At 45.5% G+C, this 60,948-nt stretch overlaps 1 protein-coding gene across 4 annotated transcripts; it reads right to left on the bottom strand.

Moving 5' to 3' along the window:
• Positions 1-468: 468 nt before the first annotated feature.
• Positions 469-40,993, bottom strand: LOC146179809 (uncharacterized). Of its 4 annotated transcripts, XM_084579359.1 has the most exons (6): positions 39,891-40,993; positions 39,129-39,347; positions 35,632-35,708; positions 34,691-34,771; positions 31,580-31,731; positions 9,833-11,112 (listed from the first exon to the last, which is right to left on the bottom strand). In XM_084579359.1, the coding sequence occupies exons 3-6, from the start codon at positions 35,639-35,641 to the stop codon at positions 10,639-10,641; spliced, it is 717 nt and encodes a 238-aa protein (XP_084435485.1). In that variant the 5' UTR covers positions 35,642-35,708; positions 39,129-39,347; positions 39,891-40,993; the 3' UTR covers positions 9,833-10,638. The 4 variants fall into 4 exon arrangements, 3 of the variants coding, with proteins under 3 accessions (XP_084435487.1, XP_084435485.1, XP_084435486.1); XM_084579361.1 differs by lacking the exon at positions 9,833-11,112 and adding an exon at positions 469-1,406 and having other exon boundaries at positions 39,129-40,993; XM_084579360.1 differs by lacking the exons at positions 39,129-39,347; positions 39,891-40,993 and having other exon boundaries at positions 35,632-38,240.
• Between the last annotated feature and the right edge of the window lie 19,955 nt (positions 40,994-60,948).

The raw sequence follows: 60,948 nt of genomic DNA, 5'->3' as shown, positions 1-60,948 counted from the left end.
ACATTCCCATTCATAAAATTAGTTACCTGCTAAGTCACTCTTTGGCAGTTTCTGCCCCCATTATATAATATGTAATAGTACATAGCGTAAGATGCCAAATTTGTGAAACAATAACTGAAACAATTATAAAGCGCTTCTTTAGCCAAAACGTTTTAAGTCTCTACATGGCCTAGGGGTTGCAAGTCTTATTCAGGATACAAAGATGCTGGTATCAATTCTCCCATCACCTTGCCAAGTGACAACTGCCTAGATGACAACTGGATACACAGGCAGCTGTCTATACCATGTCCATGCCTACTATCCAGGTGACCTGAGAGCTCCCACGTGCCAAAGACATCCTCATAATTTTGAGTATGATTTTGAGCTCGTGCTTCACCAAACATTAAATTGAGACAGCCACGTTCTCAAGGAGTATGTCATACTAAGGGATGAACCATGCAAAAAAGAAAATACTATTTTCAACTTTCACACTTTATTGAGGCATCATGTTAGCACATAGCATGTCATTAGAACAGGAGGCATGCATAAGAAAAGCTGACCACTAATCTTGGACATCATGACCGCAAAATTAGAAGTCAAAGTATGGTGCTATGCTGACAATTGGCGTGCTTTTTTAATTAAAGTAAGACACATTAAAAAAGGACTGAACATAAAGTGGTGAAGTGCAGTAGAATTCAGATGTGCAGGTAAAAATGTATTCAGAATGTGGCACTTGTGAAACGATCTAAACCTTCTCTAAGCAAAGGCATGCATCCTTCCGTGCGATCATCACGGTGTCCTGTGCCAGTTCAGTGCCGAGTGGAAATAAAATTGGGTCAATATGACAACACTGTAACGACTTTCCTTGCTTCATTCAACTTTTGAATTTTCAGCCCTCTATTAATGACTGAAAAGACTCAACATCTTGTGATAACGAATATTGGGAAATCTAGAAGTGCAATGAATTCCAGGGACAAAAATCGTTATACCGACCTGTAACGACTTTTATTGTGGCTGGTGTGCCATAAGGAAGAACATAAGGATGGAAAATCATTGATTACAACAGCCTTGTAACAATCGACGTTCTTGTCCTGTGCGCAGTCAGTTAGGCACATACTGCCTCACGTGTGGTGCATGAGGACATGCTTGTTCAGGGAGTCTGTCCTCGCGAATGCCTTGTCGCAGAAGCGGCACTGGTAGGGGCTCTCGCCGGTGTGCATGCGCATGTGAGTGCGCAGGTTGTCGTTGCGTGCGAAGGTCAATGAGCAAAAGCCGCACCGGAAGGGCCGCTCACCCGTGTGCGTGCGCTCGTGGCGCACCAGGCCAAAGACGGTGGGGAAGACTGCTGGGCAGAAGCGGCAGTGTCTGAGACGGCCCGATCGTTGACTGGCCGTGCTCCGGCGGTGGTAGCTCCACCTGGAGGTGCTCTGCAAAGAGACGTGGCGTCTGTAAAAAGCGTTTTATTGCGTCAAATTAAATATGCCAAAGCATCACCACAAGTCATGAGAAATGATGTAGTGGAGGTACGGCATCCTGAAATTGCGGCGAACATTAGACGAAACATGAATCCGAACTTATTCGATAACTTCGAAAATCTTTCCGTCTAAATGGTATGCAGGGAAAGCCACGATAGAGATTTGAACCAGCAGCGTCACAAGGCTGCTTTGTTTCTCGAGGTTTCGGACCTCTCGGCCATTGCTGCAATGTTTTTCAGTGCTGTCACCACTTCATGAAACAGCATACAGACTGGCCGAATCAAAGAAGTGCGTAGGTATGCAAAAAACTGGTTTCAATATAAATAGTTTGTCATTTTCTCCATGTACACTTGGGCGCGGCTAGACGACAGTTTTCAAAACCCCAATCCCTATGCAAACAAAATCAGCTAACTACTCGCAGATACCTCTGACTTGAGCATCTGAATAGTAAAACAGCCATCTGACATTTCTGCATACCCTGCAAATGTAACAAGATTATCATATCACAGGGAAAACCATAAATCATCGGCATCAACTGTCGAAATATGAAGTCCATTGCTACTCAAAAAAAAAAAAATTTATTAAACGTTCTCATTGAAATGTCTGAAAAGAAAATGTCGCCCCAAAGATCTAGCATTACATGTTCAATAATCTCTGACTTGCTGCATAAAACATGTTTGTCAATACATATAGTAAATTTTCTTCAGCATCCATCAATTCGCAGGCACAGCCCTCACGCATAGCTTAAAGAATGACATCTTGACCACAGATTGTACAACCATTCGCCCCTCATGTTTTAATACATTTTGCCCCGATACAAAAAGAGTAAAATCCCCACAGCAGAGGAAGAGGCAAGGAAACTTTAACAAGATCGCTGTAAGGCTATTTTTGTTGACAGTAGGAGAACAAGAGATTAAGAATCGGGGACATAAAAATGAAGTTGCCAGGAGATGCAATTTCAAGAAGCTGCATGTGCTGTGCTTGTTAACTTGTATGCATTTCTTGCTCCTCAGCCCATTTATTTCCCAGCACCGCTGGTCTGCCAATATCTAGATTATACTCATTTCTCGTGCTCCTTTCCCATGACACCCTACTCTGCCTCACAGCAAACATCTGCATCACCGCTCGTTACCTACACGGAACTTCTTCAACACTGGAGGCGATCTCGCTGCACAGTGCCACACAAATCTTCTTTGCCTCCGGTCACCTATCCCTGCACTGAGGAATTATGGGAGGCTGCCCTGCAGGACCCAGCCTAGGGCCCCAGCACAGGCTGGCCTGCCAACCGGACCTATTGGCTAGGGTCCCCCTCACTATTCTTCACAACCTCCCAGCAAAGATGTCTATCACTATTATTACTCTTGCTTTTTCTTCAGTTCGTCATCTTCACCACCCTTCAACTGTTGGCTATGCTCTTCGAAACTCCAACAACTCACTCTTCAGCTGGTGGATTATGGTTCTTCCGCGCACTTCTAAAAGACAAATGGCTTGTGGTGCAGCTTCTGAAGCCAGGAAAGTAATGTATACTAGCTTGGGTTGAAGAATAAAAGAAGGTGGAGAAAGAAAATATGGTGGCTCATCCAGCAGCTGGGTGTTCCAACGAATGCTTGCGAACATTTGTGTGGCTTGGGCAGCAGTGCTCACGCTAGGCCCACCACGATTCATTAAAAATCGTCTTACACTCATTAGACATGATCTCTCTTCTCTCTGCTTTTCTGTATTTATCGGCTTGCCGTCCCGTAACATTTGGTGGAAGTGCTGGGTAATTCATCTATCCTCATCCTGGCCCAGAGCATTGGCACACTGCATCTCCTTGCGCCGTCAGCACAACTTCTAGGAGGCATCGGTTGGCTGGTCCCCAACCTACCGGACCCCACATGACCTTGTTGTACGTTCCACCACCCTGTTCCCCTCGCCCCAACTACAACACACGACGAAGGATAGTCTGACCTGAGACGCCACCTACACTACCACAAGGCACGACGAGAGAGCCAAACCCCATATGATACAACTGACCCAATGTGCTGACAAAAGGTCCCAATGAACCAAGACACTGACCAAAGATCCCACAACCCAAGACGCCGCTACACATGAAGACATCACCCCCAGCCCATGCCATGCGATGTGTACCTTGGCATCGGCCATTAGAGCTTGGCGACCTGTGGGTCAAAAGTGTACTGGGTCAGGCATCATCTGAGAATCATCGTGGCAGCCAAGCCTTCTTCTTCTTCTCTCTCCTTCTCTTCTCTTCCTTCTTCTTGAGCTATCCAGACACGCCCATCGTCATGCCATGGACTCATCAACATAGACAAACTTCCTTGTCCACTATCAGGGCAATCGCTTGGTGACCCCGGGTAATGTTACAAACGAGGAAGCGGGCAGTGGCGTAAGCAAGAGCGCTTGCGCCCGCCGCGATTCATTAAAAATCATCTCACAGTCGTCGAACATGGCCTCTCTTCTCTCTGTTCTTCGGTATTCATTGGCTTGCCGTCCCCTGACAACAGAATGCACGACGTAAATAAAACCACGTCAGAAATAAGCTCTCAGTGAGAAAATATGTGGGTCAAAATAGCAAAAAATCATTACAGAAAGAACTCTCAGCAGAGGCAGACATCAGGCATTTTGCAAGTCAAGCTAATTAATTAACATTTAAACTAGCAGAGCTAGGTGCATACCACGTGAAGCAGCTCAGACAACTCAAATTGGGTGCCACACAGAGCTCAGCAATTTACGTCACCACTGAACCTCCTTCTGTTTCCCTCTTCTTTCAATCCCGCCTTCCTCCTCTCCCTAACAGCATTTTTCTGGTTGCGTGCAAACGTATTTATCCTGTATCCCTTTGATATCCGATGTCACATTGATATAGTATATGTAGTTGCTGTTTCTCTAATAAAACCAGTTAGGAGTTTGCACTCTGTCCTGTTGTCACGTCTCTTTCTTCCTTAACTTTTTCCCGCAAGTTCATTCCTTTTTTGCTAATACGAACCAACTCGCCCAGAAGAAAGTACTCACTGACCTGTTTTCGTATTTTGTATACAGAGGAGGCTGAGGCTATGCCATAGTGAAGAACTAATTTAGATCACAAGAGAATCTTCAAAGTCCACTGATGTACTAAAAAGCTCCTCAAATAATGAGAAGCTGTACATCATACCGAAAAACGGGTGCCTTTTGGATTTGAACCCAATTACTCTGGTTCAGTAACCGAGCCCTAACCAGTGAGCCACTGCACTGGGGTAGCCGGACATGTGACGCAGAGGAAGCATCCGGATTGGAAACAGAGAGAGATAAAAAAGAACTGGCAGCATTATCAACTGTCAGTAAAACATAATACTACAGTAAAATATTACAGCCCGCACTGGATTTGTAGAGTGCACCTCTCCATCTTATCCTGAACTTGCTAGTTCCGACCTTTTTGCTCCCTGTGGCTGTGGAATGGCATTTCCAAGAGTATGTTCACACAGTACTGCTGTCTGTGATGCTTCTACCATTTTTACAGACTGCATTACTGCTTCCTGCAGTGACCACAGCTCTGTTATCGTGGCATTGTGGGCACCACTGCTCTGCTTTTAAATGCTCAACCCAATTGCTCGGGGAAAGGGGGGGGGGGGGCCTCATCTTTTTGATGAGGCAAAAAGGAAGACGCCCATGTGCTGTGCGATATCCGAGCACTTTGAAGGACATTAGGTGGTCGAAATATCCTGGAACCATCCACTACGGCATCTCTCATCGCCGAGTAACTTTGGGCTGGTAAATCCAATAAGCAACAATAACTGGGAGTGCACATGATTTGCCACAATCCTCATTCGCTCGTGACATGATTATAGAAGAGCCTTCCCTGCTTCTACTTATTCACTATGCCCCTGTCTGCAAGCTTTCTCAGGCCTGGCTACAAAGTGTAAAGGGGCTACTCCAGAATTTTCTCAACCTCCTCAGATTTTACTGAAACTTCACTCTATGTTCTCTGTTTTCTCATCATTATTGCCAAATTTCAATTCAATTTGATGTTCTGTTCCAGTGCAATTGAATTTTAAGATTACTCACTCCATGGCCTCAACTAAAGAGATTTCTACAGAAATTACAGACAATATTGAATGCACGATGTCACTGAATGCACAGTCTGTTTTATACCTGCATTTTCTGCAACACCAAAATTTCAGCTTCCTTGGGCCATTTAAGACAAATAGTGACTCCAGCTCTAACCTACAGCTGTCAGATTAGCTAATCGACTTTTTGGCAAATAAACAAACAAATACAAGATTTGTGCCCATATCAAGGTCATCATCGATTCGTGTATAGGGACATCACAAGCAGGTTGAAACTTATTTTGGTTTTCTGGTTCTTGCTCATTTAAAATACCTCAACTTGACATCATGAAAAACAATTCTTTTGTACCAGAAAGAACAGACAATAATGAATGCAATCCAATTATAGACTGAATATGTTTCGAAAGCCCCCCAAATTTCACTTTAAGGATGAAAAAATTTTCTGTATTCTGGAGCTTTCTGGATTGCAAAACAGGACAACATCTGCAACCAGACATCATTCTTTCTGATTGGGATACTAAGCTAAGAACAAGGTCATTCAATGGAGGTCTAGTTAAGCCAAAAAAAGTTCGGTCATTGTGGCAACTGATTTCGCCTATGTACAATTCCTAGTGGCACAATTCAGACACAGGCTAACTAGCTCTACTATGGGCTGTGCTGAGTACATGGTATGTGCAACAACGCAGTTTCCTCAGTATGCTCAACTATGGCTCGCTTCAGAACCACAATAAAAACTAATTCAGCCGGCACTTGAGAATTTACAAGTCTTGTAGTCAGTATTTACTAATTATAACTTTTACTGCTGGTACTGTCTTTGCTGATCAGGCTGAGAAGGATGATGATGATGATGTGTGCTCCATGCAGTCAGCAATGCTTCATGCGACGTCTGAAAGTCATAATAGCAGAAACCTGTTTGGAACTGTACAATTGCATGCACACGTGACATTGTTTTCAATTTCTTTCACAAGGTTGCCTCTAACTTGACCTAACTTGAGAAATTGTATCACACCACCCGGAATGCTGTACAATGAATGGTTGTACGACAGCTTTGATCCAAATTCAGGAAAAGTTGCACCACATGGAGATTGGGCAGTGGTAATGAGACATGCATGGTGGCCTCAGTCATGGATGGGCTTGGATGCATCCAGTGACGCATCGTTATTATTCGACACCATAGAGTACCTCAACAATGGCACTAATTTTTCTAGCGTTGCTGTATTGTTTATTACCATCGTTCCATCCAAATAATGCCCCTGGCTTTTCTGGTGTTGGGATATGATGAAATACTTTTGCTTTGAAATAGACAGCAAATGCTTGCAAATTACCAGCGCTGCGACGAGGAACAACAACCAGAGAAGAAGGACAAGGACAAGCACTACTATCAACTATCAGTTGATAGTAGCGTTTGTCCTTGTCGTTGTTGTTCCTCGTCGCAGCACTGGTAATTTGCAATCATGTACCAACTAGCTAAAATTTCCGAATTACTACAAAATAGACAGGCGACTGAAAGGGAGGGTAATGTGTTAGCTGGTGGGCTGTTGTAGATTTTATTGTTCGTACGTACGCGTACACACTTATCCTAGGGGAGTGGCCCTCAATATGGCCCTTTATTGGACTGGGCTGCACAGGGCACTCTGCCAATCAGCTACTGTAGTCCTTCATAACTAGTGCTGCTGAGTGCTCTCTCCCAGAAGGTGTCCAGTCATGTCAGAGACGTAGGAAGTGTGTGTCAGAGATATAGGAAGTGTGTGTCAGAGATGTAGGAAGTGGGGACAAACCAGTGAGGCACTGACGCCTACATGACAATAGCCAAAATCTGGTCCTGTGCTCTACGCATGCATGCACGTGCGCGATGGCATAGTGGATACCTGGAACAAAACCTGATGCGCCGGCAACTTGCTAGTATAAAATCCTAAGACACTGAAGCCCCTTTGCCATTGTCAATGTGACGTTACGTGTCATCTGGTGGAGTTCATAACAAAATATGTCTACAGAAAGCATACAATTAAAAACGTGAATCGAACCCATAGCGAAGCGCGCAGCTGAGTTCCCCTGGCTGCTGCATTAAGCAGCTTGGCCACTGCTGGGGCCTGACATCGCACAGCATCAAGCAACCACTTTCTAGCACTCTGCATCACAGCCTTCACCAAGACCATGCAGGCAAGCCAAAACATGAACACATGGATAGTTGACAAAACAGAGCCAACTGCCCCTTGTCGAATGTTTTAAGGGAATTCCCCAAGATGCAGCAGATCTGTAGAAAAACAAAAATTGTTCATTAACATCCACCCGATGACAGCGATACGCTTTTTATATACAGCTTTTTTAACTAGTAAATGTCAGGTGAAGTTGCACAACTTTCCTCTGTAGCCATATGGCTATGCTCGGGTGAATGTTTATGAGTCATTACTCTGTAGAGATCGCCAGGCAGGGGCGACCGCGGCCACATATATTTGAGGAGAAGCTAAAGAGGTGACGACGGCAGCGTCCGGCCGAGGTGAAGGTCGCAAGCGTTCCTAAGCTCTCCTCAAAAAAATGTGGCCGCAGTCGCCCCTGCCTGGCGATCTCTACATTTGTGGTGGCCCGGAGAACCGTGCCTTCACCCCGGTGGCGTCATAGGATGGCATATTGGCAAGGCCCGGCTTTCGACCCGCCGCTTCCAATGTTCCGGCCTGCAGGCATCGGCGGGTGGTTCGCTCAGCTAGAGGCTGCGATGTACCAGAACTGCATCACCATCCAGCAGTTCAAGCACGCAGTCCTCTCCGAAATCTTACCAGCTGACATCCTCTGCCAGCTTGCCTGCCCTGCCTCGAGTTGCCGGCCATACGATGAGCTGCGTGCTGCCGTCCTGGCGTACTTCAGCGAAAGCTACTGCCCACTGCCGCTCTACGACGCGGTAGACCCGCTTTCAACACCGCCAGCATCCGCAACCTCACCAGCATCACTCTCGTCTACGGCTGCACCTTCGGGGCACAGCACGCCGCAGCTGTCTCCGGCCAGCCCCCTGCCACTCCTGCCTAGCGCATCCGGCCCGGCTACTCTCCCACACGTATCTATCGTCTACGACACAGTAAGCGTAGCCTCAGCTGTTCCGTCCTCCTGTGCCGTCACTCACACTCCCATCATACAAGTGGCAAGCTTTGCCATCATTTAAGTGCTGGCATGCGAGTCGTGTGAGGCAGCAGCACCGGACTTTAGCACGTGCCTCCATTTCTCGCACCAAGCGTCCTGCTCATCGTCTGCAATCGCCCTCCATCACAATTGTGCATCAGTGGGCTCCGCAGCCACCTCGCTCAAACACCACGTGCTATGCGACGCAACATCTCTGGTTCGTGTTACAGAGCCTATGGCCCCTCATTCTGCATTTGTTGTGCACCTCCCGCTTTTCCAAGCCCCTATCAGGCAGCAACAACATGTCAGCTTATGCCTACCGCAAGTGACCCGTGCATATGTACATCGCAGCCCACAGCCGCTGTCTTCATCACAGTTAATTTTGCCCTCTCGTGCTGCGAGCTTAGGAACACTCGCGACCTTCGCCTCGGCCGGATGCTGCCGACGTCACCTCTTCAGCTTCTCCTCAAATAAATGTGGCCGCGATCGCCCCTGCCTGGCGATCTCTACAACTCCGTTATTCCACTTCAGTTGTAGGTGAAAGGATAGTAGCACTTGATCACACCAAAGGCTTCCATTGGTCGTGGCCAATTCAGATGGCCAGCCGTGGCACGCCACAGGCTCTAACGACTTTTCAGACTGCTCTACGTCATTGCTGTGGGAAAGAGCAGGGATAAAGAGCAAAGCTTGGTGCCAGCAGTCCCGGCCTAGATCCGAAAATTTGTACCACTCCACATCTTTCAGTGGCAAATGCCACTCAGCTCATGCTGATTGGTGCACTAAGCCATTAAGCTCAGTTCTACCAAATGTTTTAGTGCACTGACTCGCTGCACCCTCTCTGGGCTTTACAGAAAGCCAGCGCATAGCCTACGAATTTGCAGCAGCCTTCGTGCACAGCTGTGACAAGTGACAGACTGGCAGTAAAACAATCACCTCACTCGGGGAGGGAGATTGGTTAATGGAGGGAGGTTGGTTAAGATTGGTGGAGCACCTCCATCAAGGTGTTACGGGGTAGTTCAGCTTGGAGTAGAGGGTGGACACGGAAGACAATGCTTTCAAACAACAGACGTTTTCTGCAGGCACCAGCCGACTCTGTTGAACGTCGTCTTCTCTAGAACTCACGAGCCTTCTTCTTTCCTTATGCGCATGCACCGCCTAATGTGACAATATGTTTTCCCAGTCTTTGAAATCATTTTGGACATAGTACATGTAGTGTAAGTGGCGCTACCTAACAGATTGTGCCACATGTCTTTCCTATCATTGCTCCAGTATGAAGACATCGGGCAATAAAGGCTCGGGAGTCTTTCCCATAACTCCATGTTCGAATATGTCGAGATATCATAATACAGTGCAATCCTCTGAAATGACACATCCACTTGAACCACGGATTCAATCAAGTGTGACTAGCATAGGCTTCAAACTGCCAGATACGCATTCGAACTTCGGTCGGCACATACTAGCGACCGCATGCTCATGCAATGAAGCAGGGGTTCAAAGCAGTGGCAAAGAAAACTGTATTTGCAATACTGCAGACTCGAATTCCGCTTGTGTCTATAAGCATTATGTTAAAACAGTGCTAGAAGCACGGACAGATAGAAAGACAAACACACATTGCTCTGAACTGACAACTGAGGTTTTATTCATGAAGCATGTTTTTTATATACACAGAGAGTGCTAGAAAGTGGACAACCAGTTCCGTCGCATGACATAAAACGTCACCCTCTCCCTTCCAAAAAAGCCATTTCCTTCGCATGAAGTATTAGGGAAGTGCTGCTTAAGCATGTTTCTTAACCATCTGCTATGTTTACAGCCTCAATAATTTCTCTTGCAGTTTGGTATCGGTTTCGGCCTATTACTATGTTTGTCTTTCTATCTGTCCGTGTTTCTAATGCTGTTTTAACATAATGTCCAACCAATCACCCAACAAGTCACTTTGCTATAAGCATGCTCTGTCAAAACTCTGGATGCTGCAAAACCATTGTAATGCTTAATTGTAGTTGTAATGAAATGAAACGACCAGGCCTTAAAGTTCACAGTCCCTCCAATGATTGGCAAGGCAATTCACCAGGATACGGCAGCAATTGCTTTGCAGATAATTTTCCATAGCGCGCGCCAGTGGCGATGAGGTCATCGGCAATCTTTAACAAGTCATCGTAACAAGAAACGTCAAAAGAAGACCGCGCACTCTTTTCGCACCAACTGGAAAAGGCTGCCATCAAGCTGTTTCTAACGCTAGCAGGAACTGCGGATGGTGTGGCAGGGGCGTGCTCGGCTGTTGGCTTGCATTTGTGTCGGTTCAGATGTGAGGTCCCCGTCTTACCGGCGTCATAACGAAAAAATCGCTCGCAACTTTTACACTGCACGTGCCCTGACGGCGACAAGGTCTTGGCGTCGACAAGCTCGAAGAATTTGTTCCACACATCACTTTTTCTCGCTTGCTTGGAGATGAGCTTCAGCTTCCCAGCGGCGATCTCGTTTTTGAGGCGTGTTGTGTTAGTCGTCAGCTGTAACAGACACATGCAAAACAGTGTAAGCCGAATGAAAGCTGGTTCCTTTACCTGCTGCAGATTTCTCGGAAACATAACTGCATCGTGTAAAAATTTGGGGGCTGATCTTAGAATTTCTTGGTGTAATGTTCAGCTTTTCTGCCCAGAATCATCACATCAGGTGGCACCGAAAATTTCCCAATTAATTAGAGCAAAGAATATGCTTTGGGAAGAAATGAGTCCTTGTTTCAAGTGCAAGCCAATGGCACGGTTTTACACGACTCCCTGTTTCCACAATTCGCAAATGGCATGCCAAAAAATGAACTATCACCACAAGAAGCTTCAGTCGGACACAACTCAAGAATGCAGCGGCAAATGCCACTCAAAGAAGGCCCTCCAGAGAATGGTGGTGACTGGAGCATGATGAGCTGGAAGCAGAATCTGGATGCATGTGTGGGACATGCGTATGTGTTACAACATTGTAACACGATCCGAAAACAAAAATAAAAGAACAGTGACGCCTCAAACAGCACTAAATCGCAGCCACGAAATGACATGAAGTAGAAGCGAATCCAAAACTATGCGCCTGAGCATAATTTCAGAAATGGTCAACTTCTGAACATCTTCATACCTGCCGCAGCGTGCACAACGTGCGCGGGCACTAATAACAATAATAATTATTAATTCAGGGAAAGGAAAGGAGCAGTATCTGACACACTTGTTCCGTGGACACCTGAACCATGCCATAAGGGAAAGGAGGAAGATGGGAGTGAAAGCAGAAAGACAGAAAGGGGTGCCATAGTGAAGGGCTCCAGTGAAATTTCAACCACCTGGGGATTTTAAACGCCAGGATTGAACCCAGGTATTCCGGCACAGTATTTGGGCATCACTGCACCACTGCGGTGGGGCAAAGAACGGGCGCTACTGTTACGTGCAATTCAGGTTCAGGGAGATCTGTTTCGGTGATTGCTGCAGGTACATGCCTTAACTCAACGTGATCCCTAGTCCGAAAGAACCAAAGTGAGCCCACTCATATCCAAATTAGCAAGCGTCTGACAACATCGACGTACATCGGCATTGGCTGGGACCAAGCTCCTAGTTAAAATTATCCAACGTTCCAAATGAACCTCGTTCAAGTAGCGCTACTGCGCATGTGTGAATGCTCCTCGGAGGCCATTTTACCGGGATGGCACACGAAAATGAGGGGAGTAGTTTGCTACACGCGCTTGTTCCATGCAACGCTGTCCATCACTTCATTGACACAAACTGCTGCACAATAACTGCGTGCAGCGCTAGCATAAGCCTTTGGAATATACGCTTGCATTTTCTCTGCGAGAAGATAGGGCCAGGTTCACCAGCGTCTTATTATCATTGGTTAACAGGGGGAGTGTGTCATGCATGACGTGTGCAAAGATGACTCGGGCACTTCTGCCAAGGTTAGGCCAAACTAGTCCTGCTCTCCACTAATGAAGCCCACCTCGCTGGTTTGAATGAATTTCTGCCCAATTTCTCGGTAACCCATCACATCAAACATATTTCACCAGGTAGCTGCAAGAGGGGTGCGCTACTGGATAAAGGTCCATTAACGGGTGTCGAAATAAAGGCTTGGCTTTAATCCAAATGTGTGAAAATTAATTCTGTGCTCCATCAGTCCGAATTATTTAGGAGTGTAAGCGTTCTAAAAATTTTTCGACGAGCTCACAAAAGAAAAATAGACAAATGACAGCTACTACAAAGAGCAGTGGAATTAATTGGCTGCTATTATTTACAATTCGGAAAGGCTCGTGCCACCAGCCTGTAATGAAACCCACAGTGATAACAGGTTTAGGACAAGCAGCACTAGTGAGTATTGAACCAAACTGTCATGTATATGGATGTGGCCAACGTTTACAGGTACTTTGTTAGTTCCATAACTCCTTCTCTGAAAGCTGGCGCTGCTTGTACCTGGGTGGTAAGAGGGCACTGCAGTTGAGGTTTACGCGGTCGCCAGTGCGTGCGCAGCTCCACTCTGCAGTTCCTACTTGGCTCGTGCGCATTTGTCATTGCTTTTTTTGTCCATTTTCTTTTCCTGTGCACTCTACGAACACGTGGTCTCCATCGACAACTACAGTGCACTCAGACCAACAAACGCTGCTGGCTGTGAAGCAGCTTTCGAGCGCGACGATGCCATCTTGCTTCGTGCCCGGCTGTATTAGCGGGTACAATAGCAACCCGGAGAAACGCTCTTTTTTACGCCGCCGTCCGATCCGGAGCTTCTTGGAAGGTGGGTTCAAGTTCGAGCTATTCTACGTGCTGACAAAGTGCTCAGCAAGACTTGCAAGGTGTGTGACATACATTTTGTGGCAGATGAGGTTGTGAAGGCGTAAAAGCATGTCACTGACTGTCAGGTTGTCGAGATGGACGTGGGTGTTGGGCACTGAAGCCTGATGCAGTTTCGTGTCAATTCCCGAACATTCTGAGCTATTTACTGAGAAATCGCAAATGACGGCGGTAGCCAAAAAAAGATCCAGCGTGTTTATCAAAGCGGCACTCTTGCCACATTTACGGAGTCCCACCTACAAATTCCTAAAATATTGTCTGGTCCCGTGCAAAGCATTGATTTTGCACAGATTGTGGAAAATGCGTCGATACAGCTTCCCAGAAGGTGCAGAATGGTGGCCCTTGAAGGAGACAGGAAAGTACGAAGAGGTTCTCTTTTACAACGCTGGAATGAAAGAAGGTGTTTACACCATACTGAAAAGTGTCGTACTTCGTGAGGACCCTACCTACGCTGTCCAAGCAAATGGAAGGTTGTTGCACAAGTGGGATGCTGACATTCAGGTTTTTTCAGTGATAGATGTAGAGGCAATTTTGCAGATTGTGTGCAGAAAACAATTTTGCCGTAGTTGCTCTGATGTTGATGTTGCCAACTGCAGCAGCGACGCCCAAAATGCTAGAAGTATGCTCTATAACAAAGACTGCGCTGTTTTGTCTAGTGCAGACGAAGAAACATGTACTATGTGCATCAACGTGGCAAAATGTGTGAAGCGGAGGGCAACATTGACCCCACCGAAGAAAAATGTGCCTGTGGCAGCAAGTGTGCTGAGAAAGCAACTAATCCGTGCCACTGCAGCACGAGAATGAAAACAAAACAAAACAAAAAAAAAACAAGATGAAAAGCAATTCAGTGAGAAGCTGAAGAATGTGTTGACAAGGACTCTGGATGAAATCATCCAAGATTTGCCTGAGGTACAAAAAATGGCCTCCAAGCAGCAGTAATGTAGCAGGCCGCAAAATTGCCTCGTGGTCATAGATACACAACCAACTGGCTCATGGTCTGCTTACTCTTGCAGCTAACAAGCCCGAAGGGTTACAAGGCCGTTTCTAGCATGAAAGTTCTTCCCTTCCGAAGTACATGTTGTCTCGTGCAGCTGCTGAGGGGTCTGCCATGTGAGTACGGTTTGAACAAATTTGCCCTCAGAAGCATTTAGCTTGAAATGGCAGGTAAGCCAGAACATCAAACCTATGGATGTATAATAATTGATGAGGTGAATTTGCGGGAAACAACTGAATTTAGCAGAACATCTTGCAAATTTGGTGGATTAATAAACTATGGGGATGTTGCCAAAGTGGATCTTAGCAACATTATCTTGGATAATGTTCAATCCCATATTTGATTCATGGGTTCAGCCCATTGCAAGCTATGCCACAAAGGAAGCAGCACAAGGCTGGCTGCTAGAAAAAATAGTGGTAAATTCGGTTCTGCAGCTTCACCAGCATGGTGACCAAGTCTTGGCTGTGATCAGTGATGGAGCTGGAAATAATAAGTCATTGTGGAAGCACCTTGGTGTCAGTGAAAAGCTTGGCAGGGCCCAATGCAAGATGGAGCACCCGTGCCTTCCTGACGGTGCATTTCTACATTTCATATGCGGCATGCTGCACATAATCAACTGTGACCGAAATCATTCGATGAAGCAAAAGTATGGAGAGGTAAGTTATAACCGAGCCGTCTTAATATTTGGAGAATTGTTTCTTTTGAATACGCATGTGTGCCTTGCTTTTACTCCCTGCACGGGTAGCAATTTTATTGCAGATTTGGGACCATCAACTGAACTACCATCACTACGAACGGCTTTATGAGGCAGAGAAAAAGGCTGAGATTAAGGTGGTGCCAAAACTGACAGAGTATCATGTCAAGCAACAGAGGCTTCAGACCATGAATGTTTGCCTACGATATTTCGGATGCCTTTCCTTGCCAACGTGTTATATTTCCAGATTAAATACTGCACATGCATGCTTCTACTACACACAGTTCCTGTTGTCAGTGTAAACAGTGTTTATTGATTGGCGAACAACATGTTAAGCTTCTATATTCTGAAGCTTGCCGACTTGTGGCTGCAGTAAAATCAGGAAACTCTTTTTCAGCTGCAGTGTGGCAAGGGGATTAAAGGTCTACCGGCAGCTAAAAGTACCTGGCTTTGCTGACAGCGCAGGGACTGAAATGTGACTTTGCTACTAAATAATCGTTTTGACATCCTGAATGCCAAGAATCTTCAAGCTGGAATAAGAAAAGGTTCTTCCAGAATTAAGGTAAGCAGCTTCTGTGTACTCAATATAGAAGAATCAGTCAGAAATACTTTAGTGTGAGAAGAAAAAAAAAATAATTTTTATATTATAGTGCATCATATCAATTCTAGTTTAATACGCATTTACACACATTCTTTCAGTTTTTGGAGGAATTCCTGGACATAATGAGCCAGACAGAAGCAAGAGGAAATATCAAACTCATTGCATCAAATCAAACCACTGAGTCCCTGCATGTGACATTGATGCCAGTGCTGTCTGTTATAGACTTCCTATGCAACAAGAGTTGAGTTGAGCTGGGTTTTTTCATCAGGCCATCATGCACCAAATACAAGGTTGCTGAGAGTCTTTTATGGGTGAAAGTGAAAAGTGTTAAAATTACAGCTTATAAGAAAACTAAATAATTGTTGGGGTTTAAGCATGGCTTGTACCTAGTGATAGAGTGAAAGCTGTGAGTTTTGCTGCAAATTTTTCTGAGCACACCTGGATTTAATGTGTCGCTGGCACAATGTTCGAACGAACCTTCTGTCCTAGCAACTCGCTACTGCCGTTCGCCTCCATCAACTACTGAGTTATCTGTCTCCTTCTTCCTTCTTTTTCTCCTTTATCTCTTCTTCTTCTTGCTTCTTTTTCTTCTCTCTCTTCTTTCCTCCTCCAACTCCTGGCCCAAATGTTGGTCTATACCCCGTGACAGTTGCAATGGTCACGTGGCCCGGTGCCACTCCGACGGCTTGAAAACCTAGCGCAGTGTAGCTTTCGCTACAAAACAGATGAAATTTCAACAAGTGGGTTGTTTCCTAACAGTAAGCAGGGGTGGAATGGGATGTGTTCATTAAAGAATGGAGTAAAATATTTTTTTTGTAACAGTTCAAGCTCTGTGCTCGAGATCAGAATGTGGTTCATGGTGAACTCACCTCTACATTTTTCGCATAAAGGTTCATGCTCTTTTCTCAGTAAAAATTATGCGTCAGGTGTGTATGTCCAATTTGAAAATGGCACAAAATCACCTCACTGAAACAGTCCTTCTGTGTACATGACTTCCATTCTCCTATTATGGGTTTTAGTGTGCGTAGCTTATTTTGGTCTTCATTATTCCATTTATTCTACCATTTATCTCTCAAGCTCCTTTGTACTAACCTGATGCAATATTTGTGGGGGTGTGTATTTTATTTATTTTCTTGTTTCGAGCGTGTGCAGCTTACAAGTCGGCTCTTTCGTTGCCTTCCATCCCGACATAGCTAGGAACCCAGCAAAATATTATGGTTTGGCCTTGTGTTGTGATTTTTTCTATGCCGTGAATGATGCTTCCTACCATAGGCTCAACTGTATTTTTAGAATGTAATGCCGTAAGCAATTTTTAGAATGTAATGCCCTAAGCAGACAAATAAAGAATCGATATATATTATGCTTTTTTCGCAGTTCTGTTTCGTAATTTTTTCTACAGTTACATAGCATAACATTTTGCAGTAAATACTGATGCACTGTTAGGTAGCATTATTACTTTTTATCTGTTTCCTTGCACAACAGCACATCCAACATAATTTGCTGTTTTTGAGCTATCTGTAAAAAATTCTGTGTATTTCATATACTTTTCTCGCAGTGATAGGCATTCTTGCATAATGTGTTTATGTGGTGTTTGATTTTTTTTGGAAGGATGTCAGTGTGAGGTCACATGTGGAGGGAAGGCTGTACAATGCGGCAATAAATGTTGTCTCTGGGCAATATTTGGAAGTGCATCCAGTACTTTTAAATCATGGCATATTTCTTCAAAGCGGAGTACTAAGGGCCTGATTGAATGGGGTTTGTTTATGAACAGTGTTCTGGAAGAGTACTTTGTAACTAAGGGGTAACAGAGATGTTTTGGTAAAGATCTTATTTTGAGTATGTATGAACATGTAAGCATCATTCTCCTGTCTGCAAGGGGTGGTTCATTTATTTCTATGCAGATGCTTTTAATGAGGGATGTTCTGTACGCGCCATTAGAAAGACGTAAACCAAGGTTATGTATTGGGTCTAATCGCTTCAGATATGACGGTGTCGCAGACCATATACAATGCAGCCGTAATCTAAACTGGAGTGTACAAAACAGCGGTAGACGTGTGATAGACATGTTCAGTCACGGACCTCGTGTTTCCTTGAGAGAACTTTGAGTATGTTAAGGGATTGAGAGGCTTTCTTTTTAAGTGCATTTATGCGAGGTAGGAATGTTAGTTTTTTGTCAAAAGTTACACCTAAATATTTATGCTCATCTTTAAAAGGCAAAATAGTTCCTTTCAAGTATTAAGTCGGGTCAGTATGTATGCCTCGTTTCAGTGAAAACATTACTGCCACTGTTTTCTGAGGGGAAAACTGGAATCCATTTTTATCTGCCCATGTTATTAGCTTGTTTAAAGTCAACTGCATTTGTCTCTGACATGTTGAAATATTGGTGAATGTACAAGCTATCTGGAGATCATCAATGCAAACTCAATACATAATACATTTTTGAATTATTTTGCTAGCTGAATTCATTTTGACAACAAAAAGGGTTGCGCTTAAAATATAGCCCTGAGGTGCTTCGTTCTCTTGAACAAAGCTCCTCGAAAGTGTTGCGCATAGGCGTACATAAAAAAAACGGCTAGATATGAAATCCTGCCTAGCTCTGCTAGGTCGTGAAGAATTCCAAACCTCCAAGTGGTATCGTATGCCTTGTCAAGATCAAAAAAGATAGCAAGACAGTGTTGTCTGTGTATAAATGCCTCCCGGACGGTGTTTGCGAGACCAACTAGATGGTCAACTATCGAGCATGATTTTTTGAAGCCGCACTGATGAACGTTGAGAAGTTTGCGAGAGTCTAGTAAAAAAAATAAATTATTCTAATATTTAAAATATTTTCAGACTTAGCAGGGCAACTTGTTAGAGCTATAGGCCGATAACAACAAGAGTGTCAGTTATATTCTCACAGCGAAGTTAAAACCCACTTGAGGTAGTTAGACTGGCACGAAGAAAAAGCCTGGAAATAATGCTTATATATAATTATTTTTTTTATTGCAGAGATTCTTTGGCCCAGTGAGGTCGTTTGGAGGTGACAAAGACCACTCTACAGTGGCTTAAGTTCAGCCAATTATTTAGGCTGCTTTCTCTTTACACACCTGTTGAAGTGACTGTGAAAGGAAACTGTGAGACGAGAACTGACTGTGTCTTACTCAGTGCCTTCGAGAGCCTCGGAGAAAAGTGTCGCTATGCCCACATCCAGATAAAAGCTATGAAAGAACGGGTCTAGCAGGAAATGATGGCGCAACGCCATTCAGGGACCTCTCCCATGCTTCTAACGACCACAGATACAGAGTTTCATCACCAGAAGAAACAACCTAGTACTATTTGCAGGCTATGTGGCTTTCAAAATGAAAAAAAGAAAAAAAAATGCAATGTGAACTCTGGAAAGCAGACGCACTTGGCGTGAGGCTATGCTCATTATTGAGCATGAGTATGTCAGTGACAGCCTCGCATACCGTTCCTAAAAGATGTTTGCCTGTGCAAGCATGGTAGAACAAACTATAAAACAGGCTAGAAAGGGCGAGTTGTTCAGCGATCTATTTTGGGACGTGCTGAATTCTCTTGTGAAGAAAGGCATAAATGGCATTGGCTGCCCAGAGCATGCTAAGGTGTTTGCAGCTTAATAAATTCACTTTTATTTAGTGATGCACATGCACTTCTACGTGCGAGCAAAGTCCTTGAAAATATCAGTGCCGTTAGAGCTCAAAAAGAAAGAAAGAAAGCGAAGCTTGTCTGATAAATTATTTTACAGCAAATTTGTCAACAATGATGTTTGGTGTGTTTGTGAACAAAATTTCTCTATTTTAATGCCAAAGGCCTTGAGTTACTCTTGCATTTCACCTACACCAGTATCTAACTCGCGGCTTTCACGAAAGTAGCCGTGGGCCATGGCCACTGAGGCACAGCAGTGGGTTTTATTTGCACTAGTATTGCTGCAATAAAACGCAAAAGTAAATTGGCAAAACAGCAGCCAGTCATGAAAAACTGGTTCGGCGGATAATCTGAAGCCATTGAAGTAGCAAGGTTAGGTTCATCTCTGGCGAAGCAGAACCGAAGCATGCATTTTTCATTGCCTGAACAAAACAGCCACTTGTGAAACTGCTCAGGATGCCACTCTTAAGTTTGCAAAAGCGCTAAGCGCTATGTTATCAAATACCTCCGGGCAAGAGCTGAAAACAAAACACAGCGGTTGCGCAATGATGATTAGAATGCGAGTGCTCGTGCAAAACGCTGCGCGCTAGCAGGCGACTCTCGCTCGCCTAGGTCAACCTGCGACTGCAGCGCTGCGGTGAAGGGGACAGGCCGCCTGTTCCTTATTGGCACTGTGAGGAGTTATGGATCTAAAAAAGTACCTATAAACGTTGAATGCGGTTGCATCCTCTTCCAGCGAGGGCATAAAGCGAGGTTGCTCAATGTCTAAATTTGGCATTGTATACTTGCAGTGGCCAATTATCACGTAAATTGTTTAGACAAAGCTGGCGCAACAAGTCAGATTGGCACATAATGGCGCGATTGGCGTAGCACTACCACCTGTGAAAGCTTGACACTTCCAAACAAGCCAGATGCATTATAATTCTTGAGCTTATATTCTGGTCCAAAAGTCAGCTTTTTATAGAGGCAACAAGGAAAGAATCTGGATTACATCCTGACATGGACTGTCACTATCACTTACTTCTCTTCAACGGTAACTGGATACAGCTTAATTAAGTTGTATTCAACCTCAGTTCAAGAGCAGTGTGTCCTATGCTGGCAACTCATTTGTTCGATGGTCAATACCTGCTCAACTAAACATATAATTGCCTGAGCTGCCTAATGACACAGTTTTCACTCTAAGTTTGTGAAATTCTGTTTAAACTCTCTTCCCACAGTTTTGTGCATGAGGATGATTAGTGTGCAAAACTCCAATGGTGGACATTAGAAGGAGTCGTGCTTTGTTCATTTCTTTCTTCCCTTCAAGAAGGCAACGTTGTGAAAGCACCGAATCAAAAGAATGTTTACAGATTTCTTGAAAACTGTCCAGTGCACTTAGAATCGTATTAGCATTCCCATGGCTTGAAGCAGAGAAAAAGCTTATCCTCACCACATTATATCATTAGAGCAGCTGCAGATTTGATTTCTCTGTTTCCGTAAAACAAGGCACTCAGTGCACCAGTAGGCTCTAGTGAACTAGCAGCTCAATCATTGTGCTCCCCACTAAATTGCACAAATCCTCTGAACTGAACTTCACTAGTGAGCTCTAAGAACGCACACCCCTAACTATGCTAACACTAAATATGAGTCGTTGCAAGGTATGAAAACAAAAGAACTTAATAGATTACAAAACACAGACTACATTGACAGATTTACACCAAGCAATTTGTACAAAAGCACAGCTGTGTGCGACTATAAATAATTATAAAAATCCATAAGTTGAATGCAGCTTAAACAAAGTCATTATTGATACTGTTTCTTTATCAGCTTCATTCCTACATATCACTCGGCTATCAGCAAAGGAGGGTACAGTCTTTACATTTCAAGGTACAGCCTATAATAAACACCCAATTAATTAACAGAAAGAAGTATGAATATCACACCGCTAAGCTACCAGCAACTCCCAGTGACTTAGCCATCTTTTCACAATGCTTGACACCCTAATTTTAATTCATTAGTAGCCAGAAAAAGGCTTCTTGCAATTTATATAGTTAAGCCTTGAATTTAGGGTGGACTACCTACATTTGTTTTCTTTACAAAACTAAGGGCAACAGGTCTGTTCTCACGTTTAATGTGACTCACTCAAAACTGATGAAAAGAAATATATACTTCAAGCCATGTCCAAAAAAAAAAATGCACACACAGAATACTCTACTTACAGCACTGAAAAATGTTCCTGAGGAGAGAGAGCCAGACTGAAAAAAGCAGGTTACCTTCCCAAGCTTCTGACCTTGGTTGCTGAAGCTACGCTCAAGAAATCTACATAACCTGTCGCTGAAGGAACACAAATGTCCCAAAAGAAATTGGTTGCTCTACCTTACAGGCATCTGATTTTCTACAACCTGAGAAACACTGAGGGGAAAAAAAAAAGGTAGAAGTTGGGGTTGTTTTCAGTGCTTCAGAGCAGTTGTCTTATGTATGTGATTGCGCAAAGAGGCCTAAGCAAGAGAAGAGCCTTTGCACCACTCTTCACAGGCAGCCCCTTGTTCACTGCTTTAAATCCGTTATTATACTTCAAACGAAATATACAAGATCAGACTGGTCACTGTTTAAGCGAGATACTGAAGGAACACAACCATCGTGCCAGTGTCCAACCATCCTGGCACCTTAGCATTTATTAATGTGACAGTAACATTTTGCGTTCACACTACTGGCTTGATTTTGCAAAAGCAGCACTGATAGAGGAAGGTGGCAACAAGGTAACATAAAAGATAACAAGACCTTGCCAGCATACAGATGACCAGTGCAAGAGCAAGCTTTCAATTTCACAGTCAGAGAAAAAAGTATCCATCTTTTCTCTCCCAAAACTCTAGATTTCGGCAACAGTGTAGAATATTGCTGCGTGCCTCTCGGAACCGAGGAAAAAGAGGACGAAGCTGAGTGTGTGAGACTGATCTGTTCAGTGGTTGCCGCCTTCTACTCGTTACATTTTCTGGTGGAGCAGCCAGGTACAATTCCCCTTTTGCTGAGTTCCACCTCTCAAGGACAACCACTGCACGGATCAGTCTCACACACTCAGTCTTTTTCCTCGGTTCCGAGAGGCACACGGCAATATGCTTGTTTCTATTCACAACGCTTCCTGTTGTTGCTCTTCATAATCAATCACTGCTGCTGAGCTTGCTATTATCTGTTTTCATCATAGGTTTAGCCATGTTCTTTGTTGTTTGTTATCCTTGTTTCCAATAAGGAACTGTTACCTATTCTTCTTTTAGCCACATTTTTAGTATCAAATTGTTATCTGTCATGCGTTATTTTGAGATTTTAGAGCTTGTTTATGACTGTTGTTTATGACCGTGATTGGCTTTTGTTCTTTTAGCTGCCTAACAATTTCTATCCTCATTGCTGTTTAACTTTCAGATGTGATCTCACAACCATTCACTTCGCTTATTTTTCCCACTTGTTCTGGTTGGCCCTGATGCAGTCTTGCCTGCCCATTTCTTGAGTATTTTTTCGAACTTCAATGTAACATGTGTATGCCACTTGTAAGTCGTCGGTTGTCCTAAACAATGACAATTAATTGCAATTCAACAAATTTAATGAACATTAATTGGATAGCATTATAACAAAGCAGCGTTTTCTCGTGCACTACTCCCCCGAGACACTTGATCTGCATCCCGCCGAGCGCTGAGTATGGAATCAAAAGTTCATCTTGTGACTTCTTTCTTCTCATCTTCTTTTTTTCTTCTCAGTTTCCGGATTGCCACCTGGGTGGCGCTAGGCACCTGAACCTGGTAGGGTACTGATGTTGGGTAGGGTTGCACGTGCCGACTCACCACATCTGCTGATATTACCTTCACCGCAGCTAGATTCTGTGGAATATTAGCTGGCTTGTGGCCTTCGTATTTTTTCTTTTTGGTTTGGTAGCACATCTTTCTTTATTGATCTCCCTGCAGCAGTGGTTCTTCTTTTCTTTGTTCTCCAGTTCTGGTTGTCTCAGCCATATTTCCTACTAAGTTCTCTTAAATAAGGCTCACTTTACTTTTAGATACTAAAAGTTGACAGTTCAGCATTTTGTCTCGTCGTCCTCTTTGTTCTTGTCTACTGCACTTCTTCTGTGCCGGTACCTGTAAGCATTATTTTCGCTTTTAAAGATCCCGGCCAGTGCTTGAAAATGCGGCCTCTGTGGCAAGGTGGGTTTGCTATGACTATTGAAGCTCAAACCGCTGCTAACATCCTAGTGGGTGCAATGTGGGACAACAGGCTATGTGCACAAATTTCTGAATGTGGGAAAAACCGGGCAAGATACGCTGTACTTCCTCTATGTGTTGGTTCAGCACCCATCATGTTCACGGTGTTTCTTACTTCATTTGCTGAAACTGCATATGAGCTGTCGCTATTACTTAATACAGACTTCCATCGTACAGGTGTTCATAAGGTAAAATTAAGTAGAACTCCGCTACAGTAAACTTGGATATAGTAAAAACTCTGATATAGTAAGTAAAGTGATACTGAAATCCCTGTTTGTCTTCCATAGAAAACTGTACATTTTTTTCCGCTTTATAGTAAACACGATTTTGGCGAAAATTGGTTATAGAAGTAAAGTGCGCCTGGCCGCAGCGACAACTTTCACGATATAACATCGCTGCGCGCCAGATTTTTTGTATTTGAAAACAAAAAAATAACAGCGAGTGTTCCTTTATATGGCTTTACCACAGGGCTTAGCAGCAATCACGAGAAGTCTACTTTACGGAGGCCTTGGAGCCATGAGGGAAAGTATGTAGCGCGTAGGAAAAAAAAGTAAAGCTGTCTAAAAACATGGAAAGGAGGCGCGCGCGGTCTGTTGAGAAAGTAAAGGAGAGTAAAAGTGCAGCAAGAAATAGGGAAGGAGAAGAAACGGGCGGACATTCACAGCACTGTGCAGCACGAAGCATAAGGCAGCGGTGGCAAAAAGTGGAGGCGCAGCATGTGCGGTCTTACAGCACTTGACTGACATGCGCAATTATCATTTATTGCCTTTTAAAACTCATAAACAGCAAAAAGTGATACCATGTTCGTGCAAGGCTTTGGTTTTCACATGAAATCAAACTTGGTTGCATTAGTAGCCATGTTTTCCTCATGCTTAAGAGGTACAACAGAAGCTTAATCTGGGTTAGTTGGTAATAACTTTTATTCACAAAAGTTTCTACAAAAGTTTAGTGGTGGCTTTTTCTAAAATAAAGTTGCAAGTTAGCGCCTGTCCTGTTACTTCTGTGTAGTCCATGTCCTTTTTGCGCTATGTTTTCGAAAACTTAAGAGGTACTTCTACAAAATGTAAGATTTTTATAACAAAAAAAAAAGATTGCACGAAGAGATGATAAGAGTGAGATGGAAGGTATTTCAGAGTCTTTTCACATTAAGCAACAAGACGTGTTTAGTAAGTGCCTATTTAACTACCAAACAGCATCTTCAGACCCATGTCATCACCAACAACTGCTATAGCAAAGACCCTGATATAGTAAAGATTTTTTCTAGTCCCAGTGACTTTACTATAAAGGGGTTCTACTGTACTGTGCTGCAAATAGTTTTAGGCAGTTTTTTCAGGGCCATTCGAAAATTCAAGCATTGGGTTAATTCACACATTTTTTCCGGTCCCTTGACAGCCAAATTAATGAAAGTTTAGTGCACTCAGCAGCAGTACAACTCCGCCCGGCCCCATGTGCACAAGTATGAGAGATACACACTACTAGTGAAGATTACCACATTACTGAACACTGAGCGCACAAATGCACTAGTTAAACCTGGCCCTCCCTCTGTGTGTGCAGAGGAGCCAGTTTTTTTGGTTAACAAGCATGACATAAAAAAAAAAAAGATGTCGCAAATGGAGAATGAATTAACGGGTAGGTGAGAAAAGGCTTCTACTGACGAGGCAATTGAAAAACATTTTCTAACAGGAATCGTGAAGGTCCTTTGTGATCAATTTACTTGGTGTCTTTTTTGATGCAGAAAATCAATTCCATGGCACAGCAGTCAAAGATATTGCACCACATCGACCCACACATGCATCTCCCAATCATATCGGCAGACAATTCATGGAGCTATAGGAACGAAACTGTTCAAGCCATCTGGATAGGTTGGCACTCACCTCAGAGACCTGCACTGAAACTTTGTCATCCTAGAGGATAAGGTCTACAACGTCCCAAAACGATCGAAGCTATAAGGGGCGCTGTAGTGGAGTGCTGCGGAGTAATTTCGACCACCTGGTTTTTTTTTTAATGTGCACTGACATTGCACAGCACACGGACGCCTCTCCGTTTTGCCCCCATCGAAAAGCGGCTACCGCGGTTGGGATTTGATTCCATGTCCTCGGAATCAACTCTCAACTGTTACAGTTGGCTGCGTTAACCAATGAGCCACAGCGGCAAGGCATCATTTTAACAGACATTGTTTTAAAATACTGAACGGTATGATTTAAAAAGGGTGAAACAGTTGTACTGCTTCGAAAATATAGATGTATCCAATATTTCTCTGAAAGAATTGCCCCAAATGTTCGTGTAGTTTTGTACTGTACAAGTACCAAGTACTGCGGACTGAACGTACATGTCTCTTTATCTGTACCGAACATGTGTGTTTTTTTCTCTTCACATTTTGTTTTATGTTGTACTCCGCCGCCGTCAATGCTGCTCTGGAAGAGGAAGCCAGGACCTCTCAAGCTGTCTATACTGCTTTTTTCCTGGCTGTCCCCGCAACCCCAGTTGTGGAAATAAACCTTCAAACCTTAAACAATTCAAAGATATGTTGTCAGTCCTGTCTGTAATTAAGAAAGGAAAGATAAGTTCTGAAATTACTGGCCTGTTGCAATATTGTCATCGATAGCATAAACTATGCAAGAGTATGTTGCTTGCATCATACAACGATTTTGCGAAAATAGGCTTCAATGAATGGAGCACAGTGGTGACTTATAACGAAAATAAATACGATTACACTTCTGGAGTACTTTATGGACTATGTTTACACTGCAGTGCCAAATGGCCGTGTTGTTCTGGCCCTATTTCTGGATTTCCCACCAGAACACCTGATACGACAAACCACATCCCGCTATACTAAACTCGGATATAGTAAAGTGAAACTGAAGTCCCAGTTCATCTTCCATAGACAACTGTACATTTTCCCCCCTTTATAGTAAAAACATTTTCGGTAAAAATCGGTCATAGTAAAGTGCGCCTGGCCGTGGCGACAACTCCCACAATATGACATCGCCGCCCGTGCCCTACCTAGAATCGCGAGGAAAAGAATTTTTTTTTTTATTTCAAAACAAAACACCGAGTGTCCTTTTAAGTGGCTTTAACACACGGCTTAGCAGTATTCAGGAGAAGCCTACTTTAAGAAGATCAGGCTGGTGCACACACCCTACCCTAATGGCGAATTCGAGTGGGAGAGCAGGCGCACTCGAGAGCATTTCGAAAGTGCTCTCAGACAAGCGGGCACCCTCCAGTGGGAGAGCAGGAGTAGAATCACTGGCTTTCAATGGTAGAGAAGGAGGGCTTTTCCTCTGCTGAGAGCACCCGAGTGCACTCCCGGCTGCTCTCTCATCGAAAGCGAGTGTAGAGGAAGTCACATGGCATAAAGCATCATATCCGCGCCATCTTTCTTTTTTTCTCTTGAGTGAGCGACGCTCAAAATGGCAGCTGCAAAGCGTCGGCACTCGGCGAGCGGAAAGCATTTCTCAGGTGCTGTAAGCATGTTTGAGAGTCGCTGCTGGCGTCGGAAGGGACAAAGGAGGCAGATCGCCGCGCTATGAGAGCAAAGGCATACAAAATAAGCGGTTCTACACGGAGCGTTGGCCTCTCCTCGGGTTGCAACTGCTGCCACTGCGGGCAGGCGGAGAATGCTGGGGAGAGAGGTGCGGTCACATGGTTGTGGCACGCTGCTCTCGACACTCAGAGAGCACTACCGTGGAAGGAAAGTTACACTCTCACTCGGCGTGCTCTTGTACTGCTCGGCGCCTCTGCTCTCGTCCCCCCAACCGAATGCGCCATAAGAAAATGTCCGAGCTGGATCCATAACCCAGTAAAACCGCCTACCCCACTTATAACGAACGCTCGCTATTACAAACAAGGGTGGCACTACTGCCAAAATATGTATTAGGACAGTAGAACTCCCTCTAAGATATAATGAACAACAGCTGCCCCTCTGTTTCAATAGAGTCAAAGAGGAGATGCCGAAAAGTCCCCCCCTCGGCATGACAGACAACCAGTTCGCTATAAGCGCAGTCCAGAGAGTGAAAAAAAAAATATATATATATATATATATATATATATACATGACATGTAATATACAGCTGAAGAGTACAACCTCGTTAATTCGAAGTCATCGGGACTGCGAGAAATCTTCGAATTAAGCGGGTTTTCGAATTAACCGAACACACCAAGAAATAAGACTTAGGCAAAAAAATTCGTTGCAGGAACGTGTTACCTTTATTCGGCATATTTTGAATTACTACTGAAAGTAATCAGAGATGCTGGTTTGCCGCGTCCAGTAGTTTGCGGCTCCTAAGGTCATGCTCTCGAGTTGGTCAAATAGACGAAACATCTCTGAACTTCCACCGCGGCACTCAACAAAACTGCGGATAACGTTCAGCGATCCGATAACTTCACCAAGAGCAGGTGCTCGGGGAGGCTCGTCGGTGTCGTCGTCGCTATCGTCGCTGTCATCACGCATGTTCGTACCAGCAGTGATCTCACTCTCCAAGTCAGAGTAGCCAGTCTGCTCTTCGCTCTCAATGTTGATATACTCGGCGAAGCCGACTGCGTTGGACTCATCCTCTGCGCAGAGCGCATTGACGCGGTCGCAATACTCTGCTCCTTCTTCGTCAAGAGTAGTAGTACATGGGTGGTCTGCATCGGCATCAACAGTGCTTTCACTGGAAAAACCAGCGTGTTCAAAACACCGCCTGATCAATGTGGGCTCCACTTGTTTCCAAGCGTACACCATGAGGCATATGGCTCCGAGGAGGTCGATGGAGTACTCCTTGCCATTGTCGTAGCAAAGGAGCATGCGCTTGAGCAAGTGGTACCGATAAATCTTCCTAGTGTGGTGAATGACACCTTGGTCCATCGGCTGTGAGATCGAAGTGGTGTTCGGAGGTAAAAATACCATCCTGATGGCCTGGAGATGTGGGATGTCGCCATGTGCCGGGCAGTTGTCGACGACAAATAGGACATTCCTGCCCGTGGCCGTGAACTTGTGGTCAAGTTGCCGCACGTACTCTTCAAATATTGCACCTGTCATCCAGGCTTTCTTATTGTGCCTGTAGACGAGTTCATCCTTTGGCGGCAGCCGCGCATTTTTGAAGCAGCGAGGCTTCCCCGTCTTCCCGACGACCAGTAGCGGCAGCTTGTGTTTACCGCACATGTTTGCGCCGAACAGCACAGTAATCCTGTCCTTGGCCTGTTTCCTACCCTTGATGGTGGTGTTCTTCACTGCGAATGTTTTTGTTGGCAGCATGTTATAAAAATGTGCAGCCTCGTCAAGGTTTTAAACGTCGTCTGCCCCGTACTCGCTAAGCAGCGGCGCCAATGTGTGGTTTCTCCAATCCTCGACAACGCTCTCGTTAGTGCTGCCGCTCTCACCACAGACGGTGAGAAAGGTTAAATTATTGCGTTTTTTAAAACGGCAAAACCATCCATTGCTGCACTTAAATTCCTCGTGCCCAAGTTGTAGAGCTAGGTCGTTGGCCTTCTCCCGCAGTAGCGTTCCATTGACGGGAAGGTGGGCAGCGTTTGCTTTCTGCAGCCAGCGAAGTAGAGCAGCTTCCACATCTTGATACGTGGGAGCCCGCACTCGTGACCGCTTCGAAGAATAGGTCTTGCCGTAAGCCTCTAGTATTTTTGACTTGTTGCTCAATATTGTGGACAACGTCGAGAGGGGCACGCCATGCCTTTTAGCCAACTCGGTCTTCGAACAAGCGCTCTTGCCTGCTTTCTGGATCAAGCAGAACTTCTGCTGCAGCGTTAAAGTCTTGTACTTTGGCATTTCTGCACTGCTACGGTCACAAAGCTAGCACTTCTGCACAGTTCAGTTCAGTTCAGTCGTTCAGTCGTGTCCGACTCTTCGTGACCCTATTGACCATGTCACGCCACGCTTTCCGGTCTCTCACTATCTTCCTAACATCACATAACTTCATCTGCAGTGCCTCGAGGATGCCATCTAGCCATCGCGTTCGCTGCCTACCCCTTCTCCGGCGACCCTCAACCTTTCCCAACATCAAATCTTTCTCCAGCGACTCCTCTCTTCTCATCAGATGACCAAAGTAGCTGAGCTTTAACTTTAGAATTTGACCCTCCAATGAGCAGTCAGGGTTTATGGTCGACAATATTGACTGATTTGATCTTCTGGCAGTCCAAGGAACTCTTAAGAGTCTTCGCCAGCACCACAATTCAAACGCGTCAATTCTTCGGCGGTCAGCCTTTTTCACAGTCCAACTCTCGCATCCATACATCACAACTGGAAAGACCATAGCACGAGTTATACGGATCTTGGTTGGCAGACTAATGTCTCTGCTCTTTACTAGGCGGTCAAGGCAGTCCCGCCCAAAAAAACGGCACAGTAGCCGACCCCTAACCACAGCGCACAACACAAAGAAATGGCGCAGGCGAGACCGGCGCGGCGGTGGTGGTGGCGTACTTGCAGCGTCGGAGGCACGGGGGAAGAGTGGGCGAAGCACACCAAGGGATGGAGAGGGGGCGAGGTCACGTGATAAAAACCAGTATGCCCGCCGTGTTGCAGTGAAGCACGTCTTCTCCTCTGCAGACGCGTGTTTCGGCGGTGCGCGAGGCGCACTGTGGACCGATTTTTGTGCAGAGAGTGCTCCGGCTGGGGCGCTTCGCCTATAAATCATCACCATTACTATGTGGCTTTGCCTCGCGGCTCCGTAGGGCCGTCGTTTCGCCGGGTTTGCGACGAAACATGGATCAGGCATTGCCGCATAGCAGTCCAAATTTTCGAATTAACCGGGCTGGCGCAGGCCGCCTGTTCGAATTATCCGGCCAAATTTACATTGGAAAATACGGGACCGCAGAAAACCTTCGAATTAAACGAGTTCGAATTATCGAGGTTGTACGTAAATGTGAGACTTGGGTGCATCAGCATGTTCTGCCCTTGTTAGCTTTTGTTTACCTTGGTTTTGCTTTCATTATCGTTTGTGTCTCTGGCTCGTTTTGAGGATCATCACTAGCGTATGTGCACTTTGTTAGACCCCTAATCACTAATTCTTCAATCTCATGTCTCTATTATCTCACACATACTCATTAGAGTGCAGTCATAAGCTGCCACATTACACGAAAGGCCACCGAACATAGATATAAAGTCCTGGATAAACTAAACTGTACAAAGGCACCTGCATGCCCTAGTAGCGGTAGTGTGTCTGACTCAGAGTTCAAGGGACACAGAGGATTTGTTTGCTGTCTAAATCTCCCTTCTCAAAGGAGCTCTGCACTGGCAGCCGCTTCCAGCTGGACATGCAATGTGGCTTCGCGATGTTACACAACCTGCCGACGCATCAGTGCCCGGCCATGTCACCTGCCAACTACCACCTGCCAGAGGCTTCAGCAGAACACACAACAGCTTTTAGCTAGTGACCCATCTAGTGGTAGCCCATTAATAGCAATTAAAAAGGCGGCATTGAAACTGAAGCAGCCCCTGCCGAGTGTGGGCGAACAGGTTACTACATATGGAAGATCAATTGGTTCACAGGCGCTTTCCAGCTGAGCAAAGCATCCGACATGAAAGAAGAACACTGTGTGCATGAGATGGAGACAGTGTTGGAGAGAGAAACAACTGGGCACTGCCAGTGGGTTAACCAATACCAGCAGATTATAAAGTTTGAAAGCCAGCAACATGGAATGTGCTGCTGGGCCAGCAAATTTTGTGGCACGAATCACCTGCCCAATTAGCTCTCCATCATTTGCGTTGCAAATGCCGACTGACTACTCAAACACAACAGATAGTGCGGTTTAGACACAAAGCTTTGCACAGGTACTCGGCACAGTCTCATTGCATTTTGCTGCATTGCTTGCCTCTATAAAATACTCAGGCAGCGCAATCCGTTGGCACAATATCGGTACTGTGTTGGCAATGTCCTGCCCACCATATGACCAGTGCATTGCCATTATAGTACCAATATTAGACATATGGTTTTTGCCGATGCAACGCTTTGCCACATCACCAGGCATTACAGCCTAGGGACAATGGTGCCTGCCTTTAAGCTAGTGGTGCTCACCTTCTGTCCCAGCTGTACAGGGGAGGCTGCGTGCAGCTGCGGCATTCCCTCTGCAGCTGTGTCTCTGTTCAACATGTGAAGGGACTCCAACTGCAACTCACTGGGACAGTCTGCAGTTGCCAAGGCATCCAACGTTTGTAGCTGGCTCCAATCTGCAGTTAAATGAATGCCACATAGCATTAAATGCAGGCACAACCAGAGCAAAAAGAAAGTAAGTGACCCCGTCGGCAATGCTGATAAGATGTCAATTCGTCCGCCAGTTCACACTGTACAACAAAGACAAGTCCTAAAATGCACGTGTGAAGCCTTCTCGATACAAGCTTCCTCGCCACGGTCACCTTACCTGCCATTAATCTTCATGCTATCACATCACTATGCAATGGACTGCCACATTTACAGCCACTTGATTCACCAATTGGAAATCAAAGCAGCAACTCTGATAATGCTTCAGGCCAGTGTAGCTGTCCTGAAGCTTTGCAATTGGAATGCATTTGATTCAGAGTTAGAAAGGGTAACAGAGAAGAGAAGGTGCATGGTGTTCACACTCAACGGAAAACAGTGATACACAAAAAGGCAAAAATATTGAGTAGGCTAGTCACGAAAACTCACCCTTGCCATTACAAAAGTGCCCCGTTTTAGGAGCTATTAGAGGCACATAAAGTAGAACCAATCGTGGATCATTTTAGCTATATCTATACATTTATAGCTTATTTCAAGGCCAATGCATTCAATTCAGTTTTCTTTTTCTAACAATGCACCAGAATGAAAAAGACACAAAAGGTTACGGGTCATATAGGCCATCATTGCATGACTGTCGTGCACAATAATGCATACCCAAATTGTTTTGCCATTTCCTATTAACGGTGAAACTTGTATTTCTATTTCACACTACTTAATACAAGAGCAGAATATGGAGCAATAGATACTATACACGTGACAACCAACGTTTCCTGGATGATTACCTACATGCATACTAGTAATCAGGCTTGCTAGCCTACCTTAAATGCTTTCATTCATGGTAGTAATTTTATTACATAGCACAAGAAAAAACAAACATTATCATGCTTTTCACACTATTCAAAAGGTATAATGCATTAAACATCGCATCCCAGTTCTAATAAACACTCATCAAGGTTTCTCAATGTTCAAACAAGACAACCATGCAATGTGTGACATCACAGCCTAGCACGCCTTACTGCGCATGCGTGGTGTCGGGCCGCGCAGCTGTGCTATAAAACTGGTGTCTGGGAATGCTCTCAACAACCGTGCACCATGGCAGAAGAACAGCTATGCACAGTAGAAAATCCACTCTTCTGATCCAGAAATCGTCGCTTGGTACAAGACTGGTCTACAGAGAAAGAACGAGGTGAGGAAAGCCAAGCATGCAGCGGAGACGCCTCAAGAATGAGAAGGGCAGCTAGCGAAGTGACTATGTCCAACTGTGGAGCGGAATAAGCGATGCACTGCCATTCAAGTAAGCGATGCACCGCCATTCAAGTAGAACTACTTGAAGATGACAGTCGAATGGATGCTTTCACTACATGTATCCTGGCATAGCAGAGCTAAGCCACAGCCAATTTTTAAAGCGCAGCTCTTTGGCACCCGTTCCTGAGTTTCGCGTCGCCATCGCCGCTGTCCCTTGTAACCAGCTCCGCAGATTGGGCAGCACGCGCTCTTGCCAACCCCGTTCGCCGCTGCGTGTACCTTCCCCGTGTTCTCCCGTTGCTACGCCCACGCCTGCCACCACTGTTCGCCACTGCATGTGCCTTCTCTCTTTCTCCGTGCCGGCGGCAGTGTTCTCCGGTTGTCGAAGCACCGGCTTGGCATCAGCGGATCACAGTGCGTGCATCCCAAGCCGAAACGCAGAGCCACGTTGACTTGACTCACTAGCGGCGTCAGCGGCATCAGGCAGTCGCTGCTATCTGTTCGTCGCGCAACGTTCCTATGGGCCCACGCACTGCCTCCCGCGACCTCCCGATAAGTTAATTGCTCTCACCATTTCTCTGACCACAAAACTTCCTTCATGACAGTCAAGAACTGTAAGTGGAGTGTTTCTTGAAGGAATATGAGTGAAAAATAGAAAAAGTTGCTTGTAATTGTATATGCATGCCTTGCTCGAAATCTTTGCCTCTATCTATCGAAATGGTGAAACAGCTAATGAGCTGCGCTCAAATTGCGCATTAGGAAGTAACATAATCGTCGGCAATTTTTTCATTACTAGCTTAAGCAAGTCATCACTGCCTCTACTGATCTTTCGTGTTCTTTTCGGTTTTTTGGATTTGCACTGTGCGGCATCCAGACTTCTGATCACTGCTGTAGCACAGGTCAGTCAGCATTCTGTAAGTGATACAAACAACCCCAGCCCTACCCCCCTCATATGCTCAGCATTGACATTCTACAAGGCCTTCTCAATATTCTGTCAGCTAAAGTTTTGTACACCCTAAGACTTTCTCCGTTGTGCTACGTTACCTCTACAATCTTGCCACTCCGCATATGTTAAGGAAGGGCGATCAAGCATATGCACTGAACTCTAACCTGCCTTGTGTGCGTAGCTGAGTGATAGTGAAATGTACTGAGTGGCAGTTAGCAACTATTCATATACATTTGTTAATCAAGTGTACATCTAAAATAGGAAACAACCCGACGAGCCATTTCATTTTCGTTCACTAATATTCCTGCACCCAGAAGAAGGCACTATATGGTAACTAATGAGAGAGCAAAACATCCTCCACGAGCGACAGAAAACACAAATTTCAGACACTAATACATTCCTAAAATAAACAGCACAGCTGCCTAAACTGTGCCGTGTTACAAGCGACATGAATATCAAAAAAGTAAACACACAAATATTGTAGGCATGACCATCAAAGCAGGATGCAATGCGATTGCCATGTAAAGAGAATATGAAGCTGTACGAAGAATATGATTCCTGTTCATGGAACCCTGCTGCAACGATGTACACAGGTGCTGCTAAGTGAAGGAACAAGGAATCGTCTTGTGAATCATCAAAGTGAAAAGATCATAAAGCCAGTTCATCAGTTCATCAACTACTACATTGATTGGAAGGTCATGAGCAAGTCAAAACAGTATGCCCTAATGTGAAAGGCTGACGTTGCATGGAGACCAGGGAGCAGCAAGGGTAGGCCTTGGCGTGCCGGCTGGAGTAGCTTGCAGCAAGACATCTGCCATTGCCTGAAACATGATATGTACAAAGATGTAAAGACAGCTGCAATGCACATAAAATCATCACACTGGCAAAATTCAGAAGTCATGTGTAAAAGCCATTTTGCATATGCTGCATGTCATGAGCATTTAACAGTGCCCACTGCATACTCTTGTGTGACTCCTGTTTTCAAGCTTCTGCAGAGACTAAGATGTGCATTATTCTGCTTTTCTAAAGAGCACCAAAGTAATACATAGTCATTGTACCCTGATATGACGAATATCAATCAACATGACAACTTAACTGGAAAATCGTGCAACGCTCGTTTCCCAGCATCATCAGCTCTGCTACGTCACACTGAAGGGCAAATGCCTCTCCTGAATCTCTTCCATTAATACAGTCCTGTCTCGGTTGGCGCAGGCACAGGACCAGGCAAACTTCCTAATCTCATCCATCAAATGTGCGCGCACAGAATTCCAATATTTTTGGGCAGCACCTTAAAAGGAAGCGTCCCAGGTATCGGCTACGTATGCTGGACCTGTTGCATGTCTTCCGGCTCTCAATCATCATCATCAACAGGCGGACTATACCCACTGCTGGGTGAAAGCCTCTACCATATTTATCCAATTAACCCAGTCGTCCTGTACTAGCTGCCTCCATTTGACCCCTGTGAACTCCTTACATCTGCCCCCCTGACTTTCTGCCACCCTCTGCTACACTTTCCTCCCCTTGGTATCCAGTTTGTTAGTGACCATTGGTTATCCTCTTTGCACACTGCATGGTCTGCCCATGCTCATTTCCTTTTCTTGACTTCCACTGGAATGTCATTAACTCGAGTTATTTCTCTAACCCCCCTTGCACACTTCCTGTCTCCAAATGTTACACTTACCATTTTCCATTCTATAGCTCTCTGCGTTGTCCTCAACTTAAGTAGAGCCCTTTCCATTAGCCTCCACGTTTCAGCCGCTACGTGAGAACAGGTAACATGCAACTGTTATAAACTTTTCTCTTGAGCGATATCGGTAAGCTGCTAGCCATAATCTGCGAGTACTTTACAAATGTGCTCCATCCCAATCTTGTTATTTCACTTTCAGGGTACAGATCTGAGGTTACTACTTGTCTTAAGCAGACATATTTGCCTACCACTTCTAGTGCTAAGCTACCTATTTTAAACTGCTGTTCCTACTTGAGGCTGTTAGACATTACCTCTTATATATGTACAGCATCTCAGAATCATTTCCGAGTATTTGAAATGTCTGACAACCATACATCCTGCCCAATGATGGCAAACAATGAATAAAGCAAGGGGCACGGTACAAGCGAAGTGTGGTTCTGCACTCCCAACCCCTTGTGCTCACTTTACCGTAAAGAAAATGAAAGCATACAGCTAATACAGCTTAAAGTGAAAGCTGACCGCACCCCACTTTTTTTTTTACCACAGAGTAGCACAGGGTTGCAAGGATGATGAGGTTTCATATTTGGCCTGGCTATTGTTCAGCACAAGACGCAGATACAACCATAACTTGTATCATCTCGAAGGAAACAAAAAGAAATTTGGCTAAACGTTCTGTTAAGCTGACACTTGCAATAAATTTATTAAAGCAATAGAAAATAAATATTTAAGTAATTTAATTGCACCTACAAAGGTCAGAATTGAGACACAGTAACTGTTTCCGGGGCAGAATCCATGTTTTCAGCCTCACACTAGAAAGACCGCATCACCCAGGAATTCCCGTGCTGGATGTAGAGCACATTACGAAACTTGCATAGATGATGGTGCCAGCTTTCCCTCTACGTATTAAAAACTCTATGGAGGCTTGTGCAGAGGCTGGTCACATGATCACAGAAGGGAGGTACGCATAGAACACTCTGGGTCATGCACCTCACAGTTGTCAAAGCTGTTGCTCAAGGCATGCTTTCCTGCCTACCATAACCTGTGAAGAGCTCAATGCTCGCATAGTTGGAGAAAACATTATTCAAGCATAGTAATTTTCTATATAATTAACAAAATCGCTACACGTAAGCACAAGGATGCCCTCAGAAGGCCAAAAAAATATCACTGCAAAAGCCATCTGAACCACGGTGGAAGAAAGAGAGGTGCTCCGACGGCGTGGACACACTGCAGTGAAAGAATGACCGCTTTGTGCGGCTTACGTGTATACAACGATATGCGAGACATCTTGCACAGTCTCTTAGATTGCTACTGCAGAGATGCACGTGCTCTGACCCGATATGTACCTTTCGTGCATTTCACTACCAGAAGCTGCTCTTGTACACCTCAAGCGAGGCCAACAGCTCGACCCGCCTCCTCGTATATTTAAAATGTTGGAGAAGGTAGAGGCAGTTTCCCGTATATATGCTGTAAACTTAATGCTCCCCTCACCGTTAACGAATCGCTTTGTATTTACATGCACTGAGCATAAAGTGAATATGACAGTGCATCCCCTAAATTACTATGTTGCAGTGAGGTTGCGACAGTTCAGCACACAAGGACAGTCGGGAAAAAAATAAATAAAAGACGCGCAATCTGAGAAAGCACGCATAAGCCACTATACGCTATTGTGGTAGCTGAAAAAGAAAAAAAGAAAAAAAAAAAAGAAACCAGCTGTTACAAACAGCTAGCTGGCTATCGAACAATCGAATGACGACATATGTACTACGGTTGCTGCGAGGCTCCATACGTCCAGCAGGCAAACAGTCGGTCGCCGTATGTATGTGCGTCTGCCAATCGAGAACGACGGCATGCGGTGCTGGTTGTGGTTCTTTGTTTTGATACTAGTCTTTATGCACTGTAAGATTTATTTAAGCGTTCAAGTGGAACAATGCCGGATGCCTTAAACGATATTAGCTGCCTGCTTATATGCCTCACATGTACGTTTTTTCTTGTAAATAAAATATGAAAAAAGGGCTACGGACTACAAAGCTCTCTCTGGTCACACATTCAATATACAAGTAAAACAATCGATTGTAGCATCCTTGCTTGAAATTGTGCCATGTTTCACTGAGTGATAAAAAAAAGAAATGCGATTACGTTGCCACACCTATGGGCTCTGCTATTCGAATATCTTGTCGTTATGTTTATGTCTGGGAGGCAGCAAAAAAGCACTAGAGCTATCCTTATTATAACTGACGTGGTTAGCGTGTTATTCGAATAGCGTGCTTCGCTATTCGAATTTCTTCTCATCGCGCTTCTACCATAGGGATAGAAGCGCGATGAGAAGAAACTTGGATAGCGAAGCTCGTAGGCACACCACGATGTCCGCATTCCTTTTCTATCCCGATAGCTTCGGACAACTTTCGCATGTTGGCAGCTGTGGAGGCTAATCTAGCTCTCTTGCACTCCTTTGAATGCCTTTTGCACGGCCTTCACTCCAGTGCTTTAAACAAATATTTTATTATCCAACTATCGCGTAAACCTCAAAGTTGCATATCAGTTAAGAAATCATTCATGCAGCCCCAAGTCAAGTTATAACCCAGAAAATAGGCAGAAATATAAAGGTACATCAGTCAGTTTAGTCGTTCAGTCGTGTCCGACTCTTCGTGACCCTATGGACCATGTCACGCCACGCTTTCCGGTCTCTCCCTATCTTCCTAACATCACATAAAAAAAAACAAAATTTTTTCACGCAGGGGAACACTCTTATGTGTCAAAATCGAGCGCCCGTCCCAGGCACGCCATAGAAACGCCAGCGAAACGAGCGAAAATACAGGCCCCCAGTACCGGTGCTGCCCCTGGCGGTCGCGCCATGCGTAAAAGTCACACTAAGCGGCCGCTCCTCGCAGCGCCGTCAGATCACCCCTCTTTCACCGATTTTAACAGAAAGTGTCAATGCCCCAACAAGGGACATGGACAGAAAACATGCTTAGTGTCACTGTAAATGTGGCTGGGTTTGTTTTTCAAAATTACTCTAGAAACACTTTGTGAATTGGCAATACGAATTTTTGTTTTACCAACACTGCTTCAATGAGTGGTAATTAAAATGCAAATTCCTCAGTTAGGAATGACACTGGTCAGTGCCCTATAGCAGTAAAAGAAAATTGGTCAAAAACAACAATTGTTTTTGTTTGTAATGCATCTCAGTTACTCAAGCTTCAAGCTGGCAAGGTTCAAGGATCATCACAAACTTCAAGGTGGCCCGCTCACAAAGGTCCAACATGCAGGCTTCAATTAAACTGTCTTCCTCAAGGTCGCTGCAGAAATGCGATAAGATGCCAAGAGCATGTGGGTGGAAAATAACCATTCCAGTTGGTAGCACTGAATGCCACTCAGTCAAGGGTCAGCAGGCAACAATCCTGTCCACCCGCTGCCTAATACAGCTGTTAAACCACAGTCCCTTGATGCCAGGGCGATATAGAAATAAAAGCAAAATGTCGAGTTGCACTGACCTTCATTAGAGCATGCAGGACTACTGCAGCCAAGTTTTCTATGTCCTTGGAGCGGTAAATACTATGTGTGGGAATAGGAACAAGTGCTAACTGCCACCATCCATGCTACAATTTCCCACAAAAGAAACTAGCACTGGCGTGCCTATTCCAGGGGCGATGTCCTCCTTAAACAGCAACAAAAGTCCATGAATCAGGCGCTCAGCAACGAAACTCTTGTGGCTTCAACAGAAAATAATCTGATGAGTATTCATTTAAGTTTTTGTACGTCTCTTTTTCGCATGAACACAATTGCATGCACTATTGGCTAGGGACATAGTAGCAGGTGCAAGAAGACACCATAACAACAGTACAAAAAGAGCTGAAAAATCAAACAAAAATGAGAAGCAAAAGTCCAAGTACAGCTGCTCACTATGCAATGAGATGGTGAAAAAAAGGCAGTGCTTATATGCCCACAAGCTAGACTCTGAATTAAAGCTTGCTCATAAGCTGTGTGACAAAATGATGGCAAAAGAAAAAGGAAATTAGTGAAGTGGTTAAAATTGAGCAGTAATAATCAACAGCCACTAGATACTACATTCATGGCAATGCAGCCAAAGCTACAGAGCTGAAACGTGTCTCCATAAGTGACTAAGCAAAGCCCCTGGCTGCAATTAACTGCTTTTTCTTAATTGAAACCATTGGATACGTGTTCCTTAAGGCTCCTTCTGTGCAGAAACACATTTTGTTATGCTACAATATTGGAGCTAAGATGCTTCTACGCACAAGAGTGTTTCAGAGCTTGCTCATCATGGATTTTTGAGACAATGAACCCTTATAAAGCATATGCTCGTGTCCTAGTTTGGTGCCTGAAGGCTGCTTCCTCTGCACGCTGGGCTGCGCTTCATGGAGCAGCTAATAGCAGGTCAAGCTAGATGACAAGTTGCTGGTTTGGTTGGTTTGGTTTGTGGGGTTTAACGTCCCAAAGCGACTCAGGCTATGAGAGACGCCGTAGTGGAGGACTCCGGAAGTTTCTACCACCCGGGGTTCTTTAACGTGCACTGACAACGCACAGCACACGGGCGCCTTGCTTTTCGCCTCAACCGAAATGCGGCTGCCGAGGCCGGGATTCGATCCCGCGTCCTTGGGAACAGTAGTCGAACGCCGTAACAACTGCGCCACCCCGGCGGGGTAGATGACAAGTTGCATATGCAGGACCGCGCACGCACACACGAACACAACTGCACCCACAAACGTTTTGGTCGTATATAGCTCACTGCTTTCAATTTCAAGCAGCACGATTCGTAGGCGCAACCTAGAGCGCTCGGCTCGTTCACGACACTCGTAGTATTCAAGCACGAAATCTCCGGCACCGATTACACACTGATCACACATCACCACTCACAGAAACACTCTGGCGATCCAAGATCACACGTAAGTTCACCAGACTTGAGAAAAAAGAAGCTACAGAATTTCCATGGCACGGTGTCGAACACAGGTGACAAGGTGACACGATACGGCGAGAAAAACTCGCGCGCGGAGTTCTCCGGTCAGAACAACCGACTTCGCTCGTTGCCACTGCGGCGAAACACATCACAAATCCAGGGAGCAGTGACACTCCGTGTATTTAGGGCTTCAGCAGGAGACGACGTTTCGCGACTCACGAGGAATCGAGGAACATTATCAAGGATCTTGTTGAACCGAACCGAAGAACCAAAACGGTTTAGTGCAGAAATCACACATGGCACGCAGACAAACGGTATTCACTAGACACGCCTCTATTGTGACACTTTCTCTTTTCAAGCGGCTTACGTCAGCCGTAAACACAGTGTAGCAATAGCTCGCGCAGTTCTTGGGTGAGGCACCACAGATGAAAGTAGAAAACTGTGCCGGCTCGTGACGTGACGTGACTCGTGAGCGCAGCCATGTTGATCACTGGTGCCGCTCGCGATGCCGGCTATTGCAGCTGTGCATATGCAGCATGTATGCAGTGCCATATGCCATATGCTGTACCGCTGTACGTTGGCGCGCTTTGGAATTTAGGTTCATACTGAACTAGAAAATAATGCAACAAAAAAAGACGCTAAAAGTCAGCTTTTTTTTTTTTTTTTTTAAGTAGTAGGCACGAAGAAATACAAGCAGACGACAGACGCAGGCATACCATCATACATTCAGTTCAGTTCAGGCGTTCAGTCGTGTCCGACTCTTCGTGACCCTATGGACCATGTCACGCCACGCTTTCCGGTCTCTCACTACCTTCTTAACATCACATAACTTCATCTGCAGTGCCTCGAGGATGCCATGTAACCATCGCATTCGCTGCCTACCCCTTCTCCGGCGACCCTCAACCTTTCCCAACATCAAATCTTTCTCCAGCGACTCCTCTCTTCTCATCAGATGACAAAAGTAGCTGAGCTTTAACTTTAGAATTTGACCCTCCAATGAGCAGTCAGGGTTTATGGTCGACAATATCGACTGATTTGATCTTCTGGCAGTCCAAGGAACTCTCAAGAGTCTTCGCCAGCACCACAATTCAAACGCGTCAATTCTTCGGCGGTCAGCCTTTTTCACAGTCCAACTCTCGCATCCATACATCACAACTGGAAAGACCATAGCACGAGTTATACGGATCTTGGTTGGCAGACTAATGTCTCTGCTCTTTACTAGGCGGTCAAGGCTAACCATTGCTCTCTTTCCCAGAAGCAAGCGTCTCCTAATTTCATGGCTGCAGTCTCCTTCCGAGGTAATCTTGGAGCCCAAGAACAGAAAATCTGTCACAGCTTCCACTTCTTGTCCATTGATGCTCCAGGACTTGATAGGGCAAGACGCCATGATCTTTGTCTTTTTAATGTTCAGTTTAAGCCCAAACTTCTCACTATCTTCTTGTACGCGCATCAGAAGTCTCTTGAGTTCCACTTTACTTTCTGCCACTAAAGTGGTATCATCCGCATATCTAAGGTTGTTGATATGTTTTCCAGCAATCTTCACTCCAGCTGAAGACTCGTCCAGACCGGCCTTCCTCATGATGCACTCTGCATATAGGTTAAATAGGCAGTGCGACAGTATGCAGCCTTGCCTCACCCCTTTCTCAATCGGAAACCAATCAGTAAGACCATGCCCAGTTCTGACTGTGGCCTCTTGCCCTTCATACAAGTTCCTGAGGAGGCAGATGAGGTGAATTGGAACTCCCATCTCTTGGAGAGCTTGCCACAATCTGCTGTGATCTACGCAGTCAAACGCTTTCGCATAATCAATAAAGCAGAAGTAAATGGGTTTCTGGAACTCTCTTGCAATTTTTCCATGATCCAGCGAAGGTTGGCAATTTGGTCTCTAGTTCCTCTGCCCTTGCGAAACCCAGCTTGCACGTCCGGAAGCTCCCGATCCACATACTGCTGCAGCCTACCTTGGAGGATTTTCAACATCACCTTGCTAGCATGCGAAATAAGCGCGATCGTGCGGTAGTTGGAACAATCTTTGGCACTGCCTTTCTTTGGAATGGGGATGTAAACTGTCCTCCTCCAATCCTGTGGCCACTGCAGGGTTGTCCAAATCTTCTGACATAATGTATGCAGAGTGTTAACAGCGTCGTGGTTGAGGTTTTGAAGCAACTCAGCTGGAATACCATCAATTCCGCTAGCTTTGTTCTTAGCAAGGCTGGCTAAGGCCCCTTCAACTTCACTCTTCAGGATGCCCGGCTCGAGATCAGTAATGACAACCGTCTTATGTTGGGTTTGCACATCCGGGTCCTTCTTGTACAGTTCTTCTGTGTATTCCTGCCACCTCTTCTTTATCTCTAAGGCTTCAGTGAGGTCCTTGCCTCGTTTGTCCTTTATCACGCCCAACTTAGCACAGAAGCTTCCTTTGATATCTTTGATTGTCTTATACAGAACTCTTGTGTTCCTTAATTGGCTGTTGTCCTCAACTGCTTGGCACTGTATGTTCAGGAATTAAGGCATTCTTATCTCTCCTTGCTATTTTCTGAAAATCCGCATTGAGAACCTTGTATCTTTCTCTTTCCCCCATAACTTTTGCCATCCTCCTTTCCTCAGCTATTTGCAAAGCCTCTTCAGATAACCAGTTTGCTTTTTTGCATTTCTTTTGCTTTGGAACTACCCTAGTAGCAACTTCTTGTATTATATCACGAACATCAGTCCACATCTCTTCGGGCTCTTTGTCTTCTAGATCTAATTCTTGAAATCGATTCCTCACTTCCACAGCATATTCTAATGGAATTTGATCCAGATCATACCTGAAAGGCCTTCTAGTTTTCTGCGTTTTCCTCAATCGAAGCTTAATTTTGGCAACAAGAAGCTGATGATCGATGCCACAATCGGCCCCAGGCCTTGTTTTTACTGCTTGTATAGCGCTTCTCCATCTCTGCCGGCAAATAATATAATCGATCTGATTCCTGTACAGACCGTCCGGTGAAATCCATGTGTACAGGCGCCTCTTGTGCTGTTGAAAATGAGTATTCGCTATGGTCAGGTTGTTTTCTTGACAAAACTCTACTAGCCTCTGCCCAGCTTCATTTGGCTCGCCAAGACCGAACTTGCCTGTAATTCCGGATATTTCTTCACTCCCGACCTTAGCATTCCAGTCTCCTATGAGAAAAACGACGTCTGATGATGGGGTGCGGTCTAAAAGGCATTGTAGGTCCGCATAAAATCTCTCAACGTCAGGTTCCTCAGCAGTAGTGGTCGGTGCATAGACTTGGATAACGGTTATGTTCAAAGGGTGACCTTGGATCCGAAGTGACATCATTCGGTCGTTTTTGGGGTTGTACCCTACCACTGCTTTGCCCATTCTTCTGTTTACTATGAGAGCGACCCCATTCCTTCTCTTGGATTCGTGCCCACAATAAAAGACATAATGGTCGCCGGAGTTAAATTCTCCCATTCCGGTCCACTTGAGCTCGCTGATACCCAAGATATCAATGTTCAATCTGTCCATTTCTCGCTTGACGATATCCAGTTTACCTGGCGCCATAGATCTTACATTCCATGTTGCTATGCGATATATCTCCTTACAACATCGGACTTTCCGGTCGCTTCCCGACACATCCACAACTGAGCGTCCTTTTGGCTTTAGCCCAGCCGCTTCATTCGTCCTGGAGCTACTAGGAATCGCCCTTTGTTCATCCCATGAACATGTGGGACGCCTTCCAACCTGGGGGGCTCATCTTCCGGCGCCATATCAATAATGGTATTGTGACTGGAGAAGGTAATGGCAACCCACTCCAGTATTTCCTGCCAAGAAAACCCTATGGCCAGTCACAATACCATCATACATTACTGCGTCCTTTTGCAGAGCCAGCGCGGCTTGTGAACGCGCCTTCGCCCTTCGCTTCGTACGACTGGTTAAATGCCGTTGCATTGTTGCGTTCGCCTATGCAAGCAGCGAGGATACCACGATGCGAATGGCAACAAGCTAGGATGGCCGATCATGAGCGGAACTTTCAATCGTTTCCTGGCATCACTTTTTAGAAGGCAGTCTTTTCTTTTTGAATTAAGATACGTAGCTGTACATTTGCTATCTAATGCGTTTATTAATTTCCCAACAGCGTAATGAATCTCGTATCGTGGGTTTCGAGTTCAGGCAATATTTTCGAGGCAATATATTCTTTCAGTTCTGCCTTCACCTCAGAATAAACGCCTTTCAGTCAATCACTTCTTTTAGAATTCACTCCTCCCCTGCTTTTATTCTTGCTAAGCAAAAGCCTGTGATTAACCGCGCTCCCCAGACAAATAAACTATAGTCCACTTGTCTAAATTAACGCTGGCCAGCGGCACTCTCAAACATTGTACGGCATCCTTTGACGGTGCTTCTTAAGTGTAATGTGGCATATCGTGGTATAAGCATAGAGCACGGCCGCTCGATGGAAGCGCTTCCATCGAGCGGCCGTGCAAAAGAGATTGGTAAAGAGTGGACAATCGAGCGGCCGTGCATAGAGAAAGAGATTGGTAAAGAGCGGACACTCGGCGAAAACTGGCTCTAGGAAATGACGCGCGACTTGTAGCGCTGCCGCCGATTGATGGATGGCGGCACCAGCGTGGACATGCGCGGACGGCACTCGCTGCAGCGGTAGCCCGCCGGAGCAGACGACAGAAAGTTGTCGAGGAGAGCGAGCGGTTTTCTGCTCGTGCCTCGCCGCGCCTGTGCGGCTCAGACCGCATATTTTTATCTCTCGTGGGCTGCTACGCGGAACAACTGTGGTTTGGAACGACGGCAAGGTGAGCAATATTTTTTGCTGAACTACGCTGCATTTCAAGCAGTTTACGCTGACCACACCGGCCGGTGCCAATTAAGTTTCGCAGCTCGTGAAAAGGCGCGCCGGATGTTCAGGCATAGATAAGTTCAGGTGCAATTCGTGGCGCTCCTGCAGTTTCCAAGCGCGGCGAGGTTTAAGGTATTAAAACAGATAAAGAAGTGAACCTAAAACTAGAACAAATTTTTCACATAGATACGCTTTCAGTGCATTGACGTCGTCGCTAGGAATACAAAATATTCAAATTATTACTGTTAAAACAGGAAGAAAATAAATTATATGTCTGGTCGTCAGCCGCAATCTGAGGAGTCTTTTAACTGAGCTGAGGTTCGGAACGCGATTGTTGTACGCAAGCTGGCTAAAGTAAAACGGTATATAAAATATTCGTGTCCTTATTCCTTAGTAAAAATTCGAGGTTCAATGAACTTTTTTTCTGTGCACCAGAGAGCAGATGTTTTAATATTGTCAATCTTGAAGTCAGAAGAGAAATAAAATTTGCACGAAATGTCACACGCATTGCTGCCAGGTGTAAAGAACGTCTAATGTACGCATGGTATTGAAAAAGGGTTCACAATGATACTGTAAGGTTTTTGCATATATTGGGAAGGATACAGAGGAGCGCATTTAACTTGCACTCAAACGATTGCATCTATACTCGGGGACAACTTTCTATGGCAGTGTGGTGGAAGCTACGGAGCCGAAACGCACCAGCTCACTCAATTCCTCCAGAGATTTCGCAGTGGATGCTTTGGAATGTTAAACCATTACGGAACTATTAAGCTTATTATTTTATCAGGCTTAAACTACAGTATTAGCCAGTACAGTGGGAGTTTAATAGACAGCGTTCATGTCGATGGCTGCGCGGCCTTTCGACAATCTCGCAAAGCGCAAGCAGCGTACGCGGGGCCGGGTGGGATGCGTCGGCAGCTTTTCTCCGCCCATTTCTGCGCGCGTTCGTATCGCTCGTCTGCTTTTGACAGCGTACGTCGTGCGCGTTGCCGATACTGCAGCCGAAGCCAGGTACTTGGAACTACATGGCGTAGTAATACAGTTAGGAAAGCCCCGCCCTCGTAGCTTTGGCTCCATTGCCACAAAAAGTTGTCCCCGAGTATACTTTCGATTATGTTAGAGGCAGTAATATTTATGATCACTTAATTAATTCTTCTTACTACAGTATCTGCTTAGAATTAAATTTATAATTTGATTGAAACTATATAACTGCTGCACTCGACGTGTTTTAGATAAACAGTTCAGAAGAGCGTGTTGTCGGGCTAGTTGGTTCTGCATAGTATATAAGAGAAATGCGCAACAACTTAGACAGGACACAGGAAGAAACACATACAATGCTCGTGCGCTCGTGAACTGTTGTATGTATTTCTTCCTGTGTCCTGTCTAAGTTCTTGCGCATTTCTCTTATATACTAGATAAACAGTGTGTGCCTCGCAAAGCGTATGCACGGCGGTATCCTTCGCTTTTTCTTTCACTATGCATGACAAGTGCCATTTTTCCCACTGTGGTCGTTACCGGCCACAATGATATTAGTAAATTTAATTGCAGCAGCCAGAGGCTCGTAATCATCTATCCGGCTCGCTTATCTAGCTTCCTTATGCTGGTAAAGCCTCATATCTTTATAAAACTGCTTTGTGACTTTCCAGTTAATTTAGCTACACAAATAAAGAACACCTACGGAACGGGGAACAGTCTATCAATAAAAAAAATTGGACAAGTTGTTACCAATTTTTTAATCACAATTAAGAGTACAGCAAAACAGGCAACAACTAAAATTAGACACAACGGGTGGTGACTTCCACTTCTGTACTGCAAGAAGGGACTTAAACATTATGAAAGCAAATAAAACAAAATACCAGAAAAATAAAAATACACATACGAGGCTCACAAGGCCCAAATGGCACTAACGTGACCTAAATACATAAGAAAAATTCCCTGCAAAGCGCACGAAACCTTGAACATATATCATCGCGCTGTCATCCCATATATGCAGTCTTAAAAACTATAATTTGTAAAGCCACAATTGATGGGAGACTGATGCAAGTATAAACGGAATTTCAATGGAATAATGCATCTCAAAAGCTTGCAATAATTCTCGTGCTAATTGGAATTTGTCTCTAAAAAAAAAAAACTGCTGATTAGAAAAAGGCGGGTTTCAACCACACGAAAGAAGATACATGACAAAGTCAGTGGATGAATTTGTCAACGCTTATCACAAGAATTGGAGTGTTCCTGAAGCCTTTTGTTAACGCATCGTCCGGTGTGCCCAATATATGCAGCCTGTAGGTAACGGGAGCTTGCTATAAAAAAAAACAAAAAAAAAAAAACATCACTGCAAACAATGAGTTTCGGACAATGCTTGACCGGCCATTGTTCCCACACGACCTAGTCCTTTAGATTTCCTCTGTTGTTGTGAACATATATTAGTTTATTAAATTTAGTAACTTCCTTCTAGGCATAAAGACCAGTTAGTACGAAAAATAGTGGAATCCTCTCATACAACTTTCCTGTTTTTTTTTCGCGTCACTCTCCCGTGAGTTTTGGTTTCACAAAACGAGAATTTTTAAGACAGCTTCTCTCGGTTGATAACCCGCGGCGGTACGCGTTCAAGGTTTCGTGCACTGTGCAGAGTTTTTAAGGCGAAAGCCTTTAGTGGCTCATGCTGTCGTGGACAAAGTATGTCTCGCTTTTGCGGCGTTCTGATTGGCCGAGGCAGGATGCGTCCCTGCCATCTGCAATGCCACACTTGAACGCCCAGGAAATGCTCATACTAGAGAGTACTGAGAGGCTGTAGCCAACAAACTTGCGTGCGGACTTCAGAGAGCGTGCAAGTGCAGGCACTGAAAAAACATTTGGGGGACGCTTAAGCTTCGCCTTTAAGAATGGAACGCGATAGCGTTATCGCACCCCGTTCGCACCGTCTACTCATTTGCTTGTCGTGCTTTTGAGTGACACAAAGACGTAGTTCACATGATACAACACTCGTTAACTTGTCCAAAGCATGACTGTTTGGTAATTACTTGTTCTGAAACGTGATTCTGGGACGTAGAAGCGCTGCCAGCCACCTTGCCGAAACGCGCGGGCCTCAAGCTGCAGTCGTAGTTCATAGTTCGTCGGCAACATCGTTGCCGATCCGCGCCGGCGCGATGAAGATCTCGGAGGCCATGCCATGTCTATCTTTTTCCGTGCGCCACACGCATGATGGCGCTACGTGCACGCCAAGCGAAGATGAAGTACAGCAGAAAAGTAATTTGCCACTCGCTTAACTGCGTGTTCTGTAATTCTGTAATTTACATGCTCATAATTATTAATATACGCCACAATACACATCTCTAAGGGACATTTCTGAGACAACGCCGCAATAAATAGACGCGCCTTTGTCCATTCCAAATCAAGACCTCACTGACATCATGCTTCCCCAGCCATTGTACCGTTTGCCATACCGTGGAGGCCCCGGACAAGACGTCCTTAAAAGAGTTAAAACAATGCCGGTAATATCTTCAGTCAAAACTTTTTTCTTTAAATTGCACACTAACACGCTACCCGTTAAGACATGGCTTCATAGCAAAGGCATCTTCGTACCCTGGACTACCAATTGTTTTTTATGCAAAAAACCTGAAACAATAGAGCATGTTCTTCTTGACTGCTGGGACCCAATATTTCACTGGGATGTTTTACAGCGCACGCTTAAGAAACAGTTACCACTCGATCCATATGGAATAAGGTTCTTGCCGATAGAAACATCACAGGATATACCATATGATTTGATTATGCTTCTGGGCCTGCACTCAATATGGAAAACGAGGATGCAATTTGAACATGCTGATCTTGTCGTGCGTCCTGTTCGCGAGAATTTTGTTGAAAGTGTCGTTTCACTAAGAGAGTGTTACCGAGCACTCCCTGATCCACCAGAATGGATTACCTTGCTTGATGTAATCCATTCTGGTGGATTACACCAGAAATACAGTGCATGAAAACGCTTACGCGTTTTCATGCACCGTATTTCTGATTTCACTTTCAAATGTCAAAGTCGGCAATAAAGAAAAAAAAAAGCTGGCGTGGCGGAGTGGTTAGCGTGCTCGTCTCGCACCCCGGAGGCCCACGTTCGATTCCTCAGGTCGGCGGTTTTTCCTACTCGTTTTTATTTATTAATGCTTCTGGGATTTTTCGCTCACGGCCAACGCCGGACGACGCGGGACGGCGGCCGCCGACGAGGACACCGACTTTTCTGCGACACGGGGCCCTTAACGCTATCACGTTATAATGCTTTGGACAGCCCAGATGCACCTCTAACAAATAGATAAATAGATGTATTTATTGAAAGGAAAAGGCAGAGAGGCTGGCCGGAATAATTCAAATCTGGCCTGCTACTCTGCACTGGGGAAGGGGAAGGAGAGAAAAAAGAAGGTCACGATGGGTGACGATGTGGGAGAAGGCATATGAAATACACATGAAATACATATGCATATAGTTCCTCCGACAGAGGCCTGTTGTCTAAACGCTTCAAGGAAGCCGCTAGCACACTTCTTTCGCGCGCATACATTGGGCACACCAATAATATATGGTCCACAGTTTCTGGGATGCCACAAGTTGAACATTCCGGCGAGTCCATCTGTCCAATTAAATGTAAGTACTTGTGCGTGAAAGCCACGTTTAAACGAAGTCTATGTAGTAAGTATGCCTGATGACGCGGAATATCACGCGGAACATAAAATTTTAATGTTTGATCGAGCCTTCTTAGACGAATGTGTCGGGCGTCTGGCTGAGCCCAGTAAGCTGCTGTAGCATTCTTCATACAACTCGTTAGAAGGCACATCGTATCCGCTCTTGAAAAAGGCACAGCAGTTTGGAGGCCAATGATGAGTGCGCTTTTCGCTTCAACATCGGCCTGTTCATTCCCATGGAGCCCGCAGTGGGCAGGGATCCATTGAAACATAATGCTGTCGCATTGCTGCTGGGCAGATGTGAGGAGCTCCATAATATTTAGTGCCAGGGACTGGTAGGCAGTGCGGCGTGAGAAGATTTTCAAAATTTGCAATGCAATCTTTGAGTCCGTGAATATACGCCATTTTTGAGGTGGTTCCCCACATATGTAGCGAATAAATTCCCGAATGGCTACAAGTTCAGCAGCGGTTTATATAGATGTATGTCCCAAGAGGAAATGTAGAGTCGTTTTCTGAGCTGGTATGACCACAGCTGCAGCGGATGTCTGTGCTGGCACAGATCCATCGGTGTATACGTGAATATAATTAGGATATTCTGACCAGATGTGCGCCAGAGTGAGTTGTTTAAGTTCACTAATTGGCACCATTTATTTCTTCAGTATTCCGGGAACACGAAGATGCACCAAAGGTTTATCCATCGTCCATGGTGGTTGGGCGGGACGACATGGGAGGGCATATCCTGTCGGGTCTGAAACGTGGAGGCTAACCAAGAGAGTTCTACTTAAGTTGAGGACAACCCAGAGGGCTATGGAACGAAAGATGGTAGGGTAACATTAAGAGTTAGGAAGTGTGCACAGTGGATCAGAGAAATAACTCAAGTTACCGATATTCTAATGGAAATTAAGAACAAATGGGCATGGGCAGGACATGTAGTGCGAAGAGAGGATAACCGATGGTCGCTTAGGGTAACAAACTGGATTCCAAGGGAAGGAAAGCGTAGCAGGGGGCGGCAGAAAGTTAGGTGGGCGGATGAGGTTAAGAAGTTCGCAGGGGTCAAGTGGATGCAGCTAGCACAGAACCGAGTTAAGTGGAGAAATATGGGAGAGGCCTTCGCCCTGCAGTGAGTATAGTCAGGCTGATGATGATGATGATGATGATGATCCTGTCAGTACTTGCGACTGATGGCAGCGGAGTGCACTTGTAAAACTGCAGTTCGGCTGCTCATCCAGAATCTTGCTGAGTGGATAAAAACGGTGTCTTGTAAGTGCTCGTAAATATACACGAAGTGGTTCGTGTGACAAGTATATTGTTACGGGGTAGTTCAGCTTGTAGCAGAGGGCGGACACCGAAGACAAGGCTTTCAAACAGACGTTCTTTGTAGGCACTAGCCGACGCTGTTGAACGTCGTCTTCTCTCAAACTCACGAGAGTCTTCTTCTTCTTTTCTTATGCGTGTGCACCGCCTAATGTGACACTACCCCGCCGGCTGAAAAGCACCGTCCCGGTGCGTACTAGCGTCCAAACCAGGGTCCATGTAGTACGGTTTTAGGCGTGCAACATGGACCGTCTCGGTGCGTGGTGTAGAGGCATGGCGGACGGGATGCAAGGGCGCAATTTCGTATGTCACTGGTGTCACTTGTCGTAAAATACGGTAGGGTCCTGTATACCGGGGCAAAAGTTTTTCCGAAAGGCCAACGCGGCGAGCTGGAGTCCAAAGCAGCACAAGAGAGCCGCACGAATACTCGGTGTTGCGATGACAGGAATCATAGCGACGTTTCTGGGAGTTCTGAGAGGCTGCGAGTCGGTTGCGAGCAACAACGCGGGCAGCATCAGCTCGGGCTATGGCGTCACGAGCATATAAGCTGGCAGTGGTGACAGACGGGAGCAGGCTGTCAAAAGGAAGCAGAGGTTCATGGCCGTATAGAAGATAGAAGGGGGAGTAGCAGGTAGTGTCGTGACGCGACGAATTGTAAGCGAATGTCACAAATGGCAGCGTTATGTCCCAGTCACGGTGGTCATCAGAAACGTACATGGACAACATGTCAGTCAGTGTCCGGTTAAGGCGTTCGGTAAGCCCGTTCGTCTGTGGATGGTAGGCAGTCGTGAAAGAATGACGAACGTTGCACAGCCGTAGGATCTCGTCGACTATACGAGCCAGAAAGCAACGGCCACGGTCGGTGAGCAGTTGGCGGGGAGCTCCATGGACGAGTATAACGTCGTTGAGGAGGAAAGCAGCGACATCAGTTGCACAACTGGTTGGTATTGCTCGTGTGACCGCGTAGCGTGTGGTGTAATCAGTGGCCACCGCAATCCATTTGTTCCCCGATGCGGACAGTGGAAAAGGCCCTAGAAGATCCAGACCCACTCGAGAAAATGGGTCTATGGGGATGTCGATTGGATGCAGAAGTCCAGCTGGTAAAACTGATGGCTTTTTCCGGCGTTGACAGCGGTCACAAGCAGCTACGTAGCGGCGTACTGCGCGATATAGGCCTGGCCAAAAGAACCGACGACGCACACTGTCGTATGTGCGAGAGACGCCTAGATGACCCGCTGTAGGAACGTCGTGAAGCTGTTGAAGGACGGCTGAGCGTAGGTGCTGAGGGACTACTAGTAGAAGGTCGGGGCCATCAGGTCGCATATTGTGCCGGTATAAGGTGCCGTCGTGGAGCACAAACAAACGAAGGGAAGGGTAATGGCGATCGGCGCTGAGGCGATTGATAATTTCGCGAAGCTGAGGGTCCTGGCGTTGCTCACGGCGAATGTTGGAGAAATCAGAAATAGAGAGCACACAAGCGTCATTGTCACATTCAGGTTGGCTTGGCAGGTCGACTGGATGACGGGACAGGCAATCGGCGTCTCGATGCAACTGGCCAGACTTATAAACTACTGAAAAATTGTACTCCTGAAGGCGCAAGGCCCAACGTCTAAGGCGGCCAGTAGGGTCTTTGAGTGTAGAAAGCCAACACAGTGCGTGGTGGTCAGTGACTACTGCGAATGGCCGCCCATACAAGTAAGGGTGGAACTTTGTAATGGCCCAAACTAGGGCTAAGCACTCACGTTCATTGATGGAATAATTTTGTTCGGCCGCAGAGAGGAGTCGGCTGGCATAGGCGATGACGCGAGGTAACCCGAGCTGATGTTGAGCGATAACGGCACCAATTCTATGCCCACTTGCGTCGGTGCGTACTTCTGTGGGCGCTGACGGATTGAAGCGAGCCAACACTGGCGGACCGGTGAGGTGGGCAATAAGAGCGACGAAGGCGGCCGATTGTTCGTGGCCCCAGGTAAAGGAGACCTCTTTTTTCAGAAGCTGCGTGAGCGGACGGGCTATTTCTGCGAAGTTTGGTACAAATCGCCGGAAATATGAGCAAAGTCCGAGGAAGCTACGCACGTCGCTGTTAGATTTCGGTTTAGGGAAATCCCTTACAGCGCGAATTTTGTCGGGGTCCGGCTCCAGCACCTCCACCGGCTCCAGCTCCAGCACCTCCAGCACCCAGCACCTCCACCAAGGTGTTACGGGGTAGTTCAGCTTGTAGCAGAGGGCGGACACCGAAGACAAGGCTTTCAAACAGACGTTCTCTGTAGGCACTAGCCGACGCTGTTGAACGTCGTCTTCTCTCAAACTCACGAGAGTCCTCTGCTTTCCTTATGCGTATGCACCGCCTAATGTGACAATATGAATATTGGGCAAGCATGTGCCTCTTCAATTGTGCCTTTGTTCACGACTCGAAACTCATTACTCAAAAACTGCATTACGAATTTTGGAAAACTTCTTACGCCACACTGCCTATCAGTCCCTGGCACTAAACATTATAGAGCTCCTCACATCTGCCCAGCTGCAAGGCCACAGGATAATGTTTCAATGGATCCCTAGCTGCCCACTACGGGCTCCATGGGAATGAACAGGCCGATGTTGAAGCGAAAAGCGCACTCATCAATGGCCTCCAAACAGCTGTGCCTTTTTCAAGAGGTGACACGACGTGCCTTCTTACGAGTTGTATGAATAATGCTACAGCAGCTTACTGGGCTCAGCCAGACGCCCGACACATTCGTCTAAGAAGGCTTGATCGAACATTGAAATTTGATGCTCCACGTGATATTCCGCGTCATCAGGCATGCTCGCTACATAGACTTCGTCTAACTGTGGCTTTCACGCGCAAGTACTTACATTTAATTGGACAGGTGGAGTCGCCGGAATGTTCAACTTGTGGCATCCCAGAGACTGATCATATATTATTGGTGTGCCCAGTGTATACGTGCGAAAGAAGTGTGCTAGACGCTTCCTTGAAGCGTTTGGACAAGAGGCCTCTGTCGAGAGAACTGCTGCTGGGCGCTTGGCAGGACAAGGGGATGGGTGTCCAGGCAGTGCGTGCTCTGTGCCGTTTTTTGTGCGCCAGCGGACTCGATTCGCGCTTGTAAAGCAAGCCACTGTGCCTGTAGAGATGTATTTCATATGCCGACTCCCACATCGTCACCCATCATGATTTTCTTTCTTCTCTCCTTCCCCTTCCCCAGTGCAGAGTAGCACGCCAGATTTGAATTAATCCGGCCAACCTCTCTGTCTTTTCCTTTCAATAAATACATCTATCTATCTTGAACGCGCGCCAAGGAACGCCACCCGACAGGAGCGATGGTGTACTGGCCAAACTCACACCTGCCGGAGAAAGTGTGATAGATAGATACTACGCCTTTCCTTTCCTGTAAACCTATTATAATTATATTTAGCACTGCAACAAATGCCAACAAGAGGCTAACGATGGGAGGCAAATTATAGGATAGGACGGGTAGACTTCCGCATTCTCCTCTTAAGAGACATCTAAGAGACCCTATAATTTTTTATTTTGTTGGACACATGAATGCCAGCTTACGTATGCCGTATGCCGAATTTCGCTTTGTTGTGCATTTATTTTTATTAATGCTCTCATGATGCTTCTACCCCTTCCGGGAATTAAGAAGTTCACGCCAATGCCAGTCCAATGTACGCCAATGCAAATAAACTTTTAATGGGGCTGGCTTGTACCTTCAATATAACCGGACGACTCGGTAGTGGCGACAGCAGCAAATGTGCTTGCTGGTCTTCGAACTGAGAAGGGCCGTCGCATTCGTCAGGGCTCAATTTAAAGTGGCTGAAGAACCATCCAGATAACCGGGCAAATGAACTTGGTAAAGTATTGAACGATACAGAAGCCGTTGTACTTCACTGTGATCCCATGGGAAAAATATCGGCGCATCTTGTGATACATGAAACGTGATAATCCGCGTCTGGCTACAACGAACATGAACAAACATAAGAGTACAGTATCGATTAGTGCGCTACAATTACAATGATAAGGCCGCATGCTGGCAGCTGTTGAAAAATAACAAATAATGATTGGAACGATTCGCGGTAATATTGTTTAGCTGATATGGTCATATGGTTATAAGTGGACTTGACTATCTCTGCATGGAGAGGCAACAATTTCCAAACATTGGAAATAAAACGCCTATTTATAGTGTGTGGGCATACAATATTGTTCATCAAAAAACGACAGAAAAAGCAGCGTGTCCTTTAAAGCCAAAAAATATAGCGGTTTTTCTGACATAGCAAATAAAAAATCGCCCAATACATAAACTGAGGCAGCCGACAAAACAGGGCGGTTCTTTTCTCCCGCCCTATGTAGTACCTGCTTCTATCTCGTGTTTACTGCGGTTCTTGCTTGTCGTGTCACCAGCTAGGCTACAATTTCACCACCCTAGATAGCATATTGGCGTCCTAGTTAATGAACAGCGCGAAAACGAATACGAGACCAAACAACACATGGCGCCGATTAATAACACAGAGTTGCTAGTCAGCGCCTGTGTTGCTTGGTCTCGTCTTCGTTTTCGCGCTGTTTATTTGATAACTTCACCACCCTAGGTTTTTTAGTGCGTAGCACTACTAACCGCAATCACGGATTTCGCCGGGGTCTATCCGAAGCCGCTCACTCTCTCTCTCTCTCTCTCCTCGTGAACTTGAAGCGGAGAAAGAGAAAGTGACTACGCGCGCGTCTCAGCATTGAGGAGGTGGAGCAGCCGCGGAGCTCTAGTAGAAGCTTCTCTCTTTCTCTGTCCATCCATCTCTCCGTGAACTTGAGAGGAGGAAGGGAAAGTGGCGACGCCTACATCCCGCAATCTAACACTGAGGGGGCGGAGCGACATCATGATGCACCCAGTTAGAGATTAAGACAGTGAAGAGGGCCGTGCCAGCTGCGGACGAGCGGCCGTCCCAGAGCAGCGTTGCACAAGCGTGTGTGCGTTTGCTTCGCGTCGCAATGGACGAAGCCGGTCCATCTGGCATTGCGGCGCAGGTTCGCCGGGCTCGACATGCTGAAGCACAACGATTACGAAGGCAGCGGGAACATGAGTCTACTGAATCTGGTGTTGCAGCTAAACGGTGCAAGGATTTAGAAGCACAAAGAACGAAGAAACGTGCCGAGCGTGCTCACGAAACGGCTCAAGACACCGAGCATCGGCGTGAGATGGATGCCGAAGCGAAGAGGAAGAAACGTGCGGTAGAAACTCCAGGGCAACGGGATGCTCGACTGCAAGCGAAGGCTGCTGCCAGAAAGGTACACGCCGCTGAGAGGCTCGCGAAAAATCAAGCTGCGACAAAGATATTTGAACGCGATTTTCTTGGCAACCGCGCAACCGTCGGCGCTGTTTGTCTTTGTGACTGCTGGCCATCTCTTGCGTGAACTGAGGGAAGATATTGGAGAGAGTGTAAATCGCAGATGTGTGTGATAATGCATGAAAGGGATAAGCGGTGCTAAGCACCTACTTCGTATTTGATTAACTATTCAGATCGGCCATATTTTTTTTACTTAACTTTTGTTCACACACGCACGCCTGCTTTCATCTTTTATGTAACTATTTATCCACGAACTCGCTATAAATGAAATCCTATATAAACGAGTACGGCGCTGTTTGTTTTTCTTAGCGAGGCACATATATTTTAGTGGCGTTTTACACTTTCCTTATTGCTAAGTACGCCTAATAACGATTATTTTTGTATTTTATCCCTCGCATTGGGAAAAAAAGTATTGATGTCATTCAACTCAACTGGATATTGAATGTAACCAATGCTATTACCAGCACCGTGCAAAAATTAAAATCCCTTTCTATTTGAGGTGCTACATTCTCTTCTGTTCCGAGTTATGACTTCTGTGCGCCCAGGTGCCGCCACATGACAGTCATAATTTTTCTGTGGCATTCCACATTTTTATGGAAATTGAAATATTACTAAGACTTACATGGTTTTGTAGAAAAGAACAGTATTATAGGTAATTCCAGTGTGTTATCGCCGAGTGTAACGAGCTTAGTGTTAAACGCACTTAACGTTTAGATTCTCTCGTATAAATGCAGGAAACAATTTATTTCGGTCACTTTCAGGTCATCGAATTGGGCGTGGACGGCCCTATCGAAGAGGCGAGCATGGTACATCCGCCGTGAGCGCTCGTTGAGGTGTAACTGCTGGCGAAGTACTCGGCCACGTCCTTCAAGAGCCGCAGGCGGGGGAAATCACCACGGTCGCATTTGTTGCGGGCGTCCGAGTACTCGATGTTGTACGCGGCGATGCCGTAATTGATGGTGACTCGGCTCCGTTTGGCGAAGCAGAGCTGCATCGCGGGGAAGAGCGCAGTTAGTCAGACTCCATCTTGAAGAGATGCTAATATCTGGATGTGGAGAACAGAAAAACAAAAATACGAAAATTACAGGCTATTTCGTCTATTTCGTCCTGGTGTTAGAGAGATGTCTCCTTTGCTCTCCTTGGACCCATGCGTTCGTTCACCGACAGAGTCAATTGGAGGAGTATTGGAAACGCTTGTCATGCATTGAATTGGATTGATTCTGAGGTTTCTTTCTCAGTAATCGTTGGATATAAATAGTGCTAGCGAGGCTTTGACTTTGGTGGAGTCTTCCGCTGTGGCAACAATGCCACCAGCACCATCTATCTGTTAGTTTTTCCAGTTCTCAAGAGGCCACCTTGGTGGAGCAGTGATTACGGCGTTCGAATACTGTTCCCAAGGATGTGGGATCGAATCCTGACTTCGGCGGCCGCTTTTCGATGGAGGCGAAAAGCAAGGCGCCCGTGTGCCGTGCGATGTCAGTGCACGTTAAAGAACCCCAGGTGGTTGAAATTTCCGGAGTCCTCCACTACGGTGTCTCTCACTCTTTAGGACGTTAAACCCCACAAACCACATTTCTCAAGAGAGCGTTTTGTTGGCTCCTTAGCCATTTCGTCCAGAAGCGACCTTTCACTGTTGACAGCATCGCCTCTTTACTGTCGTCCGAAGTCATTATCGTGAACCTGCGCCAAGGTTGACCTACTATAGGTGTAATGGTGGAAGCATCTAGCAAGTCATAACAATCTGTACAATGTGTCCGCATACAATCTGCACACCACATACGTAATATCCGCGTTGGGCTTACCGTCGATCGACTTTTCACTGTTGACAGCATCGCCTCTTTACGGTCGTCCGAAATCATTATCGTGAACCTGCGCCAAGGTTGACCTACTAGGGTGTAATGGTGGAAGCATCTAGCAAGTCATAACAATCTGTACAATGTGTACGCATACAATCTGCACACCACATACGTAATATCCGCGTTGGGCTTACCGTCGATCCGCGTGCGCGCGATTTCGTAGTGTGGAGCCTTCCCGTACGAACTGTGTTAAGACTGACGATGACGATAGGCATCAGTCCGTTTATGTAACTATCCGTGTGCCCACGAATATGTCCGATAAGCACACCAAGCTAAAGCTTCCTTGTCCGACACGTGAGCCGTGGTAATTCTGGCAATTGTCAATGAAGAATAAAGGATTTTAAACGAAGACCAGAGAAGAAACGATGCCACAGAGCTGTGGTGGGCTTATTGAGCAATCGCGCGTTAGCACCATTTGCAACGTGATTATTTAACTTCTTCATATACGAGACACGCGCTGAAGATCGGAGCGGAGTAAAGATGAGGAGTCTACCGCTCGAACATATTTTACGGCGCCGTGTTGATGTTTCACGTCACTGCTACCTTGTGTCGAAGAATGAAATGAGATTAAAAGGTGCGGTCACTATAAGCAGAGCCAAAGGAACCTTTAGGCATGTGACATCTACCTAACGACTCTTCGCAACCATTTGGGCGTCTGCGTAGGTCTACAAAGAAGGGTCGTGCGCTAATTCGATAACTGGTGCCCAGTCAGGTTCGAGCCGCATAATCTGTACCCTGTTGTGCACCTGAAACGATCAGCAAGGCCTTGCAGGTTTTATTAAGTCCCATGCAAGCGGACTCTGGAAGCTTAGCAGAGACATGACGCTTAACAACATTAATTTTTGAGTGCCAACTTTTATAGTTTTGCTGTATTAGTTTTGTATTAGTATTCATGAAGTGGGTTGAGTGATAGGGGTAGCCAATGGCACTCTATAGGTCTCCGAATCCCATGAAGTATGCCCTAACATAATCGGTTTCTGCAGCAGAGCAGTTGCTATCCGCCTTTTGAAGATGGCACCGCCAAACGAAGTCAAGGCCACCATGAACAATCTAGCTATTATAAATCATGCTGTATTCATTTATTGATAAACACTGCCTTCACTTATCACATATGTGACTTCGAAAAACAGCCTTGGGTAACTGTAGATTACGTCTCAAGACCGGGATGCGTATTCTGCCAACTCCAACTCATAGAGCGCGCCCCTACCGACATAGTGAATGCGCGGTATGCTTCCTGTCTTGATTTTGGGATCAATGTGAAACATACTCTTAGTTATATTTTCTCAGATTATTAATGCCATCATCCATAAATCACTGTGAAAACGAGCCTGAATATCAAGGCGTTCAAACAACAAGAACGTTCAGTTTTGTTTATGGAGTTTATGAGAGACACCGTAGTGGAGGGCTGCAGAAAATTCGACAACCTTGTTTGTTTGTTTTTTAAAGCGCACTTACATCCATAGAAAAGCGGCTGCCGCGGTCGGAACTTGATTCCGCAACCTTCAGTACGTTAACCGAATTCCCTAACCACTGTACTAGCGTGGCGGTGATCAGCGAATTCCAAAGTTTTGCGTCCCAGTGGCAAAACGTTTCTTTGTGATGGAACCTAGCATATTTTGTAAAGGATGTTTTAACATGACGTCTGCTATCAGATAGTGACAATGATTGCCAGCTGCAGGTGAGATGCGAGCACCTTGCGTCATAAGTTCCAGTAACAGAATCAAGGAAACTTCTGAATTCATTCAATCAGATTACCTAGGTAGGTATCCTAAATGCAATATTCAATATGTCATACATAGTTAGACTGCCAATAATGTAATAGCAACATTCGCAAGATATAATCAGGTGATAGTAGCCTATAGTTACTACGAGGAAGCACTACACACACACACACACACACACACACACACACACACACACACACACACACACACACACACACACACACACACACACACACACACACACACACACACACACACACACACACACACACACACACACACACACACACACACACACACACACACACACACACACACACACACACACACACACACACACACACACACACACACACACACACACACACACACACACACACACAAACTACAGCGGAAATACAGATATTAAGCAACCAGGTAAACGCAGCGTGAGCACTGGCATACTAGATATAGATTTTTCAAGTTTGCCACTTAAAAAACTCCTTACCTTCTGGCAAAGCGAGTTTCGGTCGTCATACGTCAGCACCATGCCGCTCTTAGAGTTGTAGGCCAGCATGCCTTGAGGTTCCTCTTTGTGGTAGACAATGTCGAAATCTGCGTTCTTGCAGACCTTTTTTTTTGAGAACAGAGAAGGAAAAAAAATCATACAATGCAGGATTGCTGACAAACCAATTGATCTGA

This window comes from Amblyomma maculatum, chromosome 9, assembly GCF_055883805.1.
Source record: "Amblyomma maculatum isolate TAMU_Amacu chromosome 9, ASM5588380v1, whole genome shotgun sequence".
Taxonomy (NCBI): Eukaryota; Metazoa; Arthropoda; class Arachnida; order Ixodida; family Ixodidae; genus Amblyomma; species Amblyomma maculatum.
The sequence above is the reverse complement of the archived record's forward strand: the minus strand, read 5'-3'. Positions and strand labels throughout refer to the sequence as shown.

What these genes read in the sequence shown, in the direction of transcription:
- LOC146179809 (XM_084579359.1), bottom strand. An exon ending in CTCCCTGGTCTCCATGCAAC is followed by an intron (nt 31,732 to 34,690) that starts GTCAGCCTTTCA and finishes ATTTAACTGCAG; the next exon opens with ATTGGAGCCAGCTACAAACG. An exon ending in CTGTACAGCTGGGACAGAAG is followed by an intron (nt 11,113 to 31,579) that starts GTGAGCACCACT and finishes TGTCTGTTACAG; the next exon opens with CTGACGACTAACACAACACG.